Source organism: Numida meleagris, chromosome 2 (genome assembly GCF_002078875.1).
Source record: "Numida meleagris isolate 19003 breed g44 Domestic line chromosome 2, NumMel1.0, whole genome shotgun sequence".
NCBI lineage: Eukaryota > Metazoa > Chordata > Aves > Galliformes > Numididae > Numida > Numida meleagris.
In genome coordinates, this window is record NC_034410.1 from 47,411,445 (window position 1) to 47,483,533 (window position 72,089).

General features: G+C 39.0%; 1 protein-coding gene across 2 annotated transcripts; it reads left to right on the top strand.

The window, feature by feature from the left end:
- On the top strand, positions 4,549–52,660 carry DPY19L1 (dpy-19 like 1). 2 transcript variants are annotated; one of them, XM_021387156.1, is made up of 23 exons: positions 4,549–4,762; positions 5,957–6,025; positions 10,324–10,348; positions 11,667–11,754; positions 12,372–12,509; positions 17,437–17,557; positions 19,064–19,157; positions 24,769–24,826; positions 27,641–27,732; positions 29,744–29,843; positions 31,137–31,214; positions 33,965–34,051; positions 35,473–35,532; positions 36,959–37,039; positions 37,805–37,906; positions 39,800–39,871; positions 40,372–40,421; positions 41,596–41,620; positions 43,318–43,437; positions 48,083–48,257; positions 49,085–49,184; positions 49,629–49,754; positions 50,769–52,660. In XM_021387156.1, the coding sequence occupies exons 2-23, from the start codon at positions 5,974–5,976 to the stop codon at positions 50,923–50,925; spliced, it is 2,001 nt and encodes a 666-aa protein (XP_021242831.1). In that variant the 5' UTR covers positions 4,549–4,762; positions 5,957–5,973; the 3' UTR covers positions 50,926–52,660. The 2 variants fall into 2 exon arrangements, with proteins under 2 accessions (XP_021242831.1, XP_021242830.1); XM_021387155.1 differs by lacking the exon at positions 4,549–4,762 and adding an exon at positions 5,022–5,328.

Consider the following 72,089-nt stretch of genomic DNA (forward strand, 5'->3'; position numbering starts at 1 on the left):
GTTTTGTTTTGTTTTCCACAGTGGATTCATCCATGTACAAATCCTGAAGGCAATCCTGCTCCTTTAGCCTTGGGAGACTCCAGGGACTTCCACCCTTTGATCTGATCTTCACAAGAAGTGGTTTCAATGACTTCTGTTCTCAGTGCCTTCCTTAAGTAGGAATTTGTCTGTTCTGTGACTGAAGCTTAAGTAGGCTTAATAGTTGTCAGACATAGTCATATGTTATAGAGCTCAAAATGCTGTAACTGCCTGGATGTTTATTTACCTGAGGCTTTGAGATCCATGTTGCTGTAGCTATGTCACCCTCGGTTCTCAAAATAGCCTGTTTAATGCTAGGTCTAGTATTCCTAACCAGGCAGCAGCCATACATTTGTTGGCTGAAGAGACATACTTTACACATTATGCTGTCACTGCATGCTAACCTTGGATTAAATAAAGCAAGCAAAGGGAGGCTAAAGCACCCTAACTTGCTACATTGGAGTCCTGCTATTACTAAGTATGCTGTTGAATGTGTGAAAGTGTGGGGGCTTAATGAAAACTCCAGAGAAGCAAAGCCCTATGGTAGCTGGCAATGGCAGATTAACCTTCCTCTTGCTGCAAAATCTGCACAATATGCTCTCACTGGAACAAAGCAGAGCAATACAAGAAACATTACTATGAGTATAAAAAAAGAGTTGCCAACAGGCACTCTCATTCAAATCACCTTGGGAGAGAGAGAATTAGCATTGACAGTAAGCTGCAAAGTGAAGGTTTCACTTGAAGCCAGAGGGAGAGTGAGATAACTGGTGGTGAGAAACACTACAGAAGATGAGAGTGAGTGGAGGAAAAGGAGGTAAGCCATGGACTGTTTGGTGACAAAGGTGTGCACATTCAGTGTCTTAAGGAATTAATACTGCCAGAGAATATGTAGGAATTGCCAAGGCAGTGTGTTTTATTTGAGGACTGACTGTGAGTTATCTTTATTGGGAGTGCATCCAAAACATCCAACTTAGCATCCCAAGACTGCTGAAAAGTCTGATTTTGAAATTAGAAAGGTCAGTGCAGTGATCATTCATGGAAAGATCAGGTAAATAAGAAAAGCTTAGCAGAAACACAAATGTTGTGGTCCAGTATGTGCTTTGTTCTGGGACAGCAGAAACTGTGGAGTGACATCTTGCAGATTTTGCTGTTCCTAGGCAAAAGAACTCAGGATAAGCTGATTAAGAGGATGTCTTTCTCATGACCAAGTTTATTCTCCAGCACCACCAAGAGTTAAGAGGAATCAGATTTACTTGGAGCTCTCAAATTTCTTTTTTCTTTTTTTCCCGACTTGTTCTAAATAATGTGCTAGCCTACTGGGATCACTTGTCTTTCTGTGATCTGCAGGATTAGGAATGAGCTCCTTCATATGAAAAATGGTGCTGGAAATAAACAGTCCTCCTAGAAAGTTATACAACTCTTGCAATGATATAAACCCAATGTTTGTTTCATGTTACTGCTGTCTTTTAAAGATTGAATAAAGAGTCATTTTATTTTTAGAGGTGTACTGCAGCTCTTTTGAGGTAGTGTGGAAGGTTTTCTTTTGCAATTCATAGTTGCTAGAAATGGATAACTCTACATTTAAGAAAGTAATGTTCTTTCTTGCATTCTTATAATAACTTTGTAAATTGAGTTGTTTAGTTTAGTAGCAAGTGCCTTTGTAATCATGTTCTGTGGGTGGTATCTTTTGCTATAAATTGCCTGAAGAGTTTTAATAGCAGAAAACAGCCTGAAGGTAATCGATTTGCCGCAGGCTGGAGCAGGCCCAGTTAATCTTAATAGTCTTGCCATCCCACAGCAATCATTTGAACCTTAACAATCTCAGCCCTTCATGTTACTAAGAGCTCCCTGACTATATTGATTTTGGCAAAATTTAAAAATAGGTTTCAGCAGAACATATCATATTAGTCTTTTTCTATGCCAGTTAAATGCAGAAATCCTTAACTATCTGAAGACTGTACATTTCAACCACTCAGTCAGCTCCTCTGGTTACTAAATTTATGACAAAGCTGCATGACAAAAACAAGACATGAGCAGATTGTGGAACTCTTTCTCTTTTAGCCACTTAAAAGCAGTTGGGAAAATAGTATGCAGTTTTCAAATGTTCACGTAGTGCTCTTTTTACATGTTTATTTATATTTAGTATACAATGAGCACAGATTAATGTTTCCTGTAGTATTAATCTGTTACAGTAATTCATGTTTGAATGATAGAATCATAGAATATCCCAAGTTGAAAGGGACCCATGAGGATCATCGAGTCCAGCTCCTGGCTCCATGCAGGACCACCCAAAATTCCAACCCTGTGTCTGAGAGCGTTGTCCAAACGCTTCTTGAACTCTGGCACTTGGGACTGTGACCACTGCCCCGGGGAGCCTGTTCCTAACACCCAACCTGACCCTCCCCTGTCACCATCACCAGAGAGCAGAGCTCAGCGCTGCCCCTCCACTCCCTGTGAGGAGCTGCAGCTGCCATGAGGCCTCCCCTCAGCTCCCTCTACTCTGGGCTGAGCAAACCCGGGGACCTCAGCTGCTCCTCATACACCTTGCCCTCTGTACCCTTCCCCATCTTCGTAGCCCTCCTTTGGATGCCCTCAAACAGTTTCATGTCCTTCTTATTTTGTGGCATCCAGAACCACACACAGTGCTGGAAGTGAGGCCACAGAGCATAGCGGGACAACCCCTTCCTTCACCTGGCTGGCAGTGCTCCGCAAACTTCTAACTTTGAAGAAGGGCCTTTGTGCCTGACAGACTAGCTGTTTTGTCCAACTGTATCCACTGGTCAAATGAAAGATATTATTTCTTCCCACAAGCCTTGCCTTGAACGTTTTGTGAGATAAACGTTAACATTTGCTGTTCAAAATGACCTCCCCCAAATACCTGGGGGTAAAATAATGATTTCTCCTAAGAAATGTGGAGTCATGAGTATCTGTAGACATATAGGCCCTTTTTCAGTCCCATAGTCTTGGTTTTGGCTTTGTTTCTGTTTATTTATTTATTTTTATTCCAACAGTATCATCTTGTATCTTCACATCATTACTGTGGTAACATTCTTAGTACCACAAAGATCACAAAGGGCCATTTTTTCTCATATATCTGCTACCTTTGAAGTTGAATCTGGACCAAAATTACCTTCCTGCGCTAACAAGCTGACTATATAGTGGTTAAACATGGTTTTAAAGTGTTAACTTAGCATGGCATTTTGTGGTATAAGGCTGACACCTTGCATTTCACTGTACAGGATTCATAAGAAATAATTAGGAAAAGGACATCATCATATAAAATTGAAGTTGTTCACATTTTAGAAAAAAACACACAACTGTTATGTCAGATGAATAGGGTGGAAATGCCAGGAAAAACGAAGTGAACAGTTGAGTGGAAAGATGATGCCAAGGAAGTTCAAATGTGCTAAAAACTCAGGAGCAAAAGACATAAATGTGAATACAGGGAAATGAATAGGGGAAGGGACAAAGAAAAGTGTGAAGATGGAAATAAAGAGACCGAGAAGGAAGAAGTAGCAGGATAAAGAAAATAATGGAATGGAAAGAGTGAAAGGGATCCATCAGGAGAGGCTGCAGTAATGGTGAGGTACACTTTGCTCTGTTTAATCAACAGTGTCAAAAAGCAGTAATTAAATTAGGATATCACTGTTGGATGAGTCACTGTCTGACCACTGTTGTGTGCTGAGCAGAAAAGCACAGGTAGGAGGAAAGACAGTTTTGCTGTATATTCATTACCGTAAAAATAAATAGCAGTTCCAGTTGCTAGTGTGGGAGCTGCAGTAACTGCTGCTGCGATTTACAGAGGAAAATTGCTTCAGAACGTTGTGAAGAAACCTGCCCTTGGTGAAGTGGAGGGCCGAGGCTGTTACCCATCCAGGCAAGCAGCCCAATGCCCAAGCTGCAAGTGCGGCAGCGTGAAACCTTGACATCTCAGAGTGAACGCTACCTCATAGAAGTGCTGACCTCTTGCTATAGACGTAGAGACTTTAAAATCTCCGGGCTGTCAGCCCCCATTAATGGCCATTGCAGGCTTGCAACAGAGTTTTGTTTCTAAATGAAGATGTGATTGCCTGCCTTAAATTAGATCTCAAGTGCAGAGCGTTGCTTGATTCTCTACATATTACTTCAGATCAGCGACTCTCAATGCGTTTTTAACCTTTGAACCCTGAGCCATGTTCTGGCGGAGCTAATGCTGCTTGTGGCCTTTCTTTGCTGGAGGGAGCCCTATGGAGCTGCCCTGCTTGTGGGGAAGAAAACTCGGCTGTTGTCAGGTATCTAGCACGTGGCAGCGCAAAACCACTTTCAAACTACAGAAGGAGGGGAAGGAGGAAGTGGTTTCTGTGTCTGGAAAGCCTTTGGTCTGTAATACATAGCCAAGTCACCCTCCTTGTTAAAAACACGGGGATTTGGAGATGTGAAGCGTTCCAGAGAGACCTCCCATCTTTTTGGAGGAGTATGTGAATTCACTGAGGCGATGCCCACAAAACCAAAACAGTTCAGCTGCGGGCAAGGAAAAGGCAACTGAGAGAACCGCCGGAGGGCGGGACACGAAGAGAAGTAGGCAGCGGCAGCTCGCGCGGGGCGGGCGGACCAACCGCGGCCGTCCCTCCAGGGCGAGGCGAGCGGGAAGCTCCGCGCTCCCGCCCCTTCCGACCGCGATCCGCCCGCGGGCTCCACCGGCCGCAGGCAGGGCGGCGCGGTGACGGGCGGGCGGACGGACGGAGCGGCTCGGAGCTGCGGGGCGGTGCGTGCGTGCGCGCGGGGCGGAGAGCGCGGAGCAGTTACCGCCCGCCGTGGAGCACCGCCCCCGCCCCCACGTGGCCAGCCGGGCGGAGCGGGAGCGGCGCGGCGCGGCGGAGGAGCGCCCGGCCGCCCCTTCGGCCCGGAGAGCGGAGCCCGCCGGCTGCGGCCCCGCCCCGCGGCCTCCAGGCCCTGCCCGGGGGTGGGGGAAGCTCCCGGCGGAGCGCCGCCCAACTCGCCTCCCCTCCGGCGCGGCTCCCGGCCCCGGCGGGGACTATGCGGAGATGGCCGTCCCGACCCGAGGCGGGAACAAAGAGTCGCCGCCGCTCAAGCCCGGGCAGCGGTCGCCGGGCTCCAGCCCCGGGACCGGCCGCGGGGGCCCGGCGCGCTCCCCCGGCAGGCAGGTCCCCGGCGGGGCCCGCGCCGTGCGGCGGGCAGGCGGCGGGCGGCGGGGCGGCAGGAGCGACCCCCCGCGAAGCGGCAGGGCGGGGCCGGCGGGCGGCGGGCTTCGGGACGCGCCGGGCCCAGGGCCCCTCCGGCTGCTGCGCGTCTGCGGAGAGCGGCTGCGAGGTGAGGTGGGGCGGCGGGCCCTCCCGGAACCTTGCCCGCTGCCCCCGCCGGGGCTCAGTCCCGGGGCAGGGGGGCTCCGGCAGCCCGCGCCGCTGCCCTGTGCCTGTTTCCTCGGGCAGAGCCACGCGGGCGTCGGCGGGAATGGGGGCGAGGGGAGGGAAGGAACGCTTGCCGCCGTGACACCCTTTGGGCTGTCCGTGTGAGTAACTCTGTACGGCGGTCCCGCTGATCGCGCTGACGGGCTGTGCCGACCGCATCCGCGTTGCCTGCTTGTCTCTGTAGTGCTGCGTTGGAAGGATGGAGGGTGGTTTGTGCTGTAAAAGTCTGACTTGTTTGAACAAATCTGTCTGTAGCGCGGATATGCCCGACTCCCCTTTTCACCAGTTATTTGGTAGAAGTTATCTCGGGAATTAAAAACCCAGTTGTTTGTGTAGTCTCACAAATAGTCTCACTGTGATGGTGAGGCTGTCCGTGATGTACGCACAGCGACTTGCTTGCTGTATGAAATTCTTGCGGCAGTTCTGAAGTCTGGTCGAGATTTTTGCAGCTCGCTAACGCTGCAAAGTTTGAACAGATTCACAGAGGCTGTTCTCAAGCGATGCTTAAAATACTTGGTTTCTTTTGACAGTATTTGTTGATGACAGAATGGACGCCATTGTAAGAGCTGACAGCAAGATATGGCTCACTTTCATTCTGGGTGAGTAGAAGGAATATGCTTGGGAGAACTGTGTTCCTTTTCTTTCTTTTTCTGCAGCTGTAAGTCGTATCAAAATGTATTTAGAAGTGTGACTTGAAAAGAAAAATCATAACCTGGCTTACACTGGAAAAGGATCAGGAAATACCTTCCTTTGTCATTTTTTTGAACTTATGTGATGTCAAGACACTTGTTTGAAAATAATTGTTCAGGAGAGATTTATAGATCTCTCCTATGCAGTCATTAATTATGAGGAAAAAGCTAAAAACTGTTGATAAGTAGTCAAGCCAGCTTGTTTTGGAAGGATTGTGGCTGAAGGAACCTAAAGCTGTAGGGGGATGTAAATTCAAATATTATCTCTGGGAGTATTTGGGAGTAAATGGCAAAATGGCTAATGGCCAAAATCTGTGGAAAAGCATCTAAACTGCTTGCAAAATTGTATAAAAAATGCCTTCCTAAAGTCAGCAAATGTTATTAATAGCGTATTTAACAGATGCACAGTTATCTGTTCTCTAAAAGGTGTGTTAAAAGACTGTCAAGGAATTCCAATGATGCTGGTGGTATTGATGACACTGCCGGTGGTCCTTGTTGCCAGAGGGAGTTTCTTCAGTTTGATGGATTACCTTGCAAAGTAATGGCAGAAAAGCAACACTTAGCATACAAACTAATTGATGAATAAACTGTTCCTGAATTGCTTGCTTACTTCTGTTTATTCAGCATTTCCTAGAGTAACAGTTACTTGTATGACGCAGAAACATTTAACAGATGGTCAGAAGTGGGAGAATGCTTTAATTTGATTGAAATTTGAGACCAGATTAGGTAGAGAGCCTTATAATTTCTGGAGTTTGAATTTGGCTGCAAACCTCAGGTAGCCAGCTGAATGCTTCAGGGAGCTATTTGTTGATAGCTCCTTTTAATAAACCGGTAGTAGTGAATCTGTTATAAATAGCAATATGATATTTCCAGTAGTAAAGACTGTAAATATACTAAGTAAGTTTTAGTGGTATTTGAATATTTGTTGCTTTTTTTGTTTGACTTTAAGGTCCAGGTTTTGTAAATAGAGGCTTCTGCGATTGGAGCTTGTGTTGTTATAGAGTGGTTTTTTTTTTTCCTCTTAAGATTAACTCAAATGTAGGTGCCATATTAAAGTTGTCAGATTTTCAAGAACATTCTTCTACAATGCTTTTGCCAGACGTTTTAAATGATTGTTGAATTCAGGCCTAATTCTGCTTGCATGGTGTGGAACATCCTGAGTAAGGCACAGAAACAGTCCATGCTTACATGTTTCTCATTGCTACCTGTTGTCCTGTATTCCTACCTAGTCCCTTTGGAAATTTGGAAAGTATTAATCAGTTTCATATATGTTTTGTATCCTTTTGTATTACAGTGTCTTAATGTTTGTTGTTCTCTTGGTAAACGAATTGTGTATATCACAGCTTTTGAAGAATGGCTTCTTTCTTCAGTATTTAGCTTACAAAACTGGATTGCATCTCTTGTGTCTTTCACATTGCCCTTCGTAGAACAGGAAACACAGGATACAGATAAACACAGGAAGACTGAGCTATCAGATTTTACGTAATAACCTCAGTCTGCTAAAATCTGATCATATGCTTTGCTTTCTACGGTTCTTACACAGAGAGAAAAAGGCAACTGCAACTTCAGATACATGGTAGTTTTATATGTCATTCTAATGTTAAGACACTAATTTCCCTTCCCATCCCACACATTATTGGGATCAAACAGTGGTAATTTTAAGAGAGCTGATCAGTGTGCTTTCCATCCAAAACAAGCTTATTGTACGTCTGGATGCTGTCTGTTGACAGGTGTAGATTTGGACTGGTAGTGCAAGTCTATGAATCATGTGTACTGTCTGTTGAAATGTAAGTAACTACTTGAATTACTGAGTGATTATCAAAGGTTTTCTTTTTATGCTGTGATAGAGTGATATTGTGAAGTTCCATAAAAATGTTGGAGATTCTTAGAAAATAACTGTGATTGAATGCATTTGCACTTACAGGATTGATTTTTAAATACAACTCTTACAGGAGGAAAGAATAAGATTCAAATACCCTGTTTTCTCTATGAAATAAGTGGATGTTTGTGTTTGAAGTATCATTTACATATTAATAGATAGTTTATGTGTAACCTGAAAATACTGTATATGTGGCAAATTTGGAACTGTGAAATCTGAGGTCATGAACAGTACCAGCAGCTAATGTGCATTTATTGTACTCCTACTGCACATACTTACTTAACATGTAATCTGTTTCAAAATTGATTTCTTTTTTTTTATAGTTGGAGTGTGTGTGAGTATCATGTAAGCTTATTTCAGCATCTAATTTTATTGGGAATCTTAAAAATGTTGCTGAAAAATGAAATACTGCCTTATTCTTCTGTCTGCAAATGTGATTCTGTGTAATAAGTAAAAGGCAGGGAGTCTTCTGTTACTTTCTGCATAATTGTTGCAAAACATGCATGTTTATCAAATATGGCTTGCTGTGTCGGTCTTACAGCTGATGTGCTTACCTGGAATTCCATGTGTCATTTGCCTTTCTGAAAAAAATAATTTACAACTTCTCCATGAGAACTAATGTAGATATGCTTAGTATAAAAAATAAGACAGCTGCTGAAAGTTTACTAAGACATTGAGTTCCACTCATTGAGAACTGTACTGAGAAATCCTTTAGCTGTGGTTTTTTTTTCCTAGAAAGTATATGTAAAAAGACAAAAATCTAAAAGAAAGCTTATGCTGTTCTTTTTTAACTGATATCCAGGCCTCTGTTTGAGAAAACAACTTCAGTGACTAAAGTGGAGTTGAAACACTCTTTAGGGAAGTTGAAAAGTGGTATCGTGTAACCTTAGCTAGTATGTAAAAATATGTAGCTTGAGGTAAACGTTTTCCTTTATGATTGTATAGACAGGTAGTTAAATGTATTTTTCCCCTTAGATATTTTATCTTAGCATTTGTTTTCTGTCTTACCCATTTTCATTTCACTTATCTTTGTATACAAAGCTTTAACATGAAAATTGAAGTTCGTGAACATAGCCTGGTGCATCGTCACATGCAGTGACAAGAATAACAAGTACTGCCACTGATGGCAGCAGCAGCAATTCCAGGCTCTGTGTTAGAGGAACATGTGTCTTGGAAATGTATACTGGGGCACAAAGTGTATATTCAGTCCACTCCTCTTTCCAGATCAGTTTTGGTGTTTGGAGATGACTTTCTTTACTTTCTTTCCTGTTGTTCCTGCTTCTTGCCAGGAACAAGCCATCATACCTGTGTAACATGAAGTCTGAACAGGTGTGCCTTCAGTAGCTCTCTGGCTGTAGTCTCTGTGAGAGTGGAGTACTCTGCTGTAAGGTTCCCCTTTGTGCAAGCAACCTGAGCTGTACCTAGCCCTCCTGCCTGCTGGTGCAGGAGTGTGGAGATCAGCACCCTGGAGAGGGGCACGGGCTCAGCACCTCTCGGGCCCTCTACTGCACATAACCCATGTAAATAACAGGACCCTTTGCTAGCCACAGGGATTGCCTTGGGCTGAAGGCCACCAGTCAGCCTGACCTTTGTATGGCAGAGGGACACTGTGTGCCTAGAGAGCAACCAGGACACTTCTGTCTAGGAATGCCAGAGTACATCTGTCTTAATGTCTGTTGTTTATCCCTCACTCATGCTGGGTTTTTTTCCGTTGTGAGCTTTGGATACAGTGGGAATGCTGCTCATGCTAAGTGGAGTGGTTTCTGATCTCTTCGGATCATGTAATGCTCAGAACATCAGAGATGTGTGGTGTTTACCCACCACTTTATCACGATTTGTCGTGTCCATGGTTCCTCCAGATTACCTCCCTTATTCTGCGCCTTAGTGACAACAATGCAGATAGTCTCAAAATGGTCAAATGGAATGCTATTACAGAGTCTACCATTTTCATCAATTACAGTCTCAATTAGACTTGTGTTGGCATCTTAAAAATGTTTGAAAATATGCTATGTATAACTTCCCCATGCTTGTAATTCACTTATGTTTCTTCATAGCTGAAATGGGTATGTTAGATTCTGATGGATCACCTTGAGTGGTGCGCGATGCAGGTGGGAATGCTGCGTATTGCTGAATGTCGTCAGCATAATTTCAGATTTTCAAAGAGCTGTCCATAAAAGTTAATTCGGATGTTCCTATTCTTCTGCTGCTCTAGAAGCTGAGTACCTTCTGAGCATCTCTGAAGTAGTACTGTAATTATTTAGAAGAGCATGATTTAATGTTCTGCAATTTAAATATTTGAGTAACTTGACACCTTTTGTTTCCTTTACAGCTGCTCTTGCAGGAGTCCTACACTGGTAAGATTATATTTACTGTTTGAGAGTAATGTGGTACTTCAAAGTGTCATTTTGACTTATATTTAGACAAGCTATTTGGATAATTTATGTTTAGATCTTTCCTCTCGAAACCAAGTTGTCACCTCTAAGATGAATAATTCTGTTTTTATGAAGCTGATTTGAAAGGTTTCTTAAGCTTGTTCAGCTAAGAGTGAAGCCTGCTTTCCAGCTGGTAAATTATTAGACTCGTAGAATATCCTGTGTTGGAAGAGATTGACAGGAATCGTAGCTTAGCTGTGCAAATTCAGCAGCTGCATTTCCTGCAGACCTTTTTAACCTGAGTAGGTTTTGAAGGTCCAGGTAAATACGTTCAACTTCCTCCTTCATTCTGCTTATTTACACTGTGTTTTAATTTTTTAGTCTCGTGTTATATTTTCTTTGACCTTTGTCTAGCCAATGGTTTCTTTGTGTATAGAGAAACGGATTTTAAACTAATTTTTGTCCATGTAATTACTGTGTTTCAGGTTCCATCCTAAGCCTCACCTGCAGTTTTTGTATTTTAGACCTTAAACAGACTGGCTTCTACAGTGATTTTCACCCACCTGCTTTTGCAGAGATAAAAAGTAACAATTTCTGCCACTGTGTTTTTGTTTCCTAGCTCAAGAAGAGCTATTGATTTTTAGTAGCCTGTTTCTTGGTAATTCCTATTCCAAGGGAAGATTGTGCGCATTGCTTCATTGCTTTGCCTTTTTTTTATCCATCCTTTCTAATGAGGAAGCTTCACTTGGACAAATTTTGCCTCCAGTTATTTGCATTTCTCCTATTTTTTTAAATTTAATTTCCTAGTTTCATCCTTACTTAAATAGTATTGATAATGTCTATATATAATCCCAGATATCCGAATTAAAAATAATAGAAAAAATAGGAAAAATGAACACTGCTTACATGTGCATCATAGTAGTCCCACCAGTTTTTAGTCTGTGCTTCTTTTTATTTGTCAGACACTTGAATTTTATTTACTAATATGTATTCTTGCTAATTTGAATAGCGTTGCATTTTTCATCTTTAAATGTCTACTGTTAAAATGCATTTGAGTATTGTAACTAATTCCATAAAAGTGTTTAAGGAATTGTCTATGGATTCATATTTTTTTCCAGTTAAAGTTATCTGAATAGAGGAGAATATTGGCATGACAGCTGAGTAAAATAGCCGTTTATAAGCAGACTTTGGGTCTGTACTAAATGTCTTACCAGGTCTTCTTTGGTATGTATGACTTAATGCAGGTCCTAAAACTCTTCATTGAGTTTTCATTGTTTGTTGTTTTTTTTTTTTTTAACAGGTGGCACATAACAACTCTGTTTGAAAATGACCGTCACTTTTCTCACCTGTCAACACTAGAAAGAGAAATGGCTTTTCGCACAGAAATGGTTAGATTATCTTTTAATAAAAATTAAATGATTGGAAAACTTCCGTTCATAATCTTGTGATCATGAGTTTCACAGAATTTCTTAATACCTTCTGGATAAGTGAAATATTTTTCTGTCTTGCAGCTAACACACGTTACACTTTCACATTTCTCTCAGCTGATCACTGTGAATTTTTCTCTTCGCAGTTTGCTTGAAATACAATTTAAAAATATGGTTCTAGAGAATCTAAAGTACAAAACTGCAAATATCTTGTAGCGTAGCTTTGATTATATTCTTGCTATGCTGCATTTCTTAAAAGTCATTTTTAATTAATGTTTGCATATGTGTATTCCTTATGGCAGCTTTTATTTATTTTGAGAACTATGAAATATTATGCTAGTGCATAGTTACCTAAACAAATGAGAGATTCTGACATGTCATGAAGCAGAATGGAAGGAAGCCCACGTTGTTTCAGTAACACTAATAGAAGGATTTGGAAAATTGGGAAGTCTTCTTGAATCATTTTGTCCTGCTTGTTATAATACAGAAATCCTTTTAAAAATGATTCTTGTATATGGTGATTTGTGAAGCAGAAGTGACCTCTCTAATCATAAATAATCATTCTGTTGCCCTTGTAGGGTCTTTATTATTCCTATTTCAAGATCATTATTGAAGCACCATCGTTTTGGAATGGACTATATGCAATTATGAATGACAGACTAACTGAATATCCTTTAGTGATTAACACCTTACAAAGGTTCAATCTTTACCCAGAGGTAAGCTGTGTTTTAAAAGTAAGGTTCTCAAAGATTTGAGAAATCTTTGGTTTCTTTAGACTTGATTATAAATTTGTATGAAATATTACCGTGGAAAGTGCAGTTGTGAAGATACATTGAATAACAAAATGTGGCTTGACTATTGTATTTCAGTTCCAAATTTAAAATGTGAAAGTTACTTTGTACGCTGTGGTCAATTGCCATTGTTATTTACTGTTCTCAAAGTTCAAGTATGTCAAATCAAATGCGAATAAGCATCTTAGTATTTCATGCCCCACAGTTGCAATCCAGTTCTGTACTTCCAGTATATTTTTCTTCTTAGCTCTGGAAGTAGGTTGCTGACTTTGTGCACTTCAGGAGATAGGACATACGAAGCAAAAGTGGTATGTGACAATGTCTGCAGGGATAAAGATACCGAGAAATTATTTTGGCTTGCATTTTGTGTAGGATAACGAGCTAATGATTAATCACAGTTTACTGTGGCCCTTAAATCCAAGAATGGTAATAATTTATTTTGTTGTGGAAGAAATTCCTCTTTAGAAGACTAATTGCAGTTGTTTTGTATACGCTTGTTACCTGATTAGATAAAGTTCTTAGTCTGTTTTTTTAATCACTAAAAAGATGTCAGTAACTGCAGAAGTGTTTGATTTTCTCTCTTACAACGTTGCCTTTGTCTCTCAAACATTTTGCAAAGGGCAAACTCCTTTGATTAATCTTCATTTATGTAATTCTGTGTGTCAGGAACAACTTGTTTCTTGGAGAACTAGGGACTAATTATGGCTGTAATTGCTGGTTACTAGCATTTATACTCATTCTCCTGCTCTGTGAGAGCAGACCTGCTTCCAGGAGATGCATGTGTAAGAGTTCCTGGCTAACACGTATTTATACAATTCTCATTTAGCAGTTTCTTTTGCTTTTTATTTCCTTGCTCAGGAAGAAGTAAATGCCATAGACTAATGCTTTTGGTATTCTCTGATTGGTGTGTCTTGTGGTTGGTTGGTTTGTTTTTTACTCCAAAGGGACTGCAATTCAGTTCTAGAAATGCAGTGTTAGGAATGTGTGCTGTATTTGAATAATATATTCTCTTTAGCTGAGAAAGATTTATTGACTTCAGCTACAATCTGACATGGAAAAAACAAAGGTAACTGATCAAGTGAACTTACTCTTAACAGAATGCTCAGAATCACCATGAAATATGGTATGTTGGATGCTGAAAACAAAACAAGAGTAATGAAATGTGATGGTTGACATTCTGTTAAAACATTAAGTAGTTTGCTGTGCAAAATAGGTAGGCTTGTCTGTTTGTTTAGATTTTTCTAGAGTCTCACTGCCTTGTTGAATTTAGTGATATGTTACGAATTCATTCATCTTTTCTGCGCCTGTGTGAGCATGAAAAGCAGACAGTGGTCTCGTCAGCTCCTTTTAGTCACTTAATACTTGATCTCTAGCTTCCGTGTAAATACTTCATAATCTTATAGAATCATAGAATGGTTTGGGTTGGAAGGGACCTTTAAGATCATTTAGTTCCAACCCCCCTGCTGTAGACCAGGTTGCTCAAAGCCTCATCCAGGCTGACCTTGAAAGCTTCCAGGGAGGGGTACGCACGCACAACCTCTCTGGGCAACCTGTTCCAGTGTCTCACCACCCTTTTCTTAAATTTGTTTCCTGAATTTTCTTGTTTCTACATAACTGCATCTAAAAAATAATCAATAGGAGCAACTTGACTTTTAAAGCCCATTCTCCAGATTTATCTAGTTTGACTTGTGATAGATGGTTGGAAGGTGCTTGTGGATTTATTTGTTGACAGTGAATTTTTTCCTCCTGATACCCAGTATCCAGTTGGGTTTTTTGAAAGTGTTTCATTTCCTGTTTAATTTTTAGGAGCCTTCTGGCTTTTTCAGTGCAATAGTTAGCATTAAGACTGAATTTTAATAATAGTAAAGGCTTTTCCAGTAGCTGTATAGTGAATGATGGGAAGTGACAGAGAGATAATGTGTTAATTTCATGCTAATAGCCAGTTTGCTGACTGGCTGTTCACCTTTACAGGACAGGAGGTATTTCTATGTGTGGCAGTAATGATGAAAATTTGAGTTGGAGAAATGAGTGTTTCAAAGACCCATGTAGTTCGGGGTTAAGTGCTTAATCAAAAGCAACTGGTAAAAGGGATTGACTTTTCTACATGGTCTTTAACAGCAAAGGACTGGTCCATAGAGGCTCTCCTAGGTCTAACGGCCAGTCTTTTATTTTCCAAGTTTTGCATTTACTGACTTATTTGATACAATACAGTAGAAATTCCAAAAATGCCATTGTGTTCTAATTGACCTAGCAATTTTGCGCTGCTGGCTTGCTTCCATTTTCATGCTCATGTTTTAACTGTTTCATGTGAAATAGCTCTTGGCAAAAATGTTTCTGTTCTTTGTATGAAGTAGTTAAAAGTCTTGGGGATGGGGAGGCTGAGGTTAGGGGGTATTCATGTGTAATAACATCTGCAGCTGACGTAAGCACTTGTGACATAAAAAGATTAAGTTGTATCTTTATTGTGCAAGATTTGTTCAGCAAGAATGCTTTATTTCGCTTAGTGTAAAGTCAGCTTCAGGGCTGGTGATGCAAGTATGCTGGACAGATATCCCTAAGCTTTCATTTGCACTCTTTTGGCAGTGTACAACCACACTTAAGTGTTAGGAGAAATGATATGGAGTTGGTTCCCAGTCCTATTATTGCTTATGTGGAGAAGGGGCGAGTGTCTAAGTTGTGTATGCACATATGCACAATCAGTACCAGGACACAGACGTTCAGGAAACTCCCAGGAATTTGGGATAGTGTACTTTGCAGGACACAATGTTGAGGCAAGGAGTCTGGGTCTAGACAAAAAGGTGTAGCTATATTTTGCATATACAAGGTTTACCTTATGGGAACGTGAAGAGCATAGATAAATTGAATTATGATGTCTAGAGCCCTAGTTTGAAAAGATAATCTAACCATAGAATTGCAGAAAAATTGAATGAAGGGACGACTGAATATCACCTAGCTGCACCACTCTGTTTTAAGCAAGGTGAAATAGAGTAGGTTGCTAAGGACTATCTATGATTTGGTTTGGAGTATCTCCACCTCACTGGGCAACCTGTTCCAGTGCTTGACCATCTTAAAAGTAAAAATGAAATAAATCTTACGTGTAAGCGGAGGGTCCTGTATTTCCGCTTGCGCTTATTGGCTCTTGTTCTGTCACTGTGTGCAACTGAAAACTGTCTCAGAATTCTTTAGACTCATAGAATGGCTTTGGTTGGAAGAGACCTCAAAGATCATCTAGTTCAGACCCCTCTGCCATGGACAGGGTTGCCAATTCCTAAAACAGGCACTAGATCAGGTTGCCCAGAACCCCATCTAACTTGACTTTGAACACCTCGAGGGATGGGACATCCACAACTTCTTGGGCAGCCTGTTCCAGCACCTCACCTCCAATATTTCTCCCAGCATCTAATCTAAATCTCTCCTCCTTTAGCTTAAAACCATTTCCCCTTCTCCTATCGCTATCTACCCCTGTAAAAAAAGTTTATTTCCCTCATATTTATAATCTCTCTTTAAATACTGGAAGGCTGTAATGAAGTCTCCCAGGAACCGTCTCTTCAGATTGAACAAGCCCTCAGCCTGGGCTGCTACTGCAGCCTGGAAAGCCAACAGGATACCGGGCTGTGTCAAAAGAGGAGTGACCAGCAGGGCAGGGGAGGTGATTGTCCCTATCTGTTCTGCCACTGTGAGGCCTGGGGTCCGCAGTACAGGAAGGATGCAGAGTTGTTGGGTTGAGTCCAAAGGACGACCCCAGAGATGATTGAAGGGCTGGCTCTCCTATGAAGAAAGGTTGAGGGAGCTGGGCTTATTTAGCTTGGAAAAGAGAAGGCTCCTGGGAGACCTCATTGCAGCATGTCAGTACTTGAGGGGATCTTACAAGCAGGAGGGGAAATGACATTTTACGTGGAGCAGTCTGACATGGAAGTGCGTATGAAGCAAAGATGTGGAATTGAATTCTGCCATGTGGAAAAAATGGACCCACTGACATTCATCATTGCTTGCTGAACATTAATGGAGACCAAACAGCGCATGTGAGTACAGTGAGCCTGTGCAACATGCAGGCTCTTGTTCATCACTGGTGAAAATGCATAGCTAACGGTGGTGACTATGCTGAAAAATAGTGATCTGTAGCTGAGAATTTGCTCTATCAGTTAGTGTTATTGTGCTCTTTCTATCTGTTTTAGTTTCCATGGAAACAAATAAGAGGCATTACTTTCAAAGTGACCTATGTTTATTTTATTACCTATTGATAGCAGACCATAGCAGTGAGAACTGAAAACAAACAACTGCCTCCCTCGCATCCACCTGTCATTGGCTCAGCCCTGGCCAGTGGCAGGTCACTTTCACAGCCAGCTGGATCTGGCTGTGATCTGACATGGGGCATCTACCTGGCTGTGCTCACAGAGGCCACCTTTGCAACCCCCCGCTACCAAAACCTTGCCCCATAAGCCCAGTGCACACCTTATCAGGGATCAAGTTATTATTCCCTGTATTTTCTTCTTGCCCTTCTTAAATATGTGACATAACAGTTTTATTAGTTGCACGGGGAAAGAATAGGTGGAATCACGCTTTTTGTACATGTTTTCTTTGACACAGGGCTGGGACCAATAATGCTGCAGTGGTGAAATATCTTTTCAGTCTAGGGACCTCTGGGTTATAACTTTCAGAGCAGCTTAACTGGAATGGCCACATTATTAATTTATGAACTCTATAAGTCTGTTATATCTGACAGAATATCTTGGTAGTTTTAACCAGTGACTTTGCTGTGAGATGAGTCACAGTTTTTCTGTGTGTAAAATACTGGTGTTTTCTGTGTCAGGTGTTGAGTTTTCAGAAACTTCTAATCCTGTTTTCTACCTAGGTGGTCCTTGCCAGCTGGTACCGCATATATACTGCTGTTATGGATTTCCTTGGTGTACCAACAAAGATGTGTTGGACTGTAAACAGAGGAAAAGATCTTAGTCCTGTTGAAAGTTGTGAGGGTGAGTTGGATTTTGTTTTGCTTTCTTCCCACAAGCATTTTGCTGTGCCTTCTAAGATCACCAGTGAATAGAATGTGGGCTTTTCTTGTTAGATAGTTCAGCCCCTAATCTAGGCTGGACTGCTATACTGCGCTTCAAATGTGCATAGCTGTAGTCTGAGCCTTTGTTACATTGTGCTAAGATCTCCTATGTACTATTGGAGGCTCTGTAGATGCATTAAATTTCTGTAGCTACTGGAGAATCTGCAATTTATTCTAAGACAAAAACTTACCCTCTGTATTTTTTTTTCCATAACTAGAATGTGAGGAGTAGAGCAGGAGGGGAAAAAGATATCTATAAGGCTCCATTTTGGACAATATTTTGTGTTGTGACCTAATGTTCAGTGTAAGAATTTCAACCTTATGTCTTGGACTTGATACCAAAACTTGGATGCTGTCGCTTTCTAGCTTTTTTAAAAAAATTCCTTTTTGAAAATTTAAAGTATTGTCTTATATACTAAGCATTATGCAATGGAAGTACTTCACTGAGAAACACAGTTGAGACATTCTACAGTCAGTTTGTAAAGTTGTTTCATTTTACCATTTCAAATGTTTTTGTGTGGTCACACATCAATATTTTTTTCTTTGCACAAAACTGTACAAACTTCCTCAAGAGCTTCAGTGATTCACTTACACCTTTATTGGTTGTTTATTGCTTCTGACAAAATTAAATTACCATTCCTGGTGTTCTAAAAAACAGCAACAGCAACAACAAAAACACAACAAGCCACCAACAAAAAACCAAACCCCACAGCTATTGAGGCTACCAAGTTTGGTGGGCATATCATCGTCTTTTTTGGGGGGAACTGTCATGCTGTATCTTCAACAATGTTGAATAAACATTTCTGTGTACCAGACTGAAGTTTTTGCTAGCTTTTCTATCGTGAACAAGGCTTTTTTAGCTGTTGTGCAGAAATGATTGGAGGCAGGAGGATTTAAAGAAATAACAAGAAAAAGAAGAATAGGCATGTGAACACAGAAGTGTTTGTGAATGAATGAATTGAAAGATGTGCATTATTAGAACATCTCTTGGCAGCTAATGAAGGAAAAAAAAAACTAAGAGCATTGTGTGTGATACATTTAAATATATGTTTATGCCTGAAGTGAGAGTATAGGGAATACAAACTAGATCTAAAAGCCTTTATAAAGTCAAAACATCTGTAGAGAATGTTGCTATGGTCATGCTTATTCCTTCTATGCATTTCAGGCTTTCTTTGTAGGTAGTGCTTCCCTCCTGCCCGAATACTATGCCTCTTTCTCCCCTTCTAAATTTATTTATTTACTTAATTTTAGGAGTGTAATCTTTTCATTTGATCTTCCAGGAATCTTGGTTACACTTTTGTGGGTTTTTTTGGCTCATTCTGTAAATATGTTAAGTTAGCATATGCAGTATTCTTTATTATAACGATTGTGTTTTGTTCTACAAACTGTATGTACTTTCATGTATATTTGTCTGTTTGTTTATTAGGGTGGGGAGACCCTGCTTCCTTTTATGTTGCTGTGATTTTTCTTTTGAATGGACTAATGATGTCACTGTTCTTCGTATATGGCACATACCTCAGGTAAGGCAGTTGAGACTGAGTTATTTAATTGGTGTTACCAGTTTGCTTTTGAAGTAAAACAAAAAAAGAAAAGTAGATGCTAAAATATTTTGAGGATTTATTCTTTGTACAGTAGTCATATTTTTACTGGAATATACATTATCACTAAAAATTACCTGGACAAAGAATATTGTTTACTAAAATATATACTGACGCTACAAGAACTTGCAGGAGATTTCAATGAAGTGGTATCATGTTGATACCACTGGGTTGTGGATAAAACTAAATACTAAGTAGTTTTTAAATAGGTTTTTGTATCATTGTGCTCTTAAAGTTATCAATGTAACTCATACTTAAAAAAAAAAAAATTGAATGACACTACACTTTTAACCAAGACTGGAGTTTTTACAGTGTTTTTCTTCCATTAATACTGAATTTCTTTCAGTTTTAATACAGCGAAGGGGGTGAAGTATTTTGGAAGGCAATGCATTCTTTTGCAGACATACTTCCCTTTTTCAGCGAATTTCTGTTTTCAGTATCTGTCCTTAAATTTCAGGAACTGTAACATACTTTCATATATAAAATAGACTTCATGTTCAGCAGAAAAATAGAAGCAGAAATATTTGTACCTCTATTTTCATTTGCCGATTTTGCAGAAATGCAAAAAACTGCTGTGTTTTCCTCTAAGTGAGGTGATTGTTTTTCCTTTTCTTTCCCTGGCTTCACTGCCTTATTCTCTTCCTCTCACTGAAGCATATGGTGAAAGTTCAGATAAAGAGCAGCACAGGATGGGAGCTGAATGTGACAGTGGAAAGAGGAAGTTGCCTAGTGTAACTATCAGGCATTTTGGGGTAAAGCATCTATGTTTGAGTTCCTTAATGTGGAAAATGAATCTGTCACTTTTTGAGGAACTAGGTATCTTTTGAATATTAATATCATTAACTTGTCATGTTTCTTTAAAGGAAAGTGTATGGAAAGCAACGTTACATATATTAGTGTATTGAAAAGACAGTAATATCTTAGTTTCTCAATGTTTTCGTTAGGTAACTTTTGAGTATCGTAAGCAGTTCAATTGTAAATATAAACGATCTGCAATTTAGGTAGTCAAGATGACTAGAATATAAATTATAGTACTTTCAACTTGTAAGCTACTAGTTAGCTGGAATTATAAAAAATAACAAAAGACTGTGCAATTTCCTGCAGGTAGGATTTTGATCTTATTTCTCCTCAAGGCGTTTGTAGTTGGATACCAAATCTAGATGACTGCTTAGATATTGCATGTGTTCAGAGGTTCCTCTTAGCCAAGGAAAGCCAGAGTCCTTAGGCTTTTCTTGAGAGTGTGAAAAATAAAACAGCTGAATCTGGAGCAATGCCATTCTACTGTGGTGAAGTAGGTAATCTTAAGAATTGGTGTAGGTCTCTCCCCTAAAGCTGATCTTTTTTTTTTTTTTTTTTTTTTAAATGACTTCTGGAAGGCTTTCTCATAGTGCCTGGCTCATTCGATGGTGAGAAGCCATCCTCTAATACTGTCGAACTGGCCTTATATGATGGAGTGACGGCAGTGATGGACAAAGCAAGGGCAGATGATATAATCTACCTGGACTTGTGGAAGGCCTTTGACATGGACCTGCACTACATCCTTATCTCTAGATTGGAGAGATATGAGTTTGAAGGGTGGATTATTCAGCGGATAAGGAATTGATTGGAAGGTCATAGCCAGGGAGGTTGTTGTCAATGTCTCTATGTCCAGGTGGAGGCTGGTGGTGAGTGGTGTCCCCCCAGGGGTCCATCTTGGGACCAATCTCTTTAACATCTTTATCAGTAACATAGATGATGGCATCAAGTGCGCCCTCAGCAAGTTTGCAGACGACACCAAGCTGAGCGGTGCAGTTAATGCGACAGAAGGAAGAGATGTCATCCAGAGGGACCTGTTCATACAGGAAAGGTGGGCCCATGTGAACCTAGTGAGGTTCAACAAGGCCAAGTACAAGTTGTTGCACTTGAGTCAGGGCAATCTCAGATATGTATACAGACTGAGAGAAGAACTCTGTGAGGGAAGCCCTTCTGAGAAGGACTTAGAGGTCCTGGTGGATGAAAAATTTAACATGAGCCAGCAGTGTCTGCTTGCAGCCTGGAAAGCCAACTTTATTCTGAACTGTATCTAAAGAGGAGTGGCCAGCAGGGCAAAGGAGGTGATTGTCCCTCTCTGCTCTGCCCTCGTGATGCCCCACCTGGAGTACTGTGTCCAGATCTGAGGCCCCCAACACAGGAAGGATGTGGAGGTTTTGGAACAGGTTCAGCAGAGGGCCATGAAGATGATGTCCTATCCTTAGAGGTGTTCAGGGCCAGGTTGGATGGGGTTCTGGGCAACCTGATCTATCGTCTGTTTTTAGGGATTGGCAACACTGCCCACGGCAGGGAGGATTTGAACTAGATGATCTTTGAGGTCCCTTCAACCCAAGTCATCCTATGATTTCTGAATTTGTTAGCAACAATCATCTCAAGCTTACGTATTTTTTGTGGCTAATTTTTTTTCTCATGTGTTCATGAAATGTATCATCTTTTTATTCCAGCCTTAATTTGCCGCTTAATTGGTGGTGGAAGGTGATAGCCTGGTGGAAGACTGCTTTCTTATCATTATTTTCTAATCTAGCTTATGTTCTCACATTTATGTATACTGTACTCTGTTGTTCAAGGAGTTCAGTTAGCAGAAATGTAGTTGCTTTTGTAGTAGTTTTCTGTTTGAGGACTGTTTTTGATGTCTAACTCCCTTAGCCAGTTTTTCCCTGAAGCTTAGAAGATGACAAGACATAGTATGTCCCTGTCCTAGCACTCACTCTGTGTATGGCCAAGGTTAGGAAGGGGAGTAGAACTGTCCTTTCAGAAGTAGCTGCTGAGCTAGGTTAGCTGTAGTGTGAAACTGCAACCAGTGGTTAGTCAAAGACACTTCAGAATCTTCTTGTATGATTCATTGGCTTCAAATTCAGGAGCATTCTCTCTTAAGACAATTGAAGGAATATGCTGAAAACTTATTCTAAGGTTGTGTTTTTTTTTTTAATTGACAGATTAATGGTATCTATGTGATAAGCACTTCATTCAACTGTAAGATTTTCCCCCATTCCTTCTGCTCTTGCAGTTGAAGGACAGCACGTGTAAGATGATAGTGCATCTCAAGGACCTACCAATAAATTTCCCATATCTCCTTCTGACAGTACTTTTTCAGTATTTTGTTTCTTACATGTTCATAAAAAAGGAATTAGTGCAATTCCCTAATGACTTCCTTTAGGCTTCAGCTAATAGTACCTGCAAATCAGCGTTCTTTCAGTATTCCATACCTGATTCTTCTAGACAAAGAGTTAACTGCTCACGTCATCTTCAGTTCTCAAAATCAGAATGATGTAAATTTATTAAATAATTAGTAGGTTTTTAAACATGGGTGGATATAGCTTCCAGTGGAAGGGCCTTTGTAAAAGCTATTTTGTACGTGTACTTCACCAATCTTAGCGTGATATGAGAATTTCAATAGAAAGAGTTATCATTTATCTTTTTATATTGGCAGTAGAAAGGGTTAACTAGTTTATCTCCTACATTATAGCATTGCGCTGTTAGAAAATAACCAATCTCACTCTATACAAAATATTGCTCTCTGTGAAATAAGCTGTGTTCACTTCATTTTCTGGAAAAGATGCAAGGTGCATTTCCCTATTCTGTGCTACAGATTATCTGATCTCTTCTCATGTGGTAGAATAACAGGGCCTGATAGCTCTAAAGCATTCATAATACAATAAAGACCTTCTACTCTAGATTTAAAGTGTGTCCAACCCAAAAACCTTCTTGATTGTAAACTTTTAACATCATTACATCTGTTTAGCAGTATTTTTCCATATGTTTATTGAGTGTAGCTCGAGCACGGACTGCATAGATGACAGTGGAGTACTGTGGGGGGGAAGAGTGCAGTGCACTGCATTTGTATTTGATTAGTGTTTCTGCTGTTAAGACTATCAATATACAAGTAATAATCATCTAAACAAACACGTGGTAATTAGCTAATCCAAGCATGCTAAAGGTGGGTTTATGGAATACGCATGTTATACTTACAGTAATTCACATGTTCTCAGAATATGTAAATTCAGCAAATTGTGTATTTAATGGCCACTTTGTCATGAAAGTAACGTAAGTTAAATGTTCTATGATAAAATATAAAACAGATAAAATTCAAAATGTTAGTATATATTTAAAAATAAAGTTTTGCTACTTACATACCTTAGTGATGTTATATATTTCATGTGTGGTGCAAGACAACTCCTCTTCACTCAGTGTGGCTCAGGCAAGCTAAAAGGTTGGACACCCACGCTTTAATGTTTCATCACAATGTTAAAGCTTTGTGGAAAACTTGAAGGTTTTTTTTTTTTTAGCAAATACTTAATTTTGTTTCTAAAACTAAAATATATTTATTTATTTAAATGTTAAGCATATTTATTTAGTCATTTTGGGCTTAAGTGTTGATACTTTTAGTATTTGGAGAATGAGAGGTTGAGTTTTATATGCAAGAACGCACATTTCCTGGAGATTGTTTTAGCACTCAGCTGGTATCTTTAATCCCAGAACTCAATGATTCTGTTTGGTCTGTATATTAGTGATGGGTGAAGGATCTGAGAGGATGTAAGGATTTTGTTGTTTTTTTGTTCCTTAATCTTGAATGGCTGGCTGATATTTCTGTTGAGTAGCAAAAATAGTACTTTCTGTCCAATTCAGAGTAGAAATGCAAGTTTTTTTTCACAAAAAGGTTGCTTGGTTTGTGTCACAGAACATTGGTAATAAGGTTTTATCTGTTTGAATAGATTTGTTATCTAATGCTATTTTCAGGTGAGAAAAACTAAGTACTATCTTGGGTTTTAGTGTTGGCTCCATGGTGCTTGTTATTCAACACATAAACGCGATTTATTTAGAAACCTATAAAAAGATCTTAAGGGCTTAAAAGTTTCTACACGTCAGTATCACAGTACTTCGCATAAGAATTAGGCTGTATCTTACATTGATCCTTTTGTATGAATTCATTTTTTATATGTTTGTGACCACGCTTGGTTGGATTACATTAATAAGATCTTAGGTTCAGACCAATATTTGCAAAGATGTCCTGTGAGTGATTGCGCATGCAAGTTCTAAAGTTTTCTGATCGATGTCTTAGGGAAGAGATACTTCATTTATACTGCTTGGGATTTAAAAATAAATGAAAATGCTCTGCACTTCTCAGGACCAAGTTCTATGTATGGCAGATTGAGCACCAGAAATCGAAGGCTGTAACTGGTTGGGCTCATTTTTATTGCTGATGTAATGATCTAAACCAAAGCTTGTGACAGGCAGAATAGCAGCTTCACAAATAATTTACATTAAAATTGGTGCTCTGCAGAAAAGAGTTGATGTATGAAGAGTTGTCTGCTCTGGAGCAAACACTAGCTGTCTAGCTAGTCTTTTAATATCTTTTGTGCAATGTAGATTACTTTTCTGTGATGCCCGAAAGCATTTTTGCTTTCCCCAGTAAACTTACCTATAAGTAAATGCTCCACATTTTTGAAGGAGCATCAGCTGTGAAGAAGTTATCTTGTATTTATATTTCATCTTCTTTTCACAGCGGGAGCCGTCTAGGAGGCCTCATTACCGTGTTGTGTTACTTTTTCAACCATGGAGAGGTAGGTCTACCACCTTATTTTACTTCTGTTTCTAAAGAGTAAGATCAATCTCATTTCCTTAAAGACAGTTATGTTGCTGATCTAAAAGAGAGTGGATGTAAAAGGCTAATAGGGACAAGTCATTACTGAATGCAAAATAGGTTACAACTTGTATAATGTATAGCACTGTTATGTGTCACCTTAGATTTAAAAAATAAACATCAGAAAGGAAGCATGAAGTGATTCTGAGATTGAAATCTTAGCAGCACAACAAGTTCAAGTTTCGAAACTCCAAAATCTTTCTTCCTGTTCCAGACGTAACTGGGCGTAGACGTATCATGTGGGTGAGCCTCAGAAACAGTGGAAGTTTTCTTAATATTGCATTGTATTTTATCTGAAATTAATAAATATACAAAGCGCAAATAAATCCCTGTACTACTGCCGTTCTTTTTTGTGATAATTTGGAGTTTATATTTTATACTTTGCTAGAAAATGCTGACAAGAGTACACATTGTTTTGCCACAGAATGGCACAGTCAGCTGTGCTGTCCTAATGTCTCTCTTTAGGCTGCAGAAAACACACATAAATCTCTCACAATTACGTGTACTAATTTTAATGGTAATTGGCATGCAACTTTGCATTTATTTTATATTTTTAAACACCTGTTTTACACTATTAATATATATGTAAAATATCAGAACAACAAGCAAATAAATGGTTCTGATTCTGATGATATCTTTGATAAAACTATATTTTAAAAATGTCTTTAAGATTCTGGGAATCAAAGCAGAGGGACACGATGGTATAAACATACTGTACGGTTTCGTAAATCCATTATTGTCTGTGTTAAGTTTCGTCCTTTAGTTATGAAGAACCTTTTTCTCATTTTTAGTATGAGTCTACTGATAGCCATTTTCAATCCCTTTGTTTGTCAAAATTGTTCTCTCCTTGAAATATTTTCTTTTTCCATAATGCTTATGTCCAAAACTATGTACTCAAAATAATTTTATCCCCTGTTAACCTTCATGTAAGGTCTCTGAATGGACCTACCCTTTCGTTTTCCTCTCTTAAGATAGGAAGTTACCAGCACCTCTTCTAGCTGACCTTCATTGCAATTTGTGAACAGAACTCTCTTTTCAGCAGTCCTTTCAGGAGCATATATTAATATCCATCAAAGTATTTTTCCTTTTTTTGGGGGGAAGGGGGATTAAGCCTATGCTAATTCTCATTTGCCTTCATATATTTCTGCCTTTTGTTACTTACACAGTCAGCTTTGTTTTGCATGCAGCAGAAGATATGTAGAGGGACTTAGGTGTTTTCTGCATTGAAATCACTCTATTTACTTCAGATTATATCATGCTAACTGATTGCAACAATGGAAAATGGTATTTCAGGCTATGGGAGAACCTCCCCATCTCTTGTAGGTTGTTTGTATGTTTCCTGGACACAGGTTCAATGCTACCTATCCTACAGTGATTAATCACTAAGGGAAATGGAATTAGACAAAGGAGAGCGGGTAATACTATTGTGTAAGATATGTTTGTGTAAGAAAAGCTACAGAAACAATTTGTCAAAGCATGCTTAGTAATTTTGCAAAAATTTTGCACGCTAAATAGAATAAGCACAATTCTCTCTGTTGCAACAGTAAATAAATACAAATTGAAGATGTATTTTGTTCAGACTGTTTCTGCTAAGTATTGGGTGAAAGCCTTCTAGGTGCTAGCTATATAGTTGTAATCAAAGATTTCTCTTACCTTTACTTGTAAACCTTGGATTTAAAAGTGATTGTTTTTCTTTTGTCCAGACTTAGAGTGGTTTGTGTTTTCGTATTTTTTTAACTGATTCCATTTAAGTATGATTTCCTGCTGACAAACTGCTTATGCATCTGAAAGAACACTGTTTAAAACTGAAATAGTCTGAAGGATGTTATTTAATCACATAGGAACACACATTTAAAATGTAAAAAGAATATAAAGTAACGTTCTTAACTGTGAAGTTATAATTCATTTTTTTGATGACCAGTGCCGTGTGCACGCATTTTCTAATGAACTGATTATAAGGGCTTAGAATTTCGGTGAAGTAGCTGAGCTGTTTGCCACAAACCCAAAGAAATTAATGAAAAAGATATTCAGTTGATTTAATTGTATTATCTTTCGCTCCAGTAGGCTAAAGAGTGAAGGAAACAATTTACAATAGCTCTGTAAGCTTTTGTTTGGTTTCACTAGCCTGTTCTGCAGAGCAGATTTTATAAAATTTTCTGTCTTGATGCTGCTAAAAATGTAAAATGTTTGTAAACTAATTAACTCAAGTGTGATGAAGAGTATGTTGGTTTTTCCTTCAGATCCTCTCCCCACTCACATTGTCCATGTAAGTGCAATTCAGGCAAGTGACTGCCTGAATTTGGGAATGGTGTCAGTTACCTGAATGACTTGTTAAGTTCAGCAGAAGCAGAGACAAGCAGAGGCTCTCCTGGCTGTTTTCTTGGATGTTCTCTGTCTGTCACACTTAATTTTGGAAAAGCAGTGATTTATCTTTAAATTAAACAGTGCATCATAGACCTCAAGTCTGAAAGCTGCATCCTTTCTCCTTCTCTTTTCTGCTTCCTGTCTTGTTGGTTTTCTTTATGTGGGGTGTTTTTTTGTTTGTTTGATTTGGTTTGTTTATTATGCTGTTGGTTTTTCATTTTCTTTTGTTTTTTTGGCTTGTAAATAAAAGCTTGTAGTTCGGGGTTTGCTTTACTGAAGAATTTTTGGTCTTTCATTTTGAACTACTGATGCATTGCTTTATGAAAATACAGCACCAAACATTATCAGCTAACCCAGTTCTTATTTTTAGTGCACTCGTGTCATGTGGACTCCACCTCTTCGTGAAAGTTTCTCATACCCATTCCTTGTGCTTCAGATGTTGCTTTTGACCTATATTCTCAGGTACCTCTCAATTTATACTTAGCTTCTTACAGTGAGTTAAAAAGTGGAATGTGGGAGGAAGCATATTTAAATACATTTATTTAGATATTGTTATGCTGTAGGAATGATGTCATTAACATAGAAACTTTCCTGTGGCTGTTACATTGCAGATGATGCACCGGTAGAGCTGTAGTCATGTTACTCATTTATTAAAAGGAATATTTTTCAACTTGAAGACATGGTTAAAATAAATGTCAGAATTACTGTGTTGGCAAATAAATGTCTGAACTGAAAAAAAAAAAAAAAAGAATTTTTGGTTGATGTCACCTCTATTCCATGAAAAACAAGCTGATACTCCATGAATTGGTTTTGTCCCTTTTGGAGAGTGGTATGTTGAGTGCACTTAGAATAAGCTTATGTTATGAAACAGAGGATGCAATAGCACCCATAAGCTATTATGTTCTTGCAGTTGTTATGTGTTTATTATTTCAGTCTTTCAAGCAATCTAATGATAATAATGCAGGGATGCTCCTGAGTTCATTAGCCCTGCTTTTCTGTGGTTGTTTCTGGCCTGCAATGTGATTGTGTCTTGCCTTTGGTTTGAAAAATAAGCATGGTTGTTAATACTAAGGGTTTTCCACTGAATTCTGTTGCATCAGATTTGCAGTGTGTTTGTGTTTTAGCTGAATTTTGTATATGTAACCCCAGATTTTCCTTTATTTGGTCATACTGAGTTGTAGTTAGTGATGATTAAACCAACAATGTATCTCTCTCATCTGTCACTAACTTGTGTTTTTTAGGTAAGAAAAATGATACATGCTATTTAAAAAAATATTATGAGGAATAGTTTGTAGAGTGATTGCTAGATTCTTTATTAGAGTGGCACCTGTTCATTTAAGGCTAAATAGCAAGATTGAACAAAAAACAATGAAATTAGGTTAGGGTGATCCCAGTGTATATGTTCTGTATCTTTAACTATGACACTTTTGATTAGATAGATGTGCTACTACTTCAAATCTTGGTGCATGAAGTAGTACTGGACCTTGCGTGCCTACCAGTGACTAATGAAGGAGTCAGCTATTCAGTCTAGCCATTTCAGAAGGAGATTTCAAAAAGATGATACAACATTTTAAGACAACTTTCAGATTCTCAGTTAGAGTTCCTACTTCAAGAACCAGTTCTATGCATGCCAGTCTTCTGATGTAATGTAGGAACTATCGTTGAAACAGGGTCTAGAACTTCAGCAATGCAAATAATGGCGTTTATGTAATATGTTAGATTTGTGCTCAGCATGACTTCAGTAGTTAATCTCAAGGTTTTTTAGGAGAAACTGAAGAAAATTTTACAGAATTTGCTGAGACCACTGTAATCTGTTGGGTTTGGGTTCTTTTCAGCAGAATATTTATGATCTCCTAATCTTTTGAAGGCCCCTTTGTGAATTTTGAATCATGACATGTTTCTGATGTGATCTCAAAGCTAGGTTTAAATAAAAAAACTTTCCTAGCAGGAGATGGAAAACAGGCTATTTTCAGTGTAAGGTGAGTTTCATGCATTTGTCATTGCCCTGGAATCCTCTGCCAGGATCGCTGGCAAAAAGTTGCAGAAAGGAAATATGGAAGAAATGAGAGAGAATGCTAAAGAGTGAAATCACTGTCAGATGCAGACTTTTATGAGAACAATTGTGATTCTGGCAGAAATAAAAATAGTTGTGACCTGTCTGTGGTTGCTACAAAAAGTGGGCTACTCTACGTGGTATAGATTGACTTGCTGCATTGCATGCTGCCGGAAAAAGATATGCTTGGTAAAGAGTAACTCGTCAAATCATTAAAAAACATTAGAGCTATTGTTTTTGTAAACTGATGGAAAAATGATAGTAAATTTACTTGAGCAATGTTACTTTTCATGGATTGTTATTGCTAGCTAACTTCCAAGGTAACTTTGTTTTCATTCCATTCTCTGTTGTACTTTTCGTTAATAGCAAATATCTGTGTAATTTAACTTACTGATACCTATTCTGTCTCTTTTTCCCAAGGATTCCGAATATTAATAAAGGAAGCTTGATTGCACTGTGTGTTTCTAATATCTTTTTCATGCTTCCCTGGCAGTTTGCTCAGTTTGTTCTTCTAACTCAGGTAAGACCATACTCATCTCTACATGGCCTTTTTGTTTACTTTATACAAAATAGTCAATTTGCTTAGATAGCCATTGAGTTCACAATTATCCTGATGCTTTCATTTCATCTAGACTTTACACTTGCTGTCAGGAAAGATTCACCCCATTTATCAGACCAGGTTATTTCTAGTCTTAAATGTGAAGTTGTTCCATTTAAAACACCCAGTCTTTTTTTTTTTTTTTAACCGGGGCTAAACAAATTCCTTTTTCCTTAAAAGCAACCTTCAGCCTGAGATCACTACATTAGAACAAGTGCAGAACATAAAAAAAAAACTTCGTATACTGAAGTACAAAAATCAAAAAGGCATTTATCTTGCATTGCTTTGCGCTCTTCAGATTTTTTTAGATAGAGAAAAGTTTGCATGGCATGTGATATCTGGCATGATTTTGCATGGTTTCCTATTTAATTTTAATAAACCTGACAGTAGTGACAAAATTTTACTGTATGAGAGTTCACAGTTGAGGTAACTTAAACTAGTGTTGAAATGTAGTAAATGCTAATGTGAGCAATGGGATACTGTCACGCAGTACAATTTCTTAATGTTTGAATTGACTGCAAAGTAACCTATTGATTAAAATCTGTCCATGTCTCCATACCATTTCACTGGTCTGTCGCACTCAGAAGAGGTGTTGATTGATTTGAGTTGATACTTTTGAACAATCAATATATACTGTGTGTGCGGATTTCCTAACTGGAGATGAGGAAGCCATAGAACTATGTAAAATATTATAAGGAATCCATTGCTATACGCAGTTTTAGATACTGGCCTTGAAATTTGAAATTATAGTTTCAATTCATAATTTCATGAATTTTCCTTATGTTTTTAGCAAGCTACCAAATCAGTGAATCACATTTTTCTCAGCAGCAAATTGTGGATGTTCTCATGCTTGCTGAAAATATGGGGTTAGATAATGTTAGTTAAGGCTTATGTTTGTGTTTTGTTTTTTTAATTTGTTTTCTCATGGGTGAAAGATGATGTGTTCAGTGCAGTATTGTGATGACTTAAATTTTTGTAAAACTGAATATTTGCTCCTTAAATGCTCGAGTATGCTTGATAACTGTTATTAAGAGCAACAAAATTCCTGTTTCTTGAAAGAAACAGTTATAAAATGTTGACATATTTAGCAAACAATAGCAATAAAAGTTTATGTATGATTGTTTGAATACTTATATTTGTGTATGAATATGTATCTGCTAGAGCAACTTAACCACTGCAAATTGTTTTAACTTTTTTTTTTGCTTTTGATTCTAGATAGCTTCGTTATTTGCTGTGTGTATTATGGGTTATATTGACTCCTGCAAATTACAGAAGATACTCTCTGTTCATATGGTAATTTTTTTTTCCAATTTAAGTCCTATCAAAGTGTTTAGAACTTCAAAAGACATTGTGTCTGAAATGTTTTTCTTAGTTATAAGATGATTGAAAAGATATAGGAATAGAATAGAATAGTTCAGTTGGAAGGGACCTTCAAAGATCATCAAGCCCAGCAGCCTGGCCATTTAAAGGTTAATCAAAAGCTAAAGCACCTTAACGAGGGTGTTGTCCAAATGCATCTTGAACACTGGCAGGCCCAGGGCATCAACCACCTGTTCTCCAGAGTTCGACCACCCTCACAGTAATGAAATTATTCTTAATATCTGCTCTGACTCTCTGATGGCTTTGTGCCATTCCCTCCATGGAATCCATGCCCAGGAGCAGAACCCGGCACCTCTCTCTGCTTCCTCTCCTCAGGAAGCTGCAGAGAGAAGTGAGGTCACCTTTTGGCCTCCTCTTTCTTCAGGCTGGACAGCCCAACCCAAGTGTCCTCAGCTTCTCTCAGGACGTGCCTTCCAGCCCTGTCATGAGCTGTGGTGCCTCCTCTGGAAGCTTTCAAGGACCTTAATGTCCTTCTTATACCGTGGAGCCCAGGGCTGCACACAGTATTCAAGGTGAGGCTGCACCAACACTAATTAGAGCAGGATAATCGTCTTTTCTGACCAACTGGTTATGCTGTCTTTAATACAACTGAAATGCAGTTTGCCTTCGTGGCTGCTAGGCACACTGCTGGCTCCTGCTGAGCCTGCTGGAACCAGTACCCCCAGGTCACTGGCTGCACTAGTCACTTGCGTCCCATCTGTAATTGTGATGAGAATCATTCCATCTCAGATGAAGAACCCAGCATTTTCTTTTGCTGAACTTCATGCTGTTCATGATTGCCCAGTGTGCCAATGTATTTAGATCCCTTTCTAAGGCCTCTCTTCCCTCAAGAGAAGATACACCAATAGATGGAGGGGCCTGGATTTAAATATTTGATCTTAAATGTGCATATCACAGTGACAGAAATGACCATCTGACTGATGCATTGGAATTTCTGATCTCCATACAAATTTTCAACCTAAAAGGTTTATAGAAATATTTATTTTCTGTCTCTGCTTATTCCATTAATTCAAAGATGCGTTCTCAAGCAGAAAATAGACAAAGTAATAGAGCATGAGCAATAAGAAGTTGAAAAGGTAGCATTCATCTCTTGCCTTTGGTTAGTGGAAACAACAAATTAGATGTTTGCAAGTCAAAATTAGAGAATCCCAGCTAAAACTGGGTTTTGAAAATTACTGAAGTCTGAATCACACAAAGATGTTGCAGTTGAACTATTTGGAGAACTGTTTAGAAAGGATGACAAAAAAAAGGTATCAGTCCGGGGAGAAAAAAAAAAAGCCTTTTGTAAAATTGGTGAGAACGTCAAGAAAGGCAGGAGATGACGGTAAGTAAAAGACAACTGAGCTTCAACGTGATATACCTGAACTTTAAGGTTTTTAAAGTTAAGAAAATGATTGAGTTCTGCTGCCAGGATTTTTTGCTCTTTGAAGAGAGACTACAGTTATAAATATATAGGAAGATGTAAACAACTTTTTTGAAGAGTTGTGTCTATTTTTAAATACGTATTTTTGCTAAAATTTTGCTATGCAAACTTAGTGAACAGAAAGTGAATGTTTACCACATGAAAGAAGCTCTGAGCTAAACTGTTTTATATTTTTTTCCATACTCTTTGAAATGTAATTGGTAAATGAAAGGCAGTAATAAGTTCTGTACAGCTCAACTCCGATTTAAACCTGGAACACTAAGTGCATATTCCTAGTCACACTTAAAAGGAAAATTTGCAAATAAGCATCTTGGCGTAGTAATTTTTTTGGTAGAAATGGGATTAAATATTTGTACATTTTGACTTATGTCAGTTAATGTATCATATTTGTGACAAAGTGCCATAAAAAGCCTAAATTCAGATAGATAAATATTTGTGTTATGTTGTAGAGAAAGCTTAATGAAGCTGGGTAAACTGCTAGTCCTTCTTAGTGGAGTTTATGATTCCACCTCTCCACCCCCCTTGTTTTTGTGGAGAATTCAAGTCTAACTGTGGAAAAAAAATATACAAAAGGCTGCATATTTTATTAATAACTATGCTATTATTTCTTATTCCTGTGCATAGAAAGAGAAGGCAGAAATTAATTGTTACTATGGCTTTCTAAGTTTAGAAATGAATGCAGCTTGCTTTCTCTTAATAAGAAAGCACAGTAGGAGGTCAGTATGGTGCATAAAAGTTGTATTTCAGCCTTGACTTTCAACCTGCTATAGCTGTGTGTGTGATTAAATTTCACTGAATTTGATGATGATAATGTTTTAAACATCTGCTTCTCAGTTTGGAAGAAAGAAAGCGACAGACATTTATTCAGTACTTTTAATGTTTGTCCAGGACTCTGATAGATAACAGAATAGAGAGATACTCGTTTTTTCTAGTTATTGCATTATGTTAGGAATAACTTCAAAAATTATAACTGATTTATCATGTCAGATGAGTTTCTCCTGTGATAAATATTTTTATATGTGCTTTTAAATATAAATTAGTACAATACTCTATACTTGTCTGTCTGTCACAATTAAGTAACTATAATCAGTGTTTTCAGAACAACTCTCTAAGCTGGGTATCAAACTTGCAGTTGTTGGGTGGGATGTATCTTTAAATGTCGAGTTGTTTGTGATAGAAGATAATTTCTATATTTAGCAATTATTTTCTATTTTAAATTTAATTATTTTTATTCTTTCAGGTATCTCTTGTAGTGTGTTTTATTCTGATGTTTGGTAATTCAATGTTATTGACATCATATTATGCTGCATCTCTAGTAGTTATCTGGGTAAGTTGTTTAAGGACAACAAATCATAAGACGTAGGAATGTAATGCTGTACTGTTTTGTATGTGTTGCTGTAAAATGTGAAGTTATTGCATTAACAGATAGAGAAAATTTTCAAGTGTCAAACAGATTTTAAAGATATTTGGTGAATGAATAAATACTAAAAAACCACATGTTTTTTCACACCAAAACCTCTTCATAAGGGAGACTGAGTTAGGACTCAGCTCTCCTCTTTATCTAGGTCAGGTTAAATTTTACAGAATATGTACCCTGGTTAACAGTCATAATATTTGACCAAAATTATTTCAAAAAGAAAACATGGAGGAGCAAGGAGGAGTTTTGTTTTAAATGCTCCTCTATCAGTTGTGAAACTGCAAATACAGTACAAATGACTATAATGTATGTAACAGTGGTTTAAGACTGGTTTGAAACTGCTGAGCCATACCCCAAGTGGGAAATTATTCAGTGAAGGCTCATCGTGTTGATTCACTATTTTCATTTAGACTTGAAAAAGAAAAAACAAAGCAAACAACAACAAAAAAACAACTCCCCTGACCTTTTTTTAGTTTCAATATGGTTTTTCTTAAGGGAATTATGTACATAGGAAAAAGGAGGTAAGATCGAGTGAACCTGTCTGCTTTAGTGTGCTACAAAAAATCTCTATTCCTCAATCTTTTTGCCTCTCTTAGAAATTTGTAGCTCAGTGTTTGCCATTTAGTGGCAATTTCTGAGCTGTGCTAAGATGAAGCTACCTTCACTGTTGGTATTGCTGTAATAAAGTTTGCTTGTTAGAAAGTTGTTCTAGTTGCTTGTGGCAACTTTTGTGATTATATACTAACTACAGTTACATTGAGTTTCTTGTCTACTTTTTGTCTAGAAAAAAAATATTATTGTTTGTCTGTTACTTTACTGCATATAGTGCTCTCAATCTATGCCACATATGGACTGGATTTCTAAAAGCACTTGATGAACAATGTAATTAAAAACATAATTAAGTCAAAGTGAGTTTTCTGTGTATTGTAAAATGAGAAAGAGTGTGAAACAGAAACTACCAGTAATTTATTCATTCCTTCAGAAATCTTTTTACCATTGGCTCTGATTTAAGGAAACTTAGACCTGCGTAATACAGAATTTTAGTAAGTAAAAAGAAGAGTAGTCTTTCATTAATCATATATAAACTGCAGTAAAACTTTTTATTTCGGTAGGTTTTGCCATTGCAGTGTAAATCACAGTACTGTGTATTCATTCATATTTCAGGATGTGTTGATTCTGTAGTCTGGTGTGTGGTTTTGTTAGTTTGTTTTGAATAAATTGCTGCATGTTAAAATAGATTTAGTAAAATAAAATAAAAAATCATCCAGGATACTGGAACACTTTGTTGTCGCTGTATCTTAACTGGAGATATACATTCATTTTATTTTTAGGGAATTCTTGAATTGAGCCCACGAGTCTTTAAAAGGAGCAGAAGTCAAGTGTGTCTGTGGGTAAGGAATTTCATACATTTTGAATTTCAGAAAAAGAACCATGCCTTATTGTTTTGTTTTAGTGAAATAGAGGAAAAACATCTAGTTTAGTTGCTAGCAGCTGAAAATCAAGAAATACAGATAAACTACTCTTTTTCAAGTAAATTGTCCCTATTTCCAGAGATTCATTTTAAATTACTGACGGAAGAAAAGATGAATAAATATACATTTATTTCACTAAATTGAAGCAACCTTCAAATGGCAGTACATTTAATTTTATACTACCAACATAAATCTGTTTGCAGTACCTAAGCTCTGTATGAAAAACTCTTTAAAACAAAAGACAGTTTGGAAGAGGTGGTTAAGATAAGTAACAGTGCTCGTAGAAATAACAATTAAAATACTACTTTACAGAGTAGTAAAAATGTGACCTATATCATCGTTTTAGAATAATCTTTGTAACATCAAGCAGTATATACATAATTACATAACTAAGTTTAGGAAAAAAGTATGGTCTCCTCCAAAATGTTCCACAGTTAAGCTGTAGTAGAAAGAGTATGGTGATAACTATTAATAAAGAATTGCTAAGTAGAGATTTTAAAAAGGGTTAGAATTCTGCATCTTGTAAGGCTGAGGTAAATATGACAAAGCCTAGTGAGTAGGATAAGAGTATAGGTACATTTTATTTTGTGCCCTTTTTGTTAGCAGCGGTAAGTTTATGGGGGAGAACTGTTATACTGTGGAAGTAAAAACCAAAAAAAACCCCACAAAACAACAACAACAACAAAAGACACAGAAAAAGATTAGGTACCCCTCAGGTATTTATGTTCATTTGCAGCCCTTAAATTTGATCATTGAAAGTAACCCATGGTCACATAAATACCTTGGTTACATTAGGTCAAAGATCTGTTTGTATCTGTTATATTCTCTCTGAAAGCATCTGCTGTTCATCCCTGTCAGATACAAGATGCTGAGCCAAGTTTTTCTACTCAGCTGAGACAATCTTAAAAGGAACTAAATAAAACTAAATGGCCTAGAATTTCTTTTCTTCTGTTACAGGCGTAAACATGATATGTAACTAAAAATAGTGATTGTATATAATTCTTCCATATTTCTTTGAAGGTTTCTCTTGAAACTATCTTGAAGAGGTACTGTAAGGCAGATTCCTTCAAAGGTTTGGATTCGCAGAGTAATACTACCTGATAGTAATGGAGAGGCTGTAGTAGGATTAAAAAAAACCCAAAAAACAAAAACAAACAAAAAACCCCCCAAAAACTCCAGTGTTCTCAAATCTGGGAACTGTAATTGATTAGAAAAAAATGTATACTTTGGTGATAACTTATGAGAGTTTTTAACTAGTCATTAAATTTAATAAACTTTCTTGAAGAAAAAGGTTTTATTTAAAAGTTTGCAGAGAGGATTGTTGCATTCTGAATGTCTTTTTAAGGTCATTGAAGGATGTGCGTGGTTGGTTGGGACAGTCACCTTGAAATACCTAACTTCTTTAGCATTTGGAGTAGCCGATGATGTAAGTCTTCTTTCTTTTATCTGAGTATCTGATTGCACCTTTCGAAAATGTACTGTCTTAATACTTCGATTTTAGTGTCTTAATGCTATATTTTCTGAAATTCTAAGATTTATTTTGCAGAAATGGAATAGGGATTGCCTATTTAATTTTTTATTCATTATAAATGATGACTTTGAGGTGTTATGCCCTGTTTGTGAAAAGACAGATGTCTTTACTGTTGAGTTCATAAGTACTGTGTGTTTGTTTTTAAATATGGCTTAATTGAGATCTGTTTATTTTGGATATCTTCTATCTACATCTTTGTTTTGTTTACCCTGTTTCTTAGTTCACTTTCTTCTGACTCTAATTTTTAAGACAGTTCTGAAATGCTTGTAACTAGGATTCCTAACTGCACTTAAGTCTTTGTGTTATAAAATTCTGCTGTTTAAACCCTATCTATACTGATGCTGCATATGTAGATGTAGGGGCAAGAGGTGGGAAGCTCGTGTCTTGAAATGTGAGTAGGTAAACTATACTCTTGTTGAATCCAGCTGCAGTGGTATTACCCTTTTTCTTCTGCTTTTTGCTTTTTATTTTGTACGATCTGTTACAATCAAATATATTATTTAATCTACTCAAGTCCATTCATAACAATATTGCAGATGATATAAACTTGTGTTTTAATTAAACAGATTTCTCATGTACATTTGAACTACTTGGTTGCAGAGAACAGTCCCTTTTTTTGCTTACTGCAGTTTTTTTTTTTTCTCCTGTATTTCCTACCAGGCTCATATAGGTAATATATTAAAAGCTAAGTTTATTGGCTACAAGGATTTTGATACATTAATGTATACCTGTGCTGCAGAGTTTGACTTCATGGAAAAAGAGGTAATTTGATCAAATTTGGTGATTATGGAAAAGTGAACTTTTTTTGTTTATCTCAATTCATAACTTAAAATGTCTGTGAGCCATAACTGCCATCATAAGACTTTTCTTTTTCAAGTTCCAAGTGGTTACTGGTCAAGTCAGAGACATTTAATGAACTTCAGCTAAATTTAATTGTTTTAATGCTTTGAACTGGACAAAAAATAAGTGATTTGATTTCATGTCTAAGAAAAATTCTTCCTTTACTGAAAGAAGTATTTGTTTACAGATAAGTGAAAGGTCACAGTTCTGCAAATTTAAGATTTTATGTGACTGAGTAGAGGGAAAATGTGATGAGAGCTACAAAGATGTGGTGGATTTGGATTATGGATGAACATCAAAGCTTCTTAATGTTCTGCTAGTAGACTTTTCTAGTTCACCAGTGTCTAGATATGCATTCGGAACATTTAGAGATTACTCAGGGTATTCAAATTCTTTTGAGATACAACCTGCTTCTAGTCTTTGAGTGGCTTGCAAAGGAAAGGGTAAGAATATTCAAATGACCCTTGTGTTAGGACCTCTAGTGAGATTGCTGGGTGGAGTTGAATCACAGAATCATAGAATTGCTCAGGTTGGAAAAGACGTTAAAGATCATCAAGTCCAACTGCAACCTAACCATACTACCCTAACTCTAACAACCCACCACTCAATCATGTCCCTGAGCACCACATCCAAATGGTTTTTAAACACATTCAGGGATGGTGACTCAACCACCTCCCTGGGGAGCCTGTTCCAGTGTTTAACAACCCTTTCTGTAGAGAAGTTTTTCCTGATATCCAAACTAAACCTGCCCTGGCGCAGCTTGACACCATTTCTCCTTGTCCTGTCACCAGTAAGAAGAGACCAGCCCCGCTCTCACTGCAATCACCTTTCAGGTATTTGAAGAGAGCAATAAGGTCTCCCCTCGGCCTCCTCTTCCCCAGACTAAACAGCCCCAGTTCCTTCAGTCTCTCCTCGTAGGGCATATTCTCCAAGCCCTTCACCAGCCTTGTTGCCCTTCTTTGGACCTGCTCCAGCACCTTCATGTCCTTTCTGTACTGAGGCGCCCAAAACTGAACACAGTACTCGAGGTGGGGCCTCACCAGTGCAGAGTACAGGGGCAGGATTACTTCCCTAGTCCTGCTCACCACACCATTCCTGATACAAGTGAGGATACCATTGGCCTTCTTGGCCACCTGAGCACACTGCTGGCTCACATTCAGCCAGCTGTCCATCAGCACAACAAGGTCCCTTTCTGTCAGGCAGCTTTTCCAGCCACTCCTCCCCAAGCCTGCAGGGTTGCCTGGGGTTGTTGTGACCAAAGTGCAGGACCTGACACTTGGCCCTATTGAAACTCATACAGTTTACCTTGGCCCATCGATGCAGTCTATCCAGGTCCCTCTGTAGTACCTTTCTGCGCCCTGGCTGATTGACACTCCCTCCCAACTTGGTGTTGTCTGCAAACTTACTGAGGGTGCACTCAATCCTCTCATCAAGATCATTAATAAAGATGTTGAATAGAAGCAGCCCCAGTACCGAGACCTGGGGGACACCGCTTGTGACTGGCCTCCAATTGGATTTAACTCCACTGATCACAACTCTTTGGGCTTGGCCATCCAGCAAAGCATATGCCCATCCAAACCATGGGCAGCCAGCTTCTCCACAAGGATGCTGCGGGAGACAGTGTCAAACACTTTACTAAAGTAAATTTGAAAGAAATTTGAGTTTCTTTAAGCTTACTTTGTTCTTGTTGTATGTTTAAATTTATGTTTCAATTAAGGAAGAACTTTTTATATTATATTGTATTTTCTTCAAAATGACAATCAGTGTAATCCTAGATGAATAGAAAGCAACTAATTCAGTTTGTTTCCATTGTAGACTCCAATACGATACATAAAGACTCTACTGCTACCAGTTGTTTTGGTAGTTTTTGTGGTAATCATCAAAAGGGTAAGTGATTGACTTACAGAATCACGTTTACCTTGAATAGAGTTTTTCATTACTTTCAAGGGATCACTATTTATTTTGAGGTAATAACACAGAATTTGTCAAAAATATTTGAATGCAATTCAGAATTACCTTTACATAGTTATTTACCAAAGTTCCAGTCCTGAGTCAATGAGTTGATGTTAAACACTGAAAAAAGATTTCTGTCACTTAGCTGATGAGTACTATAACTAAAGTTTACACCTGTTTTTCGTAAATTTGATTACGTATAGTTTGTATGAAAATAATTTGCAGTTTACACAAGAACAGCTGGGATAACCGCTGACTGCCTGGCTAATTAAATATCCTCAAAAAGAATTTTTAGCTGAAGCATTGCATGTTTTATTGTAGCATTGTCTGAAAATGAGATTGCTCAGGTGTAATTTAATTTAGCAAATATTGGAAGTGCTTTCTAATGCTCTTGAAAATTTATTCAAATTTTTGTTGGCTTTTGTTTTCTTCAGGCAGTTAAATATCTTAGGTGGACCTTTTCTCAGACAGGACAACATGAAAGGTAAAGATTGTGTTCTTTTTGAATATAAAGCAGACCTGTCTGGTGGAAGTTCGTCTGATTTGATATATGTTAAATAACTTAAAATTTTACATTATCTGTCAAAAAGGACAAACAGATTATGTATAGTTCACTAACTGAATGGCTTGGATGTACTATTTTTGATATTTTTACAGATTGTCTAAGTTTAACTGCTGAACTTAGTTTTAGACATCCTAGCCTTCCCCACCCGCAAATACTCGTTTTCATCATTTATTTTTCAGCCCTGCTCCTAAGCCAGTATTTACTTGTGGGAGAAAAGTGAATAGGCGTGTAAATAGTGAATGCAAGTTCTTTCCTCCCCATTGTTGTTATTTCTTTCCAGGTTGCAAAGGTATCTAAGTTTCATTTTTAGGAAGGGACCCCAGCTGTATTAACTTTATCTGTTACAGGCATTTGGCATCACTTGTACTAAAAAGGAGTGAAATTGGCCAATGGAATATTGCCATTTCCCTAACTGACATACCTTCTTGCTCACCCTCCTCTTTTTTTATATATATATATATTTTCACTCAGTCATTTCAGTCATCTCTGCTTTTCAGAGTCTTGATGGCTTTTACTGAAATTTCAACAGATGTGAGCAGGTTTCACCATTTTGCCTTCACAGATAAAAACAAGTGCATGTAATTTTCTCTGTATTCACATTTGGTTTTGACTTTTTCAGAAATAAATAAATAATCTATATAGTACCTGAATAAATGAGTGCCTGACTTTTTTTGTGTCGTTGCTTTATACAAAGTAATTATGAACACAAATACAAAGTAATTCATGAACACAATTGTTTCCACATGGAGGAATTCAGTGACGTACCTTTGCTTCATCTGCACTTCCATGTCAGACACAATTTGGTCAGACTGCTCCTCTGCTGTAATCTGTCACGTGGCAACAAAATATAATAGAATATTGGTGGGAAGGTTCAACCTCTACTGCCGTACCACCAACATCTGCCTCTGATGTAGTGGGCTGATGATAAAACAGGAGGCATTACTTTCAGAGCAGCCCTTGTAAATTCATGCAGGAGCTGACACATGCTTACTGAATTAATTTGTTTAAAACCACTATAGATGCTTATAAAATAAAAATGGTTTCTGTATGATATAAACAAATCACATGATTTTTTCTTTTTTTTTATATTCAGAGAGGAACGTTTTATCCAGGGTGAGGTAAGTTTTTTGGGGTTTTTTTCTGCATAATTTTATTCATAAGTTAATACTTAACCAGTTGCAAGCTGTATTCCAATACTGATGCTGACATGTGGTTTATTTTAAGCTAGTTGTTTGCATTTTTTGTTTTGTTGTTTTAACTTTTGTCTAGTGTGTCACCAAAAAATAACTCTGGAATATTGAACGAAAATATACCAACGATGGGATGGCAGTGCAAGATAGGAGGCTTTGAAGCTTTTGCTAGATCAGTATGGAAAGGCATTGAAATTGTGCTGGACCTTCCACCTAGGTAGACTGAGTAGCAGAATAGGTTCCATGCTATAATCTTGTGACTGATGAATATTTCCTCTTTTAAAATGCATTTTTTTAAAGATACCATAATAGAAAAAAAATGTGATGTAGTTCTTTTAATAAAATTACCCAAAGATGACAGTTGAATGGCAGCTTTCTAATGGATTTCTTTATTTTTGGTTAAGTCAGCAAGTACAGTGCAAAACTTTAACAGCAGTTGATGGTGGTTTGTGCTATGAGGGAAATCTCATGCCGTTCAAATATTATAATCAAATTAAAGCACAGATTGTAAAAATGCTCCTATGCATTTTCCACATTTCTGTGTTTTTCCAAAGCACTTCCACAGGCAATGTAGAATTAGTGCCGAGTGACATCTCTGCTTTTTAACTTTGAGAATACTAAAGCAAATTGCCTGTAGTAGTGTGAATAGCAAAGATGATTGTATTTGCTTCTTCTTTTTCATGTTTAATTACTTTAGGCCTTAGAACAAAGTATTGGCAAGGTCTCTTCACTTCTGTAAAGAGATTGCATAAGAAATGTTACCTCTTATTGCTTGACTGTGTTGTGGTTTAACCCAGCAGGCAGCTCAGCAAAATGCAGTCTTTCTCTCGCTCCCCACCTCCCAGTGGGATGGGAGAGAAAAAAGGGAAAAAAGGATAGAACTCATAGGTTGAGATAAATGCTATTTGGTAAGACAGAAAAGGGAGAAATAACAGTAATGATAATATATATATGTATGTAGTTCACAAAACAAATGATGCACAAAGCCAGTTGCTCACCACCTGCTGACAGATGCCTCGCCAGCTGCCCCACTGGGGGGGGCACTCCACTCAGTTTTTAGTTTTTTTCCTTTATGTCGTATGGTATGAAATATCTCTTTGGCCATTTCAGGTCAGCTGCCCTGGTTCTGTCGCCTCATCCCCTTCTGCCCTCTCTCCCCCAGCACCTAGCTGGCAGGACAGTACAAAAAGCTGAGAAACTGAAATGTCCTTGTCTCCATGCAGCACTGCTCAGCAACAATTAAAACATGGGTGTGTTATCAATATTGTTTTTCTCCTAATGTGAAAAGATAGCATCGTGACAGACACTGTAAAGAAAATCATGTCCCATCTGAAACCAGGACACTAGGTTTCAGAATCTCCTGCGTAGCCAGCCAATTCCTCTTATTTCTAATGTTTCTCCTTCATGCTTCATACCTCTACATGCCGTATACACTTTAGAAGAACGTCCTGTTCACTGTCTGAAATGTGAAGATCTTTACTTTCATCATGACTCTTTTGCTGATAAACTTGTCATTTAAGCTATACTGAAAGTGAAGTTCTCAGTTTGAGACAAACCGAAAGTATGTAAATATTATGCTTCTTTGTGCAGTTTATATATATATATATTATTATTTTTTTTTGCAGGTGATATACCATGCATTGCAGCTGTTGGCATACAGTGTCCTAGCGATTTTAATCATGAGACTAAAATTATTTTTGACACCACATCTATGCGTTATGGCTTCTTTGGTGTGTTCAAAACAGGTAAGATCTTTATGTAATCCTGTAGCTATCTCAGTACTTGTGCTAGTACCTAGATATTTATTCTAAAATAAATTTCTATGAGTAATTGCTGAATCTGAGTATCACGGTTACACTAAATTGCCTGTTTAAAAAAAGGTTATGGATGTTCTGTTCCCTCTTCTCTCCAAATAAATTTAAAGTCTTGTTTTATGCAACTTATCCAACTGCATTATTATACAAATTAATGCATTGTATTGAGCATGAGCGTAGAGAGGTGTACTGTGGATTTTATTTTACTTACCCACTTATATGCTCTTGAAACTATTTTGATCCACTACTGGTTTTATTCAAGCAGTGTTTGAGTTAGTTTACACTATATTTTCCTGGCCCTTTTGAGCTTACAGTTTTGTGTGTATTAATGGTTTTTAAAGATGCAATTTTACATGGTCTTGCATCTTGAAAACATTTCAGCCTTAAAAATCAAAAAGTCATGTGCCTAACTCAGATGTAACTTCACTAGCCCGAAATGCATATATCACAAAATGCTATTATGGTTTTTTAAGATAAAAATTTCTTAGAATTGGCTTTCAGAATTTCTGCATTAGTTTTTTTGAGATGTGAGTTTGATTGAATCTGTATCTAGTTTCTTTAGAAGTTTTGCATTTGCAGCAACAGTTAAGCGATCCTTTGGGAAGCAAACAGGGAGGTGGATGGAAATCTGGCTGAGTGGTTGGGCCCCAAATATCATGATTAATGATATGAAGTTTGATTGGAGTCCAGTAACTGGTGCTGTACCCCAGTGTCAGTATTTGGTCCAGTCCTCTTCAACATCTTCATTAAAGGTGTGGATAATAAGGCAGAATTTACTGATGTTACAAAACTGGGAGGAATGGCTGGTATACCAGATGCATGTGCTGCCATCTAAATGGACCTCAACAGGCTGGAGGAATGGGCTGATGGGAACTTCATGCAGCTTAACAAAAGGAAGTGCAAAATCCTGTACCTAAGAGAGAACAACGCCAGACACCAGTACGTGCTGGGAGCTGACCAGCTGAGAAGCAGCTTGGCAGAAAAGGACTTGAGATTCTGGTAGATGCCAAGTTGAACATGAGCCAGCAATGTGTCCTTGCTGCAAAGAAAGCTAATGGTATCCTGGGCTGCATTAAGAAGAGCATTGCCAGCAGGTCAAGGGAAGTAATTGCCTATACTTAGCACTGCTGAGGCCACAGAGGGCTATTAAGATGATAAAGGAACTAGAATATCTATCTACAAGGCAAGTCTGAGAGCTGGGACTGTTTAGCCTGGAGAAGATCTGTAGGGGGAATCTTATCAGTAGGTACATGCATGTGTGTGTATGTATGGAGGGTGCAAAGAGGATGAAGCCGCTCTTTTCAGTGTTGCCCTGTGACAGTACAAGAGGCAATGGACATGAACAGAAGTACAGGAGGCTCTGTTTCATGACAGAGAAACACTTTTTCACTTGAAGGGTGACTGAGCACTGGCACAGACTGCCCAGATAGGTTGTGGAGTTTCCATCCTTGGAGTTACTCAGAAGTAGACTAGATGTGGTCCTCAGCAACATGCTTTTGATGATCTTGCTTGTGCAGCTAGTTTGGACTAGATAATCCTCAGAGGTCCCTTCCAACTTCAATCATTTTCTTCTATTTAAAGTGTCATTCACATCATACAAAGTAAGTATCCCCCATGAGAGAGTGAAAGGTGATGACTAATACTGAACTGAATGTAATAAGAGGAGAACAGATTAGGGAGATGAGCACTGTGGACGCTGAGGAATATTATGGATAAAATACAGATGAAAGGAAAGGAGAAAATTGTTAGAGTGGGAAGACTAGCAATGGCTGGGGAAGACAGTTACTATGCTAATAAGAAACTTGAAGCTGCTTTTTAAAAGTCAGAAAAACAGAAAAGGAAAAATGTCTGTTATTTTCTTCTGAAGTGATTTCTAGATAGCGTCTACTATATAAATGAATTCATTACAAAATTAATTTGTTCTTAATTATTCTAGTTTTATCTGTGTGTTTTCCTAGAAGAAAATTGATGGGCTCTTCTGCCTTGTTATTATTGAAAACTCTTAAAGAAAATTCTAATGCATGAAATTCGGTTAGTTTCAGTTCTCAGTCTTCTTGAGAACTGAAGAACAATAAAATTTGACCTACTCTTTTTTTTTTTTTTTTTTTTTTATGTACCGTGTATTGGGCTCTGAAAGATAGGAAAAATATGTTGCAACAGGTAATGACTGAAAGATGAGTTGCTAGGAATGTTTTCTATCAGCTTGTTTCCTCCTCTGCTTTTTCTATATCACAAGTTAATTGTTACTGCATATTAGTGAAAGTTTTCTTTTTATTTTTTTTTTAAGTATCTGAGTAATTTAAGACCTACTGCAGCAAGCTTTCTTTATCAGGGGTGTTGGTCTAGATGATCTTCAGAGGTCCCTTCCAACCCCCTCAGTTCTGTGATTCTGTAATGGAACTACAGTAATTCATCTTCAATTGTAGATTTTTGTTAAGCACTATAATAAAGGTCATCATGCCAGTTAATGAAATCTGGTGCTTCTAGTAATCATTATGTTGTGGACTTTATGGGTTGTCTTGCATTATCACCATGTAATTTTTGGAAGGACACATTCAGAGTGTTTCACCACTATTTTGTTTTCAAGTTGTTTCAGTTTTCTAGGATTTAGTTTGTGCCACTGACTTAATGTAGTCTGTTAGTAGGAAGGACAGTGTTAAAAACGGAGATGGGAGAGAACAAGAGTGCAAAGTGAGATATTCTACTTCCAAACTGCACTTTGGCCCTTAGTTGTTCTGCTGTTGACTCCTACAGCTGTAAAGTGACACTAAGATCTCAGAAACCTACCAATCCAAATGTTCCGGGGAGCCATCCCTTTGGACCAGACAGCTCATGTCCAATGATTTTTTTTCCTTCTTTTCAGCATCCTAAAGTCATAGTTAGCTTGAAAAAAAAAAAAAAAAAAAAGGTGATGAATGCTAGGAAAGGTAAGGCTCCAGATTGCTGCAGTTTTTTCATAGAGAGGAAAGTAAATGGGAGTCTACCACATGTGACAAGGGCTGTAATCCTGGCCCTATCTTGAGCCTCAGAAGTCCATACCTATGGTCAGGAGTGCCCCACTTTAGGTGAGTTAAGTTAACTAAAAATACCTCTACTGTATTGCTGTTTGTGAAGGTTGTTTTGCCTCTTCAACATGTTCCCTACATTTATGCTGATTGATACCTGTAAAAGACAAGCTAGATTCTTTCTGATCTGACTGATGTGCAACTTCTTTAATGGGGAGCTGCTGGTAATCTTTCAGGTAATACATGACGGTTTTGAGTATGAGAGAGAGAAACATAGACATTCTGGTTCCATAAGGCTGTTAGGACTAAAAAAACCTCATTGGGAAAATACTAAATAGTTTTAATTGATTTTTTTTAATTGATTTTTTTTAAAATCTTTTTTCCCCTGCCCTACTGGCCATTGAGTAGAAGTAATCTTGAGGTTGAAAAATCTGACTGTGCATTATTGTTTCAGAAGAATTACTGCAACAGAGGGAGATGAACAGGGGAAGATGGGACTTGTGACCAAATGATTAATGCCTGTTACATTTATCATTATGTGAAGTTTTAGATGTTGATGAGCAACAATTTGTCTTTTCAGGTGCAAAAAAAACAAACTAAGCAAACTTAATTTATCTCACTGTAATTGAGGTCAGCACTATCCTTTCCTCTAAAAGACTGTAAGACTGTGGAAGTTTACCTGCAGCAGTACATTAGGATCTCTTGTTTATTTTGAGGTTATAGACATAATTAATGAGCTGCCTTTGAACGTGTGAGCAGTCAGCATGTAAAAACAAGCAAAAGATACTAGAAATAGTCTGTAAATGTGAGGATTTTTTTGTTTTTATTCTTTCAGGCCATTGCATGCCATATTTTAATAGCAAAAAGTGGGTAAAGGTACATGCAATGAAATATGTTTACTGAATGTTTGATAATTTTGAAATTTGAAGTATTCTGAGAGTAGCTAAAAATAGCTTATACTTTCATGTCTGATTTAAAGTTTAGTTCAAATATGGATGAGCTGTAGTGTTCTTACTCAAACTAAACTTGAACATAATGAATTCAGTACTACTGAACTACTATTTTACTTGTTTATGAGTATTTGCTTGAAGCCTACATTAAACAATCTGTATGGAGAAATGCAAGGGCTAGCCTTTTCAATTCAAGGAGGGGAAGAATAGGATATGAGTTAACTTTAGCTTGATGAGCCCAAGTTCTGGTTTTTAAATTATGTTTTTCAGAAGTTTGCAGCACTGGTTTTGCTTATAGATGCAGGTAGGAGATAAAATACTGTACAAATACAGTTAACATTATTGAATTCTCCTTGCAGAATGTGACATTTTGACGAGAACTTTAAAAGCTGTACTGGTATGAAGTTTCATTTTTGTAGTATTACAGGTAAATGCACAACGTTCAGTAAACATAAATAATTCCTGTGAGGTTTCACCAAAGTGTAGTGGAGAAGCAATAGAAGAAAAGGTGTTTTCTATTCTAATACACATTAAGTTCCTTATGGATAAATACAAATGAACTGTACTACATACATTATTACTGAATTGTTCTCAAGAAAATAATCAATTTTTGTATTTCAGTTGTTTGGATGGCTCTTCTGTAAAATCCAGCCCAAAACGTTGGTCTTTGCTATTTTAGCACTGATGGCAATAGAAGGGTCAGCAAATCTTCAGACTCAGTGGAATATCATGGGAGAATTTAGCAATTTGCCACAGGAGGAACTTCTAGAGTGGATACAAGTCAATACTAGACAAGGTAAACTATTTAATAATGTATGTTGTGTGCTGCTTACTGTGAGACGTAGCCATAGAATTTAGTATGAATGACTGCAGTTATTGCTGCTGTCCTTGGCTTTGCCTTGGGACTATCCAAAAACTCATTTAGTCACGTTTGCTTTTGAAATAGAAGTTGTCTCAAAAAGAGAGGGAAAAAACCCCACAAAAAGCTAGTTTTGTTAGACTCCAGCCCACCAGTCTAGAGGTGCTAGCCACTGGTATAGTGCTTCTACAACAAAACTGTTTTTGCAAAGTCCAATTAAAGGAGGTTTTTGCTTATGTGACTCTGGTTCTGTATGTGGGTCCATGCTCATTATTTTGCTAGAGGATAATTCAAAGTGTCTGTGTTATGGTTGCTTCTGTTCTTTCATGAAAGAAATTAGAAGTGTCAGAAAACTATCTGGAAACCAAGAATTTAAAAGCAAGAAAATACACTAAATCCAAAGAAGTCTAACATTTTTATTGCTCCTTTAACAATGGAGTGAGAAATGACAAAAAAAAATTGCGATATTGTCATAATTAATACATTCTGTTATTAATCCAAGAAAAATAGAAGATATCAGAACTCTAATATTAGATGTTTAATTATCTTGAATACTTATATTGACATCAGGGTTTTAAAATTAAAAAGAAAAAATGATTTTGTGCATGTACTGTGGGTGCTGTATAAGACTCTTTCAAAAGAAGTAAGTACTTTCCCTCTTCACACTTGTCTTTTCTATAGGATTGCTATTTTAGTTATTTGAAGAATAGTTTTCTGCTTTTACTGTTTGAATCTTGATTTCAAACATACTTTTCACTCTTCAGATGCAGTTTTTGCAGGAGCAATGCCTACAATGGCAAGTGTTAAATTGTCTGCACTTCGTCCCGTTGTGAACCATCCTCATTATGAAGATGCAGGATTAAGGTAAATATCAAAGTTGAGGATCGTTTTGTTGTTTTTTTTTAATTTTCCCTTCATTCTTTTAATGTTAGTAATATGCAGTAGGAATGGCATCATATTACGTAGTAAATTTTGTTTCAATGTCTTTGTATCTAGCCTTGAATATTACATTTCAAATGCATTGCTCTTGACATTTTTACATTTTTTGCATTTTCTATTCAAAGTAACCACGGATCTCATTGCAAAGTTGTTTCCTGGTGCAGAAAAATCAGAGGGCTCTATATACTGTTTTTGGAGTCATTGCATTTGTGAAGAAATCATTGCATTAAAGCAATTTTTTTAATTAAGATTTTTTGTAGCCTCATTGTGAAATAAAAAGCCTTTCTGTGCAACCTGAAATTAACGGGTATGCTTTCTTGCTATATTGTGTGCTAAATTGTATGAATTTATGAATTTTTCTTTTTGAAGGGCCAGAACAAAAATAGTGTATTCCATGTACAGTCGAAAACCTGCAAAAGAAGTGAAAAGTGAATTAATAAAACTAGGAGTGAATTACTACATTCTAGAAGAGTCGTTGTGTGTAAGCAGAAAGAAGTGAGTAATCTCTGTCTTTCTCACAGGAATTATACACCATCCAAGTATGTATTATGAGATCTGGATCAGGTAGTAGCTTTGAAATGTTAATCTATGCTTTATTAAAAGTGCCCATAATACATTTCTCTCAAGCTACTAAGAACTATGCTCAACTTTAGTAACTTCCTGGTCTTCATGTGCACCTGAAAAGCTGTGTTTTATGTATTTTTATACTTCACTGTAAATTACAGCATTTCGGAAAGGAAACAAGTAATCATTCTGTGATGGTAAGAACAGACACATATGTGTCATAAAAGCCCAGAATGATTATAAGGTGCAGAGCAGAAGATGGTTTGAGAACGAAAATCTGATGACTGTTGGTGGTCACTGAAAACTTTGTCACATTTAGACTGTAAGAAAAAGCTATCCTGTTATTCTTAATTTTTCTTTTTGAGCCCTTAGGACATCATTTAGATAACTTGAATTTATTTTCAGTTAGAATAAAATGAAATGAATCTATTTTATTTCTTTGGTATTATCTTCGCCAAGGTTAGGAAACTTACAGCATTATTAACATTGAAAGATAACTCTACAGATAATTTGTATTGGTTGTGTGCCTTAATAAAAAAGCAAGATGTAATACTTTTTTATAGTGCTTTTTCTATAGATGTTTTATTTAGTGAGCTTTCTTTAGATACGTCAGGAATGCGAGAATCACTGTCCAGTTCACAGGAAGTTTTAAGGGTCTCTGGTAATACATATTATATAGTGGGAAGTCTTTCATCATATGTGCTGCTCCCTCTAAATTCATTGTTATTATGTAACCACAAAAGCTACTACATTTAATGAATTGTTAGTATATTTATTGACTTTATGATCTGAGAAGAATTTCTGTATAAACATAAAATTCAAATAGAAGGCACAATCAAGTATTCATAGAAAGGTTTATAAAATCAAAGTCAGCAAGTTTTAAATACTTTTTTTTTTCCTAATGGCATTTCTTCATTTCTCTTTTCATATTTAAATATTTTCTAGGCCTGGTTGCAGTATGCCTGAAATTTGGGATGTGGAAGATCCTGCTAATAGTGGCCGGGTTCCTTTATGTACCCTGATGAGCAAGGATTCCAGGCCATATTTCATCACAGTATTTGAAAATAGCAATTACAGAGTCTTGAAGATTCCAAAAGAGTAACATTTCATTGCAATGAAGCATCAGTCTTTCAACTTTTTAAACTAGTTACTATAAGAATTCTAAATGAGAAATACATTTTTTACTAGACTTAAAATGGAAAAGTGTGTATTTTATTTTTTACCATTTTAAGTGAATTCTGATTATAGAAATATCTTAAACCTTGCAGTTTGGATTTCTATTTCAGGGTCAGTCCCTTGAGATTTGCTATGCAAATGATTATATGTTTGCACATCTTATTTAACACTGATCCAAAAGGAGTTAAAAGTAGCTATGGAAAGTACCTTCATTCTCAAAACCAATGATGTTGTGAAATGGGACTGTCAGAATGTCAAGCAAAGCAAGTTTACTTAAAGCTTTGGTGCTAGCAGCTTAAGACAGAAGGAATGGTGCTATAGCATCTGGCATCATGTTTCTCATGTTCCTTTTGCTACCATCGCCCTTCTGGACAAGGTGGTACTTACTAGAAATTCTCTTAAAAGTCGTATAGTTTCACTAGTCTTGTCTGAGAGAAGTTCTTTTTTCTTTGAGAGAATTAAGAACATTGGTCATTTTGGATTGCTTAACACATGCTTTTAAGCTTGCTTTTGAAATGGAGAACTTTGTAGGTGGACTTGAAACTTTATTATTTAGGTGCATGTTCTTGGAACCTTATTGATATTAAAAATGAAGACTAATAAGGGTAATATTTGCAGCAAGCAATAGTTTAGCTTTTTGGTGTCTAAGGATTTTTAGCATTCTTATTCACTCAGAATAAGCTGGCATAATATAAATGGAATTTTTTTAAGGGAAAATGCTTTATTCAGGAAAAAAAATCTGTTTAATAGCCTTAGAAATATACTAAAATAAATTCTTCACTGCCTTAACTAGACCTTCAGCGCCTAACTTGATAAGAAATGACTTTCAAATTTTATGCTCTATTTTCTTCACCCCCTTTATTAGATCCTGCCTGGATTTTATCATCAACATTAAAGAAAAATTGAATTTAACCCAACTGTGATATGAGTATAGTCAAACAGTGGTGTGTGGTTCTTCAGTTTTTCTGTCATCTTGGTGTCACACCAACATTATAGGTAATAAAGGACTTAGAGAATTCACTTCCCAAGATACCTAGTACACCCTTCAGTTCTTTAACAGACATAGAATTTCTGTATATTTATTGTCATGGGAAGTATCACAGTAATGGTGATTCTACAGTTTAAGACTTCTGAAGTCTCATGTTTCTCTGTATATCGTTCATTGTTGGGCTTTTTTTGTTGTTTGGACATCAGTCTATTGACATGGCTGGTCTTTTACAGCCCTAATAGCATCTGGTAATATTAGATGCTATAGGAATAGCATCTATCATGTATATAAAAGGAATAATTAAATGGGAAGCTATGATAAAGTTGTAGTGTAACAGCTAATCAGTATTCTAAGACTTCTTATTTTTTTAAAATCTGTCTTATTGAGGAGGGTGAGGGAGAATGGCTGAAAATACATTAGCTTTTTAACTTTTACAGAATAGATTTTGGAAAAATTTATATAAGGAAAATATCACACAAAAAAAGGGGCTTTTGGGAAGTTGATTTTTAAAATGTTAATTGAATTCAAGGAAGGAGAAAAAATATTTATATAAACATTGTGACTAGTGTTACAGCACAAAAAGGTACTGTATTTTTATGAAATTTACGCCAACTGTTGACATGTACTTATATGTGGTTAAATAAAAAAAAGATGGAAGTTGTTTTCAAGTTTCTAATGGATGTTACATTTCTTCTCTTATGTATTAAAATGAAGTTTAATATGGTTACCACAGCAGATATAATTGAAGCTGAATTCTGAACTAAGCAATACATGGAAGTGTTTCAGATAATTAGAACAGACTCGTGCACCTTTTTCCAGCCTCAGTGTTCATTGGAGTATCACTGCAGGTGTATATGGAAAGACAGTGAGAAAATGTCACATGCTATTTTAACACAAAGTGAGCCTGGAAGACAATTCAAAATGGTGTTGTTTGTCTAAACTTCTAAACTCAGGTAATCAAAAGTGAATGTCAAATACTGACAGACTGAAGAAACATTTGAAAGTTGACGTTCAAAGATGTACTTAAGTAATAATGAACCTTACTTGATGAGAAGGCTGGTTTTAGTGAGTACATGGCAAGACTGTTCTAGTGAGGCTTGTTTGTAAATTTTCGTCTTATGCTGAGAGACGTTGTACTGACCTTTTTGAACCAGTCTTAAACCCAAATATTATAAAACAAATATTTCTATCAAATGTTAAGATGATAAAATCTAGTAATACATAAAAATAATAGGAAAAAGAGGAAAATGCAATATATGATTGTGAGGAAGAATCATGAATTAATTAACTGGATCCATCACGTTATGAATTTCATGTTATCTCACTCCTTTTCTCTCAGTTCCAGAGGAAAGAATTTCAGTTCAAAAAATCCTGCATTTTACACATTAAGTGATCCTTTGTGGAGCCAGAATTTGGGACTCAGTCCTTGTGGGTCCCTTCCAACATAGGATATTCTATGAGTCTATGTTAATGTTATGCTTATCACTGCAAATTGAACCAGAAAAGGGAAGTCTGAAATTTCTTAACTCTCACTGAAGTTTGCAAGATCCTGAACAATAAACGTGTAAATCAAGTTCACTTTTTAAGTTTGTGCTGACCTTGACATAATTTATGCACAAGGCTGGAAAACAGTACCTAAAAACAGTTTCTCTGAATTTCATATCAGTAGTATTTGATCATACAGATATATCCACTGGCATCTGAAATACTGATAGCTTTGAATGTTCTTAGTGCAGTGGGCACAATTCCATCTGGTATCAAACTTTTGTTAATTATGGAAACTGTAACATTTAGTGGGAAGGCAAAATGAGGCATCGTAATGAAGCAAAGATGTTGAGTCCTATCCAGTACCGCCTTGAATGTCCTCGCTCTCATCTACCATTTAAAAAAATGGCTTTGCTATTTCTTTCTTTCTTTTCCCAGTTAAACAGTGAAACTAAGTCAGTATCTCTTGGACTGTTATGATTAAGACACAAGTTCTACAGCATAAGTCTCACCCCAAGATACTCCTTCAGCAAAAGCAAACAGCACTGTTGGAAGCAATTACAAATTGTTAATTATGGCTTGGGACCTATGTTTTCCAATTGCATCATTGCATAGTTTTTATAAATGCTGTTATTTAAGCTGGAAAATGTGAAGGACTGCAGTAAAACAATATGCTGTTTTTAAACCTGAAAGAATAAGGTGCTCGTGAGTCACCTCAGCAGCTGGACAAATGAAAAAAATACGAACTAATGCTAGTGCTTTTCCATGTGAGATTTATCAGTGTACCATGAAGAGAGTAGGATAACAGATGTGGCGTGAAGGGAGGACTTAACTCTAACATTTAAACATTATAAATGTTATGGATTGATTATTGTTTACGCCACATTAAGATTGTGGACATACAATTACACAAAACCTCTGAGAACTGGTAAGTTATACATTAACTGTATGAAGAACATGTGAAACCTCCTGTAGTGCTAAGGTGAGCAAATTCTCAGCTGCAGTTAAATAATATGAGCACTGCAAAGCAGTTTCAGTACAAAGTCAAAGTAGAGCACTGTGATAAACTGGCTGTAGCAGAGGTTTGTGTTGACCTGTTTGGAGCAGAGCAGGAAGATTCGAAGGGTTGGACACTGGGCTGTAATCAGGTGGCGCCTAGGAACAGCTTTTAGCCAGCTTGTGTGGAACAAAGTTTTGTTACACAGTAATGGAAAGTTGTGATTGAGCATCAGAAGTTTGTGCAAAGTAATGGAATTCAATTTTCCTCAACTTGCCAGAAACAATGCAAAATAGAGAAACTGTGTGAACACGGACATTAAGAAAAGTCAGCGAGCTCGTATGCTATCTCAAGAGTGGAGCTGGTTGGTCACACAGGCTTCTATATTAAGCAGATACCAACTGGAAGCCATTAATGAAATTCCATGCACTAAGTCATGGACTCTTAAGTGATAAATGCAAGGGAAGAAAGATGAGCCGTCTTCAAGGGTTCTCTAAAAACTTTCATCTTCAGTAGTAAAGGATTTTCCTTCTACTTTAAGAAGTAAATGACTAGTCTTATGGGTTATTCAGACTTCATGTTTTTCACCTTTGTCTCAGTGTAGGGGGGTCATGGATTGCTCTGTCAGTTCTTCAGTTTATTTTGCAGCTTATGGTGACTAAAATGTGTTGTTATGCCTTTCTTATTAGTATATACACAGTCTATCTGTTCACCTCTTAAGGAGACATGATAAATTCCAGTTTTCAATAGAGTTATTCAAAGAGACTTTAAGTTACTTAAAATGTCATAGCTAGAAGGGATGAACAACCAGATATTTACTTGAATAACAAATATTGTTTGTTTCAAAACCTAATTTTCCATGCTCTTATGTGGAGTGGCAGAAAAATAAGGTCAAACAGTACTACTTTTACCTTGAAAGAACAACTTATATTTTCTGGGTGATTTTATGGAATTTATCTGCTAGTTTCAGAACCTCTGCCTTCTCAGAAATTGGCTTCTATTTCTCGATCTTGTGCTTCAGTTCTCCATTATAGACGAAATTCTTATACTTTATGAAATTGTCAGTTGTTAGAGTGGGTTCATCATGCAGTAGTTTGGCAATTTTAATGCTTCCTCTTAGAGCATGTGGAGAACATTTATGGCTAATAGATCAAGAGATACAGCTAGAAATCACACACTGACTATAGTATTGGGTTCATATCTGGCTAACAACTCAGGCAGGATAGCTAGCATTTCAGCAGGGATTGGTGATAACATAGGGATCATACTGAGGCCAGCCCAGACTTTAGTTGAGGATTGGGTTGACTTCCCTGGTCTTTGGATCAGGCATTAACAGTTTTCCCCAGCATTTCTACTGTGGCTGGGAGGTGTCATGTCTTATAATACTTATGAGATGGGAAGATGCTGATTTATTATTGTGTAAAATTTCTGCAAATGGGAAATCTGTGACTCTCTAAAGATACCAATATGTAAGTGAATTTTTGATTGCAAGCAGTACTTGGTTTTGCCTGTTCACCAGGAAAGATCAACCTTTCTGCCTAAGGCAGAACGTGAACTAAATCACTGCAGCTGTGTCTAAACCACCTCCTGTGGGCTACATGAAGTCTGGCCCAGCCCCCTGTGCAGCCCCTCCCTGCCTTGCACCATCATGGCAGCGGCTCTGCTCTGCCTGGCAGTCCAGCCCAGTCCTGGGTGCGTACCCGTCACAGCGAACACACAGCAGTGTGTGATTGGCACTGCTTGGACTGAAACCAGGACGTGGGGAGGGCGCAGGGCAGTTATAGCGACAGTTCATACATTCTCTTGTCACATCATTTGTAATTTAGTCACTGCATGGGAAACAAACACTTTCCTCTTCACCTGATGTTGAGATCTGAACATTTTCATGCTATGTGAGGTACGTAAGGGTCAACTGATGGAGGGCAGCCACCTACGCACCTGTGTCCCTGCCCCTAAGCTCTCTTCTCAATACCCCCATACCAGAGATGGCAGACATTGAATCTGTCCAAACTACTTATGTAGGGGCATGACTGATAGCCAGCTGTTCTTTGTGTACTGCCATGGAGGGCCTGGCTTCACCTTCAACCACTCATTTCTGTGGCCAAAGAGAGAACAGGCTGGGGACTGCAACCCCTAATCGGCCTTCCCATCCTCCAGGTAGGAAACCCCAGCACCAGGCCCCAAGGACATCACAGACCCTCCAGCACACCCCAATGCAGGCCCAGTGTGGACGCCCAGAGGATGCCAGGCCCTCTCCTTCACACCCCTCTCCTTTGGCATCAGGGCAGAAGAGATGCCACCTTCTCATGCTCCCAGGCCAGAGATGAGGGAAGGGAAAGGACAGCCCATACAACCCTTGAAACTCAACCATTTTTAATGACTGCGTCTCCCTTGGCTGCCTGTGAGGTATGCTTTGTCCCACTCTGCTACTGTCACTGCCAGGATGGCTCCACTCCAGGCAGCTGCAGGGTGCTTGAGAACCCCCTGCTCTGACCCTCTTGGTACATTCTTGCAACTGTCTCGCAGAAATGACGACAGACCCGAACTCCCAACTGCCATGTTTTGGGTAGCACATGGCACTCAGAATCCTGTTGCCATGGCCACTAAGACCTATAAGTATGGGGATCCTGTGTCCTGAACCCCGGTCGCTGAGCTGAAGCAGCCGGTGGCAGTTTGTCTCCAAGTGAGATATACAAGAAGTTTGTCTTTCCTGGAGGATGAAGCATCCACCTTTAAAGAAGAGGTGGCTGATGGAGATGGATGATGACATTGAGCCCATGAAAGAGGACCCGCCTGACAGTGATGGAGAGCCCATGGAGGTGGATCCACCTCTGGAGGACAACCTGATGGAAGTGGATCCACCTCCATCGGAGCAGACCGGTCACCACACCATCACTGTCATGCCAACCAGAAAGAGATTGTACTCCAAAGATCATCGCAGGGGCACCAGGGTCTGTCCACCTCCATCCAAACAGCTACCTCAATGCTGGTGCTGGTCCTCCCATCCCGTAAGTTTGCCCTTACCCAGGAGAGCCTCCGCTCAGGGCCATCCTGCGGGCTCACGTGGAGCCTCCATTTCCTCGTCATTCTTCTTTTCACTGCCAAGGCTCCTATGAGCCTGTCCTTCTTGTCCCCTTCCCTCATTCTTTCCCAAGCCCTCTCATCTCTTCTTCACTAAGTCCTGAGGAAGAGGGAAGGGCGGGGACTGCCATCCTCAGAGCTGCAGAGCTGGGGCAGCAGGATGAGTCTTGCAGAGGGACCTCAACTGCCAGGGGCCTTGAACATCACAGGAGTACAGGGATCCCGTAAGTTTACCCTTAGCTGGGAGAACCCCAACTCAGCGCCATCTCGTGAGCTCACATGGAGCCTCCATTTCCTGGTAATTCTTTTGACAGCCAAGGATGTTATGAGCCTATCCTTCCTGTCCCTCTCCCCTCATGCCTCACCAGGGGGAGAGGAGGGATCAGAAGATACAGAGACAGCTGTTCCCACAGGGAAGCAGATTTCAGTTCAGACAGGAAGAAGAGCTGAACTTCAGCAGGAAGATCTAGTCCAGGTGCTTCATTGGGACTTTTTGTTCAAAACTGGGCAATCCAGAATTTAAAATAACAATACAAAATAATAAAAAATCAAAATTAAAAAAGAAAATAAGCATTTTTTTCTTTTATAAAAAGAAAGACAATAATTTTCTCTCTTTTTTTGGAACATTAGAGTTTGCACGTAGGTCCTGCATCCTCTCCTTGTCTCCCGCACACAGGCACATACCCCGCAGCAGGACACGCTGCCCTCATTTCCATCCCGAGGAGCAACCACTGCACTGCGCACATCACGGCTGTGCCCTTGCCCTGCCTCAGCAGCCTCTGGCACATGGCAGGGATATTTCACATACACCTCATAAAAAAAATAGGAAAGAGCCCGTTTTGACCATAGAAAGGGTAGTCCTGCAAATCACAATGCTCACAGTATTTCACTTCCTCTCAGCACTTACCTGGTTAATGAATAAGAGATGCTTGAACTGAAAACAAGAATTAGCATTTGTCAGGACAAATACATAACTAAAGCAAAACATTTTGATTTAAATTAATGACAACCCTTCCCTGGGTGGCAGTCTGAAGTGGTTACAGTGGCCATGTCCCACCCATGGCCTGGCCCAGACCAACAACAACCACACAGCGATGTGCAGTCCACACTGCCTGGTGGGCACAGAGCAGTGCTGACCCAGTTATGGCAAATAATTGTATGCAGTTTGATACACTGGCTACACACTGTCCTGAGAATGGAGAAAAACAAGCAGCCCTGCTTTGTGTATGATACAAAAATTCAAAAATATGTTTCAAGGTTTTCAAAAAAATCATCAATTTTTTGCTTTATTTGCAACTCCACTCTCAGTCAATTTAAATACATTACCTGTAAATTTTCAAGTGGAATGTATAGAGTTGCAGTCAGACATTCAACTCAAAAACCTTGTCATGTCTCTTTATCAGACCTTTATAAGCCGCATCTGATCAGAAAGAAATACCCCTCCCTTCACAGTCTCTCCTTATTCATGCCATCACTATTGGGCAGTATGCACGTGTGTGAACAAATGTTTTCAAGGATGAAGCACAGGAAGAGTAAAATTTTATCTAAAATCCCTGACAAACACCCTGAGTGCTCACTGAGAATGGCAGCCACTGCCACTGGACCAGACCAATGCATTAGATTCACAAAAACAAATATTCCACTAGTTTTATGTTTGATTTGCTCACTTTTTTATATTTAATAATAAATGTTTTTAAAATTTTGTTATATATGTTAACTGCATTATATATTTTATATAAGGCCCAAGAGAATTCCTCTAAACTCCATGCAGCCCCAGCTAGCCAAAAGGTTAGATGCCCATCACTTACTGGATCTCATTTAAAAGCATTACTGTGTCCTAAAGAGGACTGCTTCTAAAGAGCATACTACTGTCTTTTTGGTGTTCATCTAAAGGGAAGCAAGTCAGCTGAGTTTATTCTGGGGGCATTTCCAAGCCAGTGCCCCAGACTCTTACTTTCACTGCTGATTATTTCTGTAATTAGATACCTGACTAGTATGATCTTTTTGTTATTGAGCAGCTGGTTGCTCAGCTTCTCTTACTGTGAGTTCCTAAACTGTCTCATGATACCGGTTAGCAAACATCATCTGCAAGCAGTTAATGTATTGCTGTAGGTATCTCAGCTGGAGTTCTGAAAAAGATCCTAGTCTTTTTGAAACAGTAGCTTTTAGTTTTGCCGCTTCTCAAAGTTTCACTTCTTTACTTCTTAGCAAAAGAAAGGTAGGAAAGACAGAAAATACTGCAGAACAGGATACCTGCTGTTTTTCCCTTAACTGTTTTTGTGATGGCACTTGAATAATTGCCTTGCTTTTCTTTAGTTTTGATTATGGATACGTGTCTATATTCAGAGGAGTTGAGCTTATTTTTATGAGCAGTTAGAGGTAATTTTAGAAGCAAGCTTGCGAGTTGTGCAGAGTAGAAACTCCCATATTTCTCAAAAAGCACTCAACTTGAAACACATTGTATAAATTAAGGGGAGTAGTTGCTTTTCCTTAGCCTTTGTTTCTGTTGTTCTCAATCCTCACTGGATTTAGCTGCAGTAATCATGCCTCTGGCTGCTTCATACAGAATCTTTGATTTGGCCATTTTTGTGTTTTTATGTAATCGGAGTGGATGAAATATTTTAAGCATTTTTAAACTAATGAAGTCTTGGTTATTAGTTGGATTTTTCTTTCATCCATTTGGATTCTGCCTGAAATAGAGATTGTAAAGACACTGTTGAACTAGTAGCCTGCTACATGAGTTGCATTCCTTTGAATTCTCAATGTGCAGCTGAACTGATAATTGAATTTAGAAACTTGTCAGCACTGATGGTTTGTCTTGTAAGATTATCCTTGCACCTGAGGAAGCGGTGAAGCAGTAGAGTTCCAATTGAAATAGATTGAAAAGTGTATTTCCTGCTTCAAGGTGCAGCAGTACTGCCAAAAGGAAACATGGTTTCAATAAACCCAGACCTTGTTTGGAACATGGTTTTCTGTTTTTTTGTTTTGTTTTGTTTTGGTTTTTTTTGTGCGTGTTCTATTTCATCTGATTCTGTTTCACCCCTTTAATACTTGGAAATGGGATAAAACTGAATAGAATACAATGGAGAAAAACTGAATACCTGAAGTCTAGCTGAATGTGTCTGTGTCTTCAAAAAATATCCTATTTTTTCTAAAACTTGTCAAAATGGTTTGCCTTATGCAAATGATCTGGATGATGGGAGCTGTCCATATTAGCTGTTTTTCCTGCACCAGCGTAGTCTGTAGTCACTTTCTTCCTTATTCTGCAGTTCATTTATTCTTGAGTTTAAATGATGCTAGACTTATTACAAGATTAATCCTGGAGTGCTCACCACCATCAGGACCGTATAGAAAAGGTGAGAAGCACAAGTGGACAAAAACCATGCGTGTCTTATTTGTGTTCATTTATATGCTGTGAAAATACCTTTCTTCCACATGCAGCACATCTCAACCCATTTCTGCGTAACAGATGCTCATCACTATAAATTACCACAGACACACTGTGCTGCACTGTGCTGATGAGAACCAAAGTGAACGTATTGCAGCTATGATCAAAACATGTTGTCTTCTTTGTGGCCTTGAAGCACAGCTAATAGGAGATTGCTTTCTTTTCAGGAACTTTCAGAACCAAGTGTGTTACTTCTAACCTGATTAGTAAATCCCGAAGTGTGTTTTACTGAAGAATTCATCCAAGCTACTATGAATCAAAGTGGCATCTGTGTTCTGTCAGAGTTTGAACAAGTGAACAGCTTTTCTGTGCTTTGACTGCAACTTAGGGGCTCTTCAGACAAATGTCATATACTGTTACACACTTGCATATGTAACCAAATAAAAGAACATAGAAGGGGCACACTGGGGATCAAAGAGCCTCCTGCCATAGCTGCTGCATTCAAACTACTTTTATTTGATACTAATTTTATCAAATACTATTTAGAATTAGGATTATTTTCAAGAATATACTGGGATTATTAATCATGGGGAGCACAAAGAGAAAAATTGTAGCTCAAAACTGATGAAGGTTGGCTTTTCAAAAGTCATGAATGATTCTGTATGCTGTCATTCTAGCACATGCAGTCATGGCCCAACTTTGGAACGAAGTATTTGTCCAGACAATCACTCAGAATTGGCTACTTAAAGCCTAACTTTAACCCCCAAATCTTGCTTAAGAGAGACAGAAAAACTCATGTCCTAGTAGCTTACTCCAGATGAGCTATATAACAGCAATTACAGTAAATGTTGGAAGCATTACAAGAAAGAAATTTTTACTTAAAAAAGAAAGTCATCTGATCCTCAGTGAGCACTTTTTCCAGCTGCCCTTTTCTCACTTTTGCTTTGGATTTAGGACCGGAGTGCACTAATTGTTTTTTTGCTGCACCATGAAGAATTACACGTTCCTGCTCTGAGGCTCTGTTTTTTTCTTTCCAGGATTGATGTTACAGCTAATTGAGACAAGTCACTGAAGGAGAAACAGGAGGATGTTATTTTGCTGTGCTAAGTAGTTCAGCTGACAAACTTCAGTGAAGAGCTGTGCTTAATGTACATGTAGCCTATGCAATCATCCCTTGTGGACTCGGAGATAACATGTCTGGAGGGTTTGCAGCCACGGTGTTTGAGTTATTTGTGGTTGCCAATTCTATGTCACTGTTGTTTACCAGCTTAGCTGTGTCACTTACTTTTGTTCCAAATTGCTTCAACCCTCCTAATGTGCTATAATGTTTGTTGTCAGCGTGGTGAAGCATAGGAGGACCTCAGTGTTCCCCTATTACCTCATGCAATGTTTCACGCCTTTTTTATTACCTTATTACCACCATGCTTCATCCAATACCTTTATGTGATAGGTAAAATGCCAGTCTGGGCGATTATAGAGATTTCAATGCCATCTGAGCAAAGCAAGCAACCATGATGGAAAGCCATCCTCTCTGTGCTCCCCTATTTACATTTTAGAAATAAATAACTACAGCGGTGTACTTTTGGATGCTTCTGCCACTTCGTAAATGTCTAATTTTCCTTTTGGAACTTGCTCCTGCAAATCTATTACAAGCAAATACAGAAAAGATGCTTGCAGGCTTTACTGAATGCTTTGCTAATTGTGGTCGTTTTCTTTGATAAAGTGACCAAAAAGTCAAAAGGTACCTTCTGACAGTTGCAGAGTCACACTGACCTGTTTTTGATGGGTCAGATTACAGTCTGGAAGAATAAAGAATGAGGGAAGCAGGCAGTTTGGAAACACAGCACTTTTCTGACGAGCTTGGGGTTGTACTCTGAATAGTCAGACCAAAGTGCTCCATCAGCCATCACAATGAATCTGCAGTCTGGGTGAGATGGATAGATTGAAAAAACCAGCACACAACCTAGAGGAGAACAATGCAATCACTCTCCTTGGTTTCTGGTGTCCCAATACCCTTTTGTATATTCTTCCTTCAAGTGCAGTGTGATTGCAGACTAGACTTCACTATTGCCAGCTGAGCTGATACCAAGGAGTGGGCAGGCAGTGAGACCATTTTAACGAAAGGGGCAAAGCAGTCAAACTCTCCTACTTGGCATCCACTCTTTCCTCTCCCTGTGCATGGTCAGAGGCATACGACCCTTACAGCAAACCATTCTGAACCTTATTTGTATTCTTTGAAGCAGGCCCTGTAAAGGAACTTAATTGATTCCTGTGTGGCTCTCTGATTGCCTTGTGATTCAGCTTTGAGAAAAGGATGGGTGAGCTATCTGTAAGGTCCATTCAGAAGGCATACTCAGAACTGAGTAGGTCATTTACTGCTAGCAGATAGCAGATACTGGGAGTTGTCGCCAGGAGGCACGTTGTCTTTTGTTGCTGACATGCCAGCACTGCTGCCAGAAGGGTAAAAAAAAAAAAAAAAGGGGGGGGGGTGGGAATAGGAAAGATTTCTCCATGAGATGTATGCCGAGAAATTCAGCAGTCCCATAATGAGCAAAAGGTGACAGAGACATAAATAGCTTATTTACGGACTAAACCAGGGTTTGTCTTCTTATAGTCAATCAGATTTCATTTATATTAGATATTGCTGCTGCGTAAACTGCTGTTCAAATGCCACTCCAATGAGTGTAGGGGAATGGAGAGATCCCCTTTATCAGAACCTGGGAGTTCAGGCTGCATCTTCCATTTTCCTCAGGCTTTGCTTCTTGAGCAGTTGGATTCAATCTAATAACTGGATGAAGTTCATTGTCTGTATACTAGCCTATGTGTTTGATTCTGGAAGATTTTAGAGGAACATAGACTAAGCTTTCCCTGAGAGAGAGATCTTTTACCTGGGATTACTGAACACAAACCACATTGTTATGCACAACCTCTACTAGCACCTCTTAGAACTGTTTGCTGACTGAGTTTGGTAGCCATCATGCTCACCTAGAGAAAAAAAATCATAAATTATTTATTTTTTTAATTAAAAAAAATAAAAATAGTGAAAGTGTGAGGAGAAAAAGTTAATTTAATCCAGAGGGAATGGCTAATGCAAAGTACCAGTATGAAAATGTTAAATACAATCTTCTTCTAAAGGCTTTCCCTGCTCAGAGATTTTAAAATGGTGGAAGGAGTCAGACAGGTGAAGCTGTAGTAGGGAAAGCTAAGGAGAGCAGGCCCATCAGTTTGTTCCTCTGTCAAGTGCTTACATTTTAGGGCTTTTTCCTCTGGCCCTGCATGTAGAAGAGAAAGAGCTTTTTAATAGAAGACATCAAGATGCCTATGAGGTATCCATAAGATGTACTTGTTGCACTACTCCAAATTTAAGGTGAGATTATCCCCTGCCTCAGCCCCTGCTCCCTCCAGAACAAGCCTTGGAATTATCAGTATCTGCAGACCCTGCTCAAGGAGTGGATGCACCTCATTGCCCCTTTCAGAGCAGCTGCTGTGCCTCATGGAACTGGAGCAGTCTGCTGCATCCTTTGAGCATTCAAAGTCAGCACAGCTGGGATGAGTTGATGCAGGAGCTGTGGGAGGCTGGGGAGCTCCAGTACAGCAACATTGTTTGAATGTTGCTTGAAAAACTTTAGAAACCCTGGTGGTCTGTGGGAATTGTAGTCCCTCGTCGAAAGGCACAGCAGAAAAGTGGCTGAGGACAGGTCCAGCCCCAGGTCCAGCAGCTGTTGGCTCCCTTCAGGTCTTGCTGAGGGTAAATGGGGAGGCTGGAAGAGGAGCACAGAGGGGGGGAGTACAGGCTCCTGGGGCTCTGTGACAAACCATGGTCCTTGGTGCAGAACACAAAAGCAAACATGGTTCTGTAGGATTTGTGTGTCCTGTGCTATGCAAAGGTTCAGGGCTGGGGATGGCAAGGATGTGAAGACTGGAGCTGTGTCTGCACTTCCAAGGGTGCCACCAGAGAAGTGTGACATTAATTTTAACACTTTTAAAATGTAAGGATTTTGGTGTGTATGTCTTTGATTGTTTGTTTTTCTCTTTAAAGATTAAATCTAGGGAAGGATATGCAATACCTCCTGCCTCCATTGCTACAAAGATTGTGAAGAATCTAGAGGGCAAGGAGCATGAGAAGTGGCTGAGGTCCCTTGGTTTGTTCAGCCCAGAGCATAGGAGCTGAGGGGAAGCCTCATGGTGGCTGCAGCTCCTCACAGGGAGTGGAGGGGTGTTAGGGCCCGAGGGAATGGCATGGAGCTGCGTCAGGGAAGGGTCAGGTTGGGGGTTAGGAACAGGTGCTTCACCAGAGGGTGGTGGGCATGGAACAGGCTCCCTGAGGCAATGGTCATGGCATGAAGCATGATGGAGTTCAAGAAGCATTAAGTGAATGAATGAATGACAAAAAGGACATGGCAGCTGAAAAGGTTTATTATTCAAACATTTTACTTCCAGAACCATTATCTATTTATCTGTTCATTTATTTAAAAGGGCCTGAGAATGGAGAAGGTTTATTACTCCAACATTTTTCCAGAGCTATCTACCTCTGACCTCTCAACTTACGAACCTGTAACTGGTGGTGATGTCCCTGCTGTCTGCAGTGAGTCCTGCACTTGGGTGCTGGCCCATCCCTGTCATGTGTCCGGTGAGAGCTGCAGGTGCCACTGGGCAGGACGGGGCTGCCTGTCAGGTGTCCCCAGCATGGCTGCTGCCAGCATGGCCGCTACAAGGGATGAGGTGAGGAGGGCCTGAGGAGCTGCCACTCTGGTGCCTGTGGGTGCGGGGAAGCACTGCACTGGGACGGTTGTAAAACCAGGTCCCATGTGAGCTGGAGGGGCAGAAATGGCAGCCGAGGTCTGGCTGCTGCTCGGTGGCAGCAGGGAGGGGACCAGAGGCTGGCACATTTTCCTCTGTGCTGCTGCAGCAGGGCCTGGTAGGGTTGGACAGCGCTGGCTTGGGTGGTGGCTTTCTTAGGGCGCTTGTGTGGTGGTTTACCTGTAGGTGCCACTGTCTCTGCACCTTCTTCCTTTGGCGCTGCCAACAGGCTCCTGTCTTGCCCAGCAGCCACTCCCCACATGGGCTGGGCACCTGGTCTGCTCCTCAGGTGGCTCTCGTTCAGGTCTCCCTGCAGGGCAGGGGCAGCCATCTCTTGCCTCCTCCGGGCAACTCTTTGCTGACAGTGTTCAGGCAGTTGTGGATCATCTCTCATGAAGCGTGGGTGGGAGGAGAAGAATAAATGAAAATGCAAGGGAGAATAGTTAGTTGCTGTCCATTTAGGGCTGGAAGACAGCAAGATACAGGAAGTAGGACTTCTAATTGCTGAAGACAAACACGGGCATTAAAAATGTCTATCCGTCAGTTTAGTCCTACAGCTTAAGCTGACTAAACCAAAATATGTTGCAAATGTACTGAAATAAATAGATTCATAGTATCCTGATTTATTTATCTTTCCATTTTTTGAGTTCAAACTGGGATATAACCAAAATCTGTTTAATCCATATTTCTACTACTCAGCAGTGCTACATCTAAAATTCCCTGAAACAGCCAGAGAAAGAAATGGGGATCAGAATATTTTCTGACATCCTCTTCTCCTCTATTACCAAGGCTTATTTTCTTGGAACCTCCATCCCTCCCACCAGAATCCTGTGAGAGTTGGTTTATGTGTGGAGCATCTGACGTACCTTCCTGTGAATAGCTCCTTTCTGGCCTCCTCTGTGTCCCTCTGGTTCTCCAGGAGGGGCAGAGGGGAATCAGTTTCCCAAGGAATGTTAACAAATGAAAATAGCAATCTCTTCCCAGTTTGTCACCATTTCATGCAAATGCTCATGATTTCAATACCACAGCTTCTGCAAGGCAGTAGTTGCACATCCAGGTGGTGCATTGCAATGTCAGCAGTCTCCCAGAGGCTGCTCTGTAGGTCCAACTGGAACAAGAGACAAAGTACATTTTGCTGATGGCATAAACAGGAGGTGTCCAACCCCTCTTTGGCTTCTGTGCTATTATTGGATATTTGGGAAATTCAGAAAGAAAGCTCACAAAATGATGTTCTCTAAGCTTTTTAAATCACACTTCTCTCTACAGCATCAGTTGCTTCATCTGCAAAGAAAGGCTTTGTCTGGAGATGGTGTCTGGGTGCAGGTTTGACTGTATGATAAATTTGAGGACAACACTAAATTGGAGGATCTGTTGACTCCCTCAAGGGCAGAGAGGCCTTGCAGAGAGCTTGACAAATGTGAGGGCTGGGCAGCCACCGAGTGCGTGAAGATGTACAAGAGGAAGTGCCAAATTCTGTGCCTGGAGTGGCTCAGCCCAGGACATGTGTACAGATTTGGGGACAAAAGGCAGGCGAGCATCCCCACAGAAAGGGATCTGGGTCTTCTGGCTGACATCAAGCTGAATCTGAGCCAGCGTTGTGTCCTGGCAGCCCAAAGGGCCAACCATACCCAGGGGTGGTGAGTCAGGCCCACTCTGCCAGCCCAGCAAGGGAAGGGGTTGTCCCACTGTGTACTGTGTGGCCTCACCTTGAACACTATGTACAGTTTGGGTGCCACAATCTAAGAAGGACATAAAAATGTTAGAGAGCATCTGAAGGAAGGCTCCAAAGATGGAAGGAGTGAACTTCACTCAAAATGGAGAGCCTCAAGCTTCTTTGAGACACAGCATTTCTGTAATGCAGGCTTATTTCCTATAAGGTAGTGGAGCCATAACGTATCTCCTTTACTATCTACTGATAGTTTGACTGAGTCAACCAAACCAAGGGGATAGCAAAACTTTTCCAGCCTTCAGCTCCATCACTGAGGCGAGAGTGATCTGCCACAGTGTGCAGAGCACTCACAGCTGCCAGTGAAGCCATTTGGAGCTCTGATTTGAAAATATTAATTTAAAACAGATTATGCAAAACTCCAGTCTGTAGGACTGGAGTAAGAGGATGCAGCCTCATGAGGGTGTAAGGGAGATGATTTTTGCCACGCCTAAAACAAACTCACAGTGTGGCAGAGTGCTAAGTAAACACCGAGGGTAACACATCTGAAAAAGCGTGGAGTGAGGGAGGTCTGTGGATGCACACTGAACTCTTAGGAGAAGATAAAATAATGAAAATTTATCAAGGCAGTCTATTTTGTGTGCTATATAAAATAAACGTATTTGTTGTAGTAATTCATGACAGTTGTATCACACTGCATCTGCATCACATTACATCTGCATGCAGGAAGAAAGAGTAAATTAACTGGCACATGCAACCTTAATTTTGACTTGTTCTAGATTTGAAAGGATTAAATTTGAAATATTTGGGTCTTTTCCACTGTCTGGTCATACATATGATTGCATTCTGTGTTTTGCATGTATGTGGGTAGTGTGTCATTTCCAGACATTCTCCCGGCTCAAGATTTTCATTTGCTGTACCCTTCTGTACTTTGTCCCCTCAACATATTTTACAAAGCAAATCATTTGGAAGATTTTGACAATTTGACAGGGTTCCTACTTTCTGGGTACAAAGCCAATGCCAGGGGTCTACAAGCAGCTCCATGAGCTGGTGTTACTGCCAAAAAGTGTGGGTTCTTCCCCTCTACTGCCTTCTCTTTTGATTAGGTGTTCATACAGCCACACTAGGAACAGGTGCAGGAACTGATCTTGCTGAAATTAAAGCTAGCCACTGAACTCATCAGGTTCTTGACATGGTGAGGAGACAGAGGAGAGTGAGGTAGAGGGTGAACACAATGGTACTTTTTGGTATCAGCACCTGCCTTTGCTGTCCTAAAGTGCAATGCAAGCATAGGAGTGAATGGAGAGCTCTGGAGGTGAGGGAAATGTGCGTACTGGACAACATCTTAGCAAGCGCAGTAATAAGCCTGACAGACACCCAACAACAAACCAGAGTGACACCCTAAAGCACGATGTATTAGGTGATGATCATAAAAAATGGATGAGCATTTCATGACAGCTGTTCAAACTTATATTCAGAGTTTTGGATTAAGAGGAGAAGGGGAAGTGCCTGGTAATTATGTTAAATGCTAAATATAGGGCACCACATGTGGAGTCATCAGTTTTGCAAACACATGCAAAGAGTGGGGGTGAGAAGTATAACATGAGCTTGTTTTGTAGCATGAAGCTATATCAGTGTCTGAGATACCCTGTGTATTGTGCCTTGCTACTTTTTTAAGCCTCCTTCCACACTTTTCCTTAGAAATGAAGAGAATAGCACAACTTAGTGGAAATCCTTCGTTTTCTTGTATGATACTTTAAGGAAAAACTCCGAATGCACAAACGTTTTAAAATAGTGAGAACAAAGTTATGTGCTGCTAACAGTTAATGCTAACATCACTGAAGATCCAGGAAGAAAAGCAAAGTGGTTGAACCATGCCAGATCCAAGAGAAGCAAAGATCTCTTGAGTTTGCACACCTTCAGCTTGAGCAATCAGAGAATGGGAGGGAATTCGGGATGAAATTACGAAGAACAATGAACACAAGTCTTTTGACCCCATTACCTGGTTTTATTTGAGAAGAAAAGCAAGCATATTTTGCACTATTGTGGGTAGGTTCTAGTTCTGCCACACAGGACAAGTTTTGGATCCAGACTACTGAGTACCATCATCCCTAGTCTGAAAAGCCTGTAAGCCTGTCCTGGGACAAAAGGCTTTTAAATCAATAACTCCAGAACTGCTGGCTTTTAGCAGTCGTGCCGGGGAAAAAAAAAAAAAAAAAAAAAAAAAAAAAAAAAAAAGAGCACTCCACATTGAGTAAGTGGATCCATACCCTCCTGTTGTGCTGGAGCGGAACACTGGAGCCTGAAGGAGTTGATGGAGTTTTGTACACACAGGTCGCTTTGCTCCTAGAAACCCTGAATTCCAGTGGCCAGGTTGAGAGTGTGGGTTAGATGCTGAAATCGGTGAGCTGCCTGACAGCCCAGCATAGCATCTGTGAATCCACTGGGAATGAGGCTTCATGCAGCAAAAATCCAGAAACACCAAGCTGGCTGAATGCACAACTTTAGCTTCAATCAAAGGGTAGTCAGCCATGGCTCCAAGTGACTCAGGTTTCAGGTGAGTGTTTGATGTGTTACTATCTATATAAATTGTGCTTGCTATAGCTCTTGAAAATTATGTTCCACTTCTTGTGCTTTTTCATATTATCTATATCATATTTCCTCAGGAAACTTCAGAAACTCCGCTCATTCCAGCATAAAAGTTCCCACGTCAAAGTACTGCCATTTGTATGCTGTATAACTAGATGAAATGCTAATATATAAGCCTGAATTGAATTCTGACTCTAAGCGAAAAGGTAAAGGTAATGGACTATTGCATTTCCAAAAATAGTCCATTTTTGTTTTTTCTTTGGATTTGGGTTGATCTTAATTCTCCTTTCTCCCTGATTTTTAAGTGCTCAGAGTAAACTAACTGAAAGGAACTTTCTGCTGTCCGTAGATGTGACTAAGCAGCTCTTCCTGTATTCACTCTGCTGCGCATATTGTTGAGCTTGTGTACCAACAGTGAGTCATGGCCTCAGCTGGAAGAACGCTGGTATACAAACAAGACACCAAACAGGGGATCTCTTTAGGAAAACAAACAAAGAATATAAATAATTTCCACAGTGTTTTGAATGGAAAACTGCCATGCCTACAGTTTTGCCCATAGTCTGGAAAACCCACTCTTTTCTCCAGTGCAGCTAAGGATGAGATAGTGAGCCTGAAACCTGTAGCTGTGCTGTTCTCCTTGGTGTGTGATGCTGTTACCTGGGTACAAAGAAGGATGAGTTGGTTCGGGGTTGAGATCGATTCTGCAGGTTGGGAGTTACGGATCATAGCTGACATAAAAGCAAAGGAGCAAAGCTTTAATCCCAGCTGCTCCAATGGCAAAAGTGAGGTAACTGCAGTATCATTGCTCCTGAATATTCATGCAGTTATGTTTCTGACTGGCGGTGAGTTTGAGATCCTTCTCTGTCAGATGAAAACACACCTTTCACATGTGGGCACAGCCATGCTTGCACCCCTAGTGCAAGCTGGGTATATTATGAGACAGTGTCAAGAAGCCATCTTGGAGCTACTCAGTAAAATAAATGCAGTGTGAAACCTTGAAGTGATGTAATTTAAGAGGAATTCAAAGTGTAGGCAAAGGTTACGCACTTCTCTTTCAGTAACACAGTAAAGGAGAATTAAGAAGAAGCATATGAATAAAAAATGTGAGTGCCTGGATGAATAGAATGGCATTTTACAAAAGGACGAAGAATTGCTCTGAATAATATTTAAAGTTTAGTATTGCACATTGCTTGAATTAATAACGACGACATTTTTAAAAGGTCAGAAATTGGTTCAGAAAGGTATCTAGTACTTAAAGCTTACTAAAGAGACCCTTTTCCTTCAGCCACCTTTGCTGCATTGCCTGGGACCCACTGCCAGCTGTTGCTGGGGCAGTGGGACCTGCCCTGTTGCCCTGTGGGTTAAGGTGCATCAGCCTCGGTGATGGCCTTTTTAGGATGCCCATTAGCAGAAATGACTGCGTCGGCTGCTCAGCCAAGACCAACAAGCATCTGGGAAAATCTGTCACTGCCCCAAGGAAAGGTAAGGGAGAATATCTTGCACGAATGGTAGTCCAGGTGGTAAAGCAAGAGAGTCTGCCCTCGCTGGGAGAGGAGGTCCACAGGATTTTCTGTAGACACCTAATTGGCACCATTTTCCTTCTGCCCTGCATGAAGTCTCTTAGTGAGGTGGTTTGAGTCACTCCTCCACTGATGCTGTTGCATACGGCTCAGCTAATTGCATGCCACTCTGTAAAGATAGCTTCACTACACACCAGCTCTTCAACCATACCCTCCTGAAGCAAATTCCCAAATGAGTGTGGGAGGATGGGGCCTGAGAGCTTGTAGTGTGATCTTCGTTAGAATAGGCTGTCAGCAGGGGAAAGTGGTATTTTGAAGTTCTCTGAAGCAGAGCACTGCTGGCAATGGAGATACATCTGCAGAGGGGCAGCACTTGGCTTGCTTTGAAAAATGAGACCAGCAAGAAGGAGCACAACTTTCTCCAGAATGCACTTGTGATTCTTTCCCCCTATCTGTCCTTGTCTTGCTGCCAAAAAGAGCAAGCAAACAAGCACAAAAACAGCCCAACCACCATCATTTGTATCAGAATGAGTAAGGGCTCTTGGAGCATGGAGTTCCCTGCTTAGGAGCTGAGTG

Coding starts and splice junctions, on each gene's coding strand:
- DPY19L1 (XM_021387155.1), top strand. CDS start 5,043: ATGGCCGTCCCGACCCGAGGCGGGAACAAAGAGTCGCCGCCGCTCAAG. Junction 11,755..12,371: donor TGGCTTTTCGCACAGAAATG/GTTAGATTATCT, acceptor TTGCCCTTGTAG/GGTCTTTATTATTCCTATTT. Junction 19,158..24,768: donor GTATATGGCACATACCTCAG/GTAAGGCAGTTG, acceptor TTCTTTTCACAG/CGGGAGCCGTCTAGGAGGCC.